This window comes from Camponotus floridanus, unplaced genomic scaffold (assembly GCF_003227725.1).
Source record: "Camponotus floridanus strain SB8 unplaced genomic scaffold, Cflo_v7.5 scaffold34, whole genome shotgun sequence".
Lineage (NCBI taxonomy): Eukaryota > Metazoa > Arthropoda > Insecta > Hymenoptera > Formicidae > Camponotus > Camponotus floridanus.
Genome location: NW_020229481.1, coordinates 208,078 through 280,166, shown reverse-complemented (window position 1 = coordinate 280,166; position 72,089 = coordinate 208,078). Strand labels below are relative to the sequence as shown.

Below are 72,089 nucleotides of genomic sequence, written 5' to 3'. Positions count from 1 at the left end.
TTCCCTTCATCCCTCCCTCACTTTCCGCTACCACTGCCACATCATCCGCGTATGCAAGAGAATAAATTTTCCTTCCTCCTACTTTCACTCCTCCCCAGCCCCCTTTTTCCAGCTCCTCATCTATATCCGCTAACAACAAGGTGAACAAGCATGGACTCAACGGACACCCCTGTCTCACTCCTCTTTCAGTCCAAAATTTCCTCCCTTCTTTCTCTCCCACCCTCACTTTACTCACCGTCTCCCTCAATATCTCTTCACACCTCTCTACCAGACCCTCTCTCACCCCTCTTTTTCTCATACCTTCCAACAAAATCCCCCTATCCACCGAGTCAAAAGCCGCTTTCATATCTATAAACATCATCACCAATTTTCCTTCCTTCCTTGCTATCTCCCTGTTTATTAAATAATTCGCCACATATATCTGATCAATCGTTCCCATCCCTTTTCTGAATCCTGTTTGACTCGGCGGTAATATCCCTTTCACTTCCACTTCCTCCCTCAGCCTCTCTGCCAGCACTGCCGCATACACCTTGTATGCGGTCTGTGTCAAAGTCACCCCTCTATACTCCCCCACCTTATCCCCTTCCCCCTTCTTTACAATTGGCACCACTATTCCTTCTCTCCATTCCTCCGGCCATCCTTCTCCCCTCCATACTCTATTACAAATCTCCCACAACCACTCTCTTACCTCTTCCCCTCCATATTTCCACACCTCATTTACTATACCATCCCCTCCCGCCGCCTTTCTTTCCTTCAATTTTCCCAACACCCTTCCTATTTCTTCTCTACTAATCTCCCCTTCCCCCTCATATCCCCTTCCTCTACTCCCTCCTTCCCTTGTTACTCTCCCGTCTCCTCCTAACACCTCTTTAAAATATCCTTCCCATTCTTCCATTTTAATCCCTTCTTTTACTTCCCTCCTTCTTTTCCTTTCTCTGTTTACTACCTTCCATACCTGCCCCTCCGTTTTTACCAGCTCAATTTCTTTCTCCCATCTTTCTCTCTCCTTCCTCTTTTTCTCCTCACATAATTTTCTATACTCCTTCTTTATTACCTTATAATTTTCCCCTTCCCCTCCTCCCCTCCTCCATCTCCTAAGCTCCTCCTTCAATTCCACTTTCATCCTCCTGCACTCCTCATCCCACCATCCCTTCCTCTTCCTCCCTCCCCTTCCCTCCTCCACCTTTTCCAGTGTCTCTTCCACTCTCCTCCTTAACCTCTTCCATCCCTCTTCCGCCCCCTCCCATCCCTCACCCTTTTTATCAAAAAATTCCTCAAATTTCCGTCTTCCTTCGTCTGTCCAAATACCCTTTCTTCCTCCTTTCTTTCTACTCTTCCTCATCTCTCCCTTCTTACCGCCCCCTTCCACCCATACCGTAATTGGTTGATGGTCCGAATCCACCCTATCTTCTACCCTCATCTTTTTAACCCTTTCCCTCGTCTCTTCATTCCCCAACACATAGTCTATTACTGTACCCCCCCTCCCTCCTGTGTACGTCCATTCTCTCTCCTCATCCCCTATCACACTCCCATTTAATATTGACCATCCTACCTCCTCTAGAAATCTACACAATCTCCTCCCATCTCCATTGATCTTCCCATCCTTCGACCTTCTCCCTTCTTCTCCTATATTCTCACAGTTTTCGTCTACTCTCCCCCCCTCCCTTCCTGTCCTCGCATTAAAATCTCCCCCTATTAGCACTCTTACCCCTTCCTTCTCGTCCTCCATCCAATCCCTCAATTTTTCCATTTTCTCTTCCAGATCCCTGTTCACATATACCCCCACTATCCTCCACCACTCTCCTCCCAAACACATTTTCCCAGTCATTATCCCTCCTTCTATTCCCTGACTCTCCTCTCTTTCTACCTCAATTTCTTCTCTTCATCCCAAAATCATCCCTCCCATAGCTCTCCCCTTTTTATTTCTTTTTTCCGCCTCCTGCACTTCCCAAATATAACCTTTTGGGAGCCACCTTCTTACCCTTTCCCATCCTTTCTTCCTTAATCACGTCTCACTCAGAGATATTATGTCCCATTCCCTTAATCTTTCCCAAAAATCTTTATCCTTATTTTCTAAACCTGCCACATTCCAAAAACCCACTTTGTACATTTTTCTTAAAGATTGTTAAATATATATGTGTATTAGTGAATCATAATTACAAGATTGATATATAATTTTGATACAGACAATTATAAAAATTTTTGATGACATGTGCGGACGTTTCGACTTATTTTTAAGTCCTCTTCAGCGCAGGTTTTTTGAAAAAAAGAAAATATAAAAAAGGAATAATAACTGAGATGAAGTGTTAGAAAATTCGCATATCTAGAAGTCATAAGGCTTTTACGTAGAGAGATGCAAGCTGGAAGTGATCTTAAGGTGATGAGACTCCAATCGCATCTGTTGTGCCTATCATATTGTAAATGGCTTATAGACCTTAAAGTGGATGGCTCCAAACGAGGTGATGCTCATCATCAAACTCAAACGGTCGGCAGACATATCCTTGTGAAACAAATCTACTCTTATTTAGGTTAATTGGCCCAAATTTGAGCGTGCTCCCAAGGAAATCTGTAAGATCGCAAAAAAATTAATGACTTGTCTCCTCGAATTGCAAGTGCTCAAAAATGTGTAGATAATTTAACAATGTATAAATAACTAATTAATTTAAAATAGTGATTAAATGAAAGTGGATGGTGAAAATTAATGATAATCAAATGTAGATAGTGAAAGTAACAAGTCAATAATGTAAAACAATGATGATCAACTATCTCATAAAACTATGGATAAATGGTCAAGTAACAATCCAATTCCTGACAGTTTAGTAATTAGATCAATTAAACTCAATCATGAACAAAAAACAAAAAACGGTCACAAACCTGTGAGGAATTGAATCATTTCACGAATATAAAGTTATCAAATGAAAGTATTGTGATGAATGCACTTACATTGCCGCGATGAACATAATTGAACAAACATGTATCCTAAGAGTCACCAATGAGAAAATTATGTTAACGGTCCTAAATAATACTTTTAACCATAACTTTCTCTTACAAAGGCCAGATTACAAATGACAAATCTAACGAACTGTTAGTCGTTTAAAATTCTATGTATGACCTCAGACATTGGGAAGTTTGTTTATTATATCATTGTAAATATCTGGAAAACACTCTGTATCCGTCTGTAAATTTAAGCCGTTATGCTGTCGTTTAATGCATATCATTTCTGAAATTAATCTTTTGTTATAAAAAGATTCTTTGTTTAATATTTTCACGTCATCCCATTTAAATTCGTGATCGAAATTCAACCTGTGCTCGGTAATAACCGACTTATTAGTTGTACATCTATTTATGTGTTTCTTATGTTCGTTAATCCTTGTACCTAGCTTCCTACTTGTCTGTCCGACATAAGTTGCGTCACAATTATCGCATTCGATTTTGTATACGACATTTTTGTTAGAATCTTTCGGGATAACGTCCTTATGAGATCTAATGATTGCATTAAGTTTGTTTAGGCTATAGTATGATAGCGTGGTATTCGTGTCTTTCAGGTTGTATCTTAAATTATCCGTTAATGACGGTAGGAAAGGAACCGTGAAATATGATGGTGTTTCATTTTCTATTGCAAATTTAGACGTAGATTTTCGTGTCGAAGAGTGGAGTCTATGATTAATCGTGTCAAAAATAAGTTTGAGAGGATAACCATTTTTGAGTAGGATCTCAATAATGAGCTTAATATTCTTTTGGAGAAAAATCGGATGTGCCAAAATAAAAGCTCTGTCCACTAGGCTAATTATTGTGCCTCTTTTTTGGCAACCAGAATGCTGTGAAAGGAAATTCAGATATCTGCTGGAAAATGTTGGTTTATGGTACCAATCAAAAAATAGTTTGTTGTTATTCGATATGATCATAGTTTCTAGAAAGCTCAGAGACTTGTTAACTTCAACTTCCAATGTGAATTGTAATCTCGAGTTAAATGAGTTAAAAATTGTTAGTGTATGGTCAGTGAGGTTGGAAGGACAAGCAGTGATTATGTCGTCAACATACCTGAAGAAAAAAGGTGATGTGAAATTAATACTATTTAAAGCTCTAGTTTCAATATCTTGTAAGACAATATCTGCTATAATTGGTGAAAGGGGTGATCCCATTGGAGTTCCGTACATTTGTTGATAAAAAGTATTATTGAATGTAAAAAAGGTAGAATTTAACACCATTTTCACTCCTAACATAAACTCTGATTTCGGAAGTTCAATGTTATCTTTAATGTAATCCCACCTGTTTGAAACGCTATCAATCGCGAGGTCTATGGGAATATTGGTGAAGAGCGATATGACGTCTAGGGAGACAAGCTTGTAGTTATTCTCTAAATGTACATCTTTCAATTTTCTTACTAACTCAAAACTGTTTTTTATATGGCTGTGTGCTGTAGGAAAACTTTTAATCATGTTTTCATGTAGAAATGCTGCTAGTTGATAGAGAGGACTATCGATAGACGAGACAATTATTCTAAACGGACAATTAGGTTTATGTACTTTTGATAAGCCGTAGGCTCGTGGAAGAGAGCCTTCGCTGTATGATAATGAGCGGTATATCTTAGGTGTGATGTAACCATTATTTTTCCATCTAGTAAGTAACGTCCGTAAGTTCGAAATCAGTTTATTAATAGGGTTTTTTTCCACAACCATATAAGTCTCTTTATCTTGGAGCAACTCTTCAATTTTGTGGATGTAATTATCCTTATCAAGTGCAACTGTGATGTTGCCTTTGTCAGCTCTGGTAATAATGAGATTCTGGTTGTCATTAAGAAAATTTCTCGTGACCTTGTTGAGATGTAAGAGCCATTTATGAGTCTTGGTGAGTGGATATTGGTACGAAGGTATAGAGTTAATCACCCTAGTAAACTTATTCCTGACCGCACTGCGTTTATCATGTGGAAGTTTTACAAGGTTATTTTCAAAATTGATTATAAATTCTGTTGTTAATTTGGTCTTATTTGTTACCGGTAAGCTGAAGTTTTCACCCAATTGTAGGAAGCTTTTGATATTATCAGGAATTTGTGTTGATGACAAATTAATGAACCACTTGTCGTTAATGTTAGAAACGTCGTATTTAAAATTGGAAAACGAAGACGGATGAATGTCAATGACAATTTTGTTGTGATTATCATTAACAATCTCATGTGAGTAGATGTAGTAGGCCGGTTCTAACCCAGGTCCTCTGAGGGAGGTGAGGTGCGAGGGGATCTCAGCGGAGCAGGGGTATGACGTCACGCGGGGGTTGGGGGGGGGGTCACGTTAATGACAAGCATAAACAAAAGAGCGGTATTCTTTTGAAAAGGATTAGGCCTAATCCTTTTTTGGGTCTAATCCTTTTTATTGTTCTTTTATTTTATTTTATTGTATTTTATTATATTTTGAAAAAGATTTTGGGGACCTAATCTTTTTTATTGTTCTTTTATTTTATTTTATTGTATTTTATTATATTTTGAAAAAGATTTTGCGGACCTAATCCTTTTTATTGTTCTTTTATTTTATTGTATTTTATTTTATTTTTTAAGGAAAAATTTTATTTTTTAAGGAAAAATTTTAATAGCGCTAATGATCGGCTGCTTTGTCTGGGGATTACTCGATTAGACACAATACAATTGGACACAATTGGCTTTGATTGACTAATCGGAGGTGTCTCCCTCGTTTACATATCAGCGCCGATTCGGCTGCTTTGTACTCTCGAGGTACACCCGTAATAGATAATTCCAGGTTTTTTTTTCCCGTTCGACGTATAAACAATAGAGATTAAGCGGAAAAGCTTTCAGAGATTATCGGGGGACACAAAGAAAATTTTTTCTTGCAAATGGGATACTATAGAAAACCTTTTATACTCTTTTTTTTTTTTTTTTTTTTACTCTTATACATATTTTTATGACTTTATTTCATAAACTTACATTTTTGAGATATTTCAGTCCAACCTTTTCAAGCAATCTATGTAATACAATAGCGCATTTTTTCTACGATCCTAGGTACATTTGCAAGAAAATTTTCTTTCGTGTCAACCCCCAACAGTCTCTGAAAGCTTGTTGGTCGAATATAAGAAGGATCGAAGCGCAGCAGATCATAGTACATCATTTGAAAACGCATCGACACGTCGGTAGCAAAAAATAGTGTTCTCTCGGAAAGTGTTTTGTCAGAAAAAAGATAGTGTTCTGTTAGTCTTCTGTGATATATATATATTGTGTGATAATACATAAAATGGAAAACGAAGACGAAGATCACGTGTTGTCGTCCGACAGTGCCTGTATTAGTGACTGCAGTGAGGATAGTGATTCTGCACTAGTCAGATCAAAAATAGTATCTATCGCAGAAATTAATGCATTAAGCGGACAAAAAAAATATTGCACGATATCCTTTTATTACTCGACTGGCGGCGCTTTAGCAGTATGTGCGTCCTGCATGATTGCGTTGCAAGGTGTAGACGCCCAAATGATGTATGCCGTACGAAAACATGTGATTCAGACATTGGATGCAACGGATGGGCGATATTGTTCTAATTGCAGAGATCCGTTATATCTAACATTTCCGTGCAATATGTGTCCACAATGCACGTGAAAAAAAACATTAAAAAAGTGTCCACAATGCACGTTGTGAAAAAAAACATTAAAAAAGTGAATAAGACTAAAGTGTGCGAGCAACGGAATAAAAAATTAATGAACATGTCGGTGGTGGAATATTTAAGAAATCGTGAACTTGGCGGAAGAAATTCTCCAATCGCGACCTCCCATCTAAAATCGTATATAAAGATTAGAAAGAGGGATATACGAATTAGAAAGAGGAACAAATTAGAGGCAACCATTTGCCGAGATTGCTGTTTGCCAGGCGGAAATCGAGAAGCGTGTTCCGAAAGGATGCGAGGAATCCATCAGCATAACTATCTTGAATATATGATCAGTTATGATTCTGATTCGGATTCTGATCAATAATTGGAGGTAGGTCGCATGTGTAGGTATTTATTATCAAATTATTCAAATAATTAATAAATTTTTTTTTATGTGCAGAAAGAGTCACCACTCTTCCACCGGCCGCCCCACCATCGCCTCTCATCGCCGCCCCACCATCGCCTCTCATCGACACCACCACCACCACCATATCGTCGTTGCCATCGCCCTCCTATTATATTATATATTATATATTCAATTATATATTATTCATTTTATATTTTTTGTATTCTTTTTTATACTTTTATAATTGTATTATATAATTGTATATATTACGTATTTTAAATTCTTTAAAATTTCATTTTGCACACTATGTATATAATACACATTTATATTTTAAATTCTTTAAAATTTCTTTTGCACACTATGTATATAATACACATTTATATTTTAAATTCTTTAAAATTTCTTTTGCACACTATGTATATAATACACATTTATATTTTGTATATTTTAAATTCTTTTGCACACTATGTATATAATACACATTTTATTTTATTAAAAATTAATTAATATAAAAAATCTTATTTATTTTCCAAATTCCTCTCTCCCTCTCTTTTCATTGCTCCATTTATTACTAAATTATAAGAAAACTATTAAAAAATTATATTAAATTATCAAAAATATTTTCATTGTGTGATATCTCTTCTCTCACGTGCACCGTATCACTTCTTCTGTCTCTTTCTTTCTTTCCTAGTGTTTGCTCTCTCATGATAATTCTCTCGCAAGGAGCTATGCATGAAAGCTGGGACGGGAGAGCGCGCCAAACGCAAAGAAAGTACACCATGATATAGATTTATAACTATTTATTCTGTTTATATATTTAGTATACAAATATAATTTTTGTCTTACATATTAAGAATTAAAAGCTAAAGATGCCAGCTCGCAATCGACGAGTTCATGCTTGTTGAAAACATCACTCGCGCGTATTACATATGATACTTCTTTCGGATCCGTTACAGTGGACGCGATATTGCAGAATTGTGTAAATTTAACATCAACTGTTTGGATAATTTTATCTAATCGATCAAAAGTTGCATCTATGCATTGATCGAGATCGAACATACGATGTAACGTCGATTCGACCATCATCATGCGTACATCCGAAGTTTCGAGACTTATGAGTTTGACGTCGTTAATCGTACGAACTCTCACTGTTAGCGGTCCAACGCTTATAAAATTGTAGTCATCTTTAGAGTCGTTCCGAAGTAAATTTTGAATATTGCGACGCTGCTCGTAGAGTCCTTTCCATGTTTCGAGAGATAATATCAGTTCCTTTCCTCGATGATCTCCTATGGCAATCTCCATGTAACTCGGTGGACCCACGTTGATACCAATTTCGAGGAATTTGAATTCCGTAGCTGTCAATGCGTATCGTCTACCTAGTATACGAGTCGCACGACGCTCCAACGAAATGCTATAGAAAAATTAAAATTAAATAATAGTAATAATAATAAAATTATAAAAATAGAAAAAAGTCAAATGAAACTTACTCGTCACATTTGTTCTCAAACGAAGTTTTATTACGACTCGGCACGTAATTATTATTCACGCGTCTTCTGACGTCGCTGCCGCTACTGCTTCTTTCGACGTAGTACATTTCTTTGAAGGTTATGAAAAGTGAACCATGAGCGGTTAACGCGAGACTGATCGTACAGGAATTAACCGGTTATACGTGACGCTCATCTTCCAAAAGTATGATGTAGTGGGGGGGGGGATCAATGCTTCTAACGCTTTGAATTTTAGGAGAAGGGTGAAATAACGCTCAGATAAAATATTCTTAGAAACGCAAGGAAAGGTCTAGGGAGGAGGAAATAAGAGATAAAACACATATTAATGTTTACATATTTGTTTTATTTTCTTGCAATTTTTTCTGGCGTTGCGACCACCAATTAAATATTTTAAATACATTTTGTAATGCGCAATTCTTAACATGTTTTCCACATCGCATACTATTGATAATATCTAATTTATTTAAAGCATCAATATCTTCGTAATCTGCATCCAAGGTTTCAATAATAATATAGCCATTTCCCGCATCGTCTAGTATATCGGTCAACCATTTTCGCTTTTCAAGTCCTTTAACGTATACGACAGACGATTCTTCTTCTTCTTCTTCGTGTATCGTACCAACGACAGCTGTTGTAATCGCACGCTGAGCCAAGCCATACGGAATGTTTCCGTCTTCCCATTGTAATCCGTGATGATTTCTAATCAGCCATGAGACTTGACATCGCTCAGATTTTGTAAGCGTGTGCCACGGTACGGGACTTGCGAAAAAGTAATGCGATAGAACGTATCCCTTTCTCAAGACTGCCGCTTCCTTCACGACAAAATTTTTCCCAATGATAAATCCTTGCAGATCCACAAACGTTGGTACGGACATGATGAGATCTCTATCTCTCTCTTCGATACGCCAGTCGAGAGGAATGACAAAACTCTAAAACCATCTCGCAAGACTTTGATTTATATCATGCTCCTCTTCCCCCTCTCTCTTGTGTCGATGTTATCGCCTAGGTGATTTTGCGTACAACGTTGGTCAACGGATTGTATTGGATCATGCGATCGTGTATGATGAGACAGTACGCAGTGGTATTCGGCGGCACATTCTCCTTACACTCGAATTCCAATCTCACATCCACAGTTGCGCTCTTAACCGATTCGTTTTGTCGAGAACAATCGATAATCACGAATGGACCGTGTTGCATAAACTTCAGGATGTCGAGACTCGGCTCGAAATACTCGTGTCCGTAATAATTCTTGCAGAAGCGTGCGTACGTATCATATAGAATGGCATATCTGCTTTTATCTAAATCCAGATTCATATCGTCATACGGATAATATTCCGAATTCAGATAGAGTTTCACGTTGATCAATTTGCAGTCGTCGAATCGACTCACATCCTTAGACATGACATTCTTCCGACCTGTCTGCAGAGCGAAGATAACGTATCGTGGTTTCTCCAGCTGAGTCGCAGTCTTAATGGCCCACGAATGCTTGGTTGTAAGCTGCAATAGCGGATACTCGTACAGATCCCATGAGCGAAAAGCCATGCTGAGATATCGTCCGCTTTCCAGAGCACGCAGCATCGACAACTTTTTGATTTCGCTCAACAGCACGTGAGGCATTCGCCATTGTATCTTGAATATGTCGATCACAGGCTCTTGCGCTGAACTTCCATGCAGACAATTGTTGTCGTTGCGCGATCGTATCAAGATCAATTCGTGACGAGCGTTAATCACCACGCGTTTGTAATCCTCGCAAAATCCCAGCAACATGTAGAGCGGTACGCAAAAATTGAAATGTCCATGCGTGTAGGTAAACGGCTCCCAGCCAGCATTTTTCAAAATCATCTCTCTATCGGATGATACTGTTACATAGTTTTTGAGCGCAGTAGTTATTCCTACGTTTCTATTGCGATCAATCTCAACACCGTCGAGTTCGTATCGAATCTCATCGAACATGAATGCGACGAAATTATTTCCCAGTATCACTTCATTTTCTCCTTCAGCTGGTGGTTTGTTTTTCGTTAGTTTTCCCTCGATGTATAGGAAACTCTCATGCGGCAGCGTATACAGATCCTGTTGTTGTATGGGTATTCTTATCTCGTCATTGTGTCCGAACGTTGTATTGGCGAACGGGTTGTACGTGTGAGTCTCGATCTTGACGATACGATCGTCAAAGATAGGTTCGTCACCGATGTTGAGGATATCGGTCATCGTTCAGCTGTTTCGCACCGCGAATCCCAAAGATTGCAAAAACGCAACGTTCGATGTGTTGAGTTTCTTTTTCTCAGATGATTGGATATTAGCGAACGTCGATGTTGTTGTTGTTGTTGTTGTTGGTGTCACTGATTTCGTAAAGATTGTATTATCTCTCACGTCTTTCGATCCGTTCAACACGAGCATCTCATACGTCGCATACGTACGTTATCGCTGCAACCGTCGTACGTGCAATCTTACGGTGATCTCTTCTCCTCGAAAATCGAGCAATCGTCCGTTTTGGTCGACAACGCGTAACGTTAAATCCGTAATGCTCCGTGCGATGATCGGCAGGTAAATGATCTGCGCTGGCGTTTCCGATATCTTATATCCCGGCGGTACCCTCGGTGAAAATTCATGTATCGTATGAACGAGTTTGCCGTTGTTGTACGCACCCGCGGTCACGTTACATTCTACGCGGATAATATTAACGTTGATAATGTTAATCGGCATGTTCGATTCGTACCATTTTCCTGACTCGAGAATACGATTCGAGAATCCTAGCAGCGATCCAATGTTGCCGGGTTTGCTAAAGTTTAATCTGTATGCGCATTTGATCTCGCTCCTCATCGTATTGTAATTAGTGCGGAACACTATCGGATATTCGTCATCTTCATTGACACCGTTGTCATCTTCATTGACACCGTCGTCAATGTGTTTCATATTGTAATTAGTGCTGAACACTATCGGATATTCGTCATCTTCATTGACGCGATGTTGCCGTGAAATTTCACGTTTCAAAAATTCATGTATATCTCGCAACTCATACGATCCCTCGGGAATCGTAATTTCCGTGTCGTCTTTGCCAAAGTAAAATTTATTATTCGAGGAATTCACATTCGGTATCGTGTGATAAGTCTCAAAATCCGTTAGACCGAGTTCGTATGCATCGTCATCCAAATCTACGGCGGGAAAGAAGTTTGCCGTGAGAACGCTACTCTTCCCACTCAATGTGAATGTCATAGACATGTCGGCAAAACTGTTTAACGAATACTGAGTTAAATAGCGCAATATCAGTCTTTAAATTCGCACGCATCGACCGTTCGAAGAAACTGCAAGCACAATTGTCCACAGATGCTCTGATCGTAAGTTTGAACAGGTGTGTAATTGTACTGTATCTTCGTTACGTTTCGTCCGAAATATCGCACCAGTTCATTCGGTGGTCGAAGATTGCCGAAACTGTCGAAATATATAACGCGATTTCCCCTCTTTGCGTACGCTACCCAATGAGTACCTGGTCCTTCGACGCTATCCAAATTTACGATGCCGCTCTCGTTTTGATAAATACAACCGATCGGTAAAGAGTTGCGCATGAAAACACCTCTAAAATATGGAATGCGCATACGTTTTGCTAGTTGCAGCAATTGTATGTTGGTAGTTGCACCCTGCGGCATTTTTAGCGTCTCTTTGACGTTTTTTTTTTTCTCGGTGAGGCTCCTCGTCCGTGTTTGTAAGGAGCGAGATATAATCCATGACCTTCCATGGCGCGATTGTGACGTAGCATCTCCTGCAACTGACGTTGCGCGGCTTTTCTGTCGTTCACCACCTTCGCTACACCAGCCGCTCCACCGATCAGGGATCCGAGCGCTCCCAACATTGGTAGAATCGGCAATATGCCGCCGCATTTCGCTACCGGAAGTATCCGTTTCTTCGCCGTTCTTTTCTTCGTCTTCGTTGTCTTCAGACCCATACCGAGCTTCGTCTTAGCTTTCATCGCTGTCCAGACAGCTGTAGCTGCAGCTCTCTCACCAAGAGTCGAATCTCTCGCAACGATGCGATTCCGCGCTTTTTCGGCGAGTATCCTATCCGCAGCGTGTCTCTCGGTGAGATCGTTGCTTCGAGAGTATGCTATATCGTGTTCGCGACACGCAGCGTCCAATGGATTTATACCTCGATCACCTCTGGCTAATCGCTTTTCCAATCGTGTACCTGGCCCGCAAAACTGATAGCCGGGAATATGTAATTCGATCGGAAGTGCGTTTATCGCGTGATTTAATAGGCCTCTACCTATTTTCGTTGACATTCGCTGCAATTCTTTATCAATGGCGCCGGACCGTCGATGTGCGTTTCCTGCCACGGCTGATTGTAGTGTTTGTAACAGCGACGATACGTCTGAACCTCCGGATCCGCCTTTATATATTCTGGAAGCTTGTCCCACACGTAGTGAACGTGATCGCCGCACATTCGCAACAGAACTGCTTTCGACACAAATTGTAGCTGTTCGACGCTCAAATCGCAAATGTCGGAAGGACTTGATAGCAGAATGAACATTTTTTCTTTACTGAGCGACTCGTGATTTCGCGCACCTATAAATAGGCAGGCGTTCGATCCAATCAACAGTGTTGAAAAAAATGAGATTCGTACGACAACCTTTGACGATTTACGTGAGAAATTGCGATAGCAGATTACGATTAATGGGGGGACAACGCGGAGATGCGCAGGCACGGTACGATGCTACCGACTACTATACGCGCGATCATATGCGGACCCTCGAATTGTGGTAAAACCAACGTTCTGATAAGTCTACTGGAAGTCCGCACGGTGTACGTTTCGAGAATGTGTACGTGTATTCGAAATCGTTGCAACAGCCAAAATATCAATATCTAGAGAATTTGTTGACGCCGATCGACGAAATCGGCTACTTTACGTTCTCGAATAACAGTGACGTCATTCCACCGAGCGAGGCACATCCAAACTCGATTTTCGTCTTCGATGACGTGGCATGCGACAAGCAAGATACGATAAGAGAGTACTTCTCAATGGGTCGTCACTCGAACGTCGACTGCTTCTATCTTTGTCAGACGTACGCGAGAATACCAAAACATCTTATACGCGACAACGCGACCTGCTGATCTTGTTTAAACAGGATGGTACCAACTTGAAACACGTGTACAACGATCATGTGAATACCGACATGTCGTACGAGGATTTCAGTGAATTATGTCGTACTTGTTGGCAACAAAAGTATGGATTCCTAGTGATAGATAAGGACAGCTCGCTTACGAACGGGCGATACAGAAAAAGGATTTAACGTGTTCGCGATACCGCAAAACGATTAGTCGCTGCCAACATTTTGTCGAGAAGGGTGAAAACGCTCGACATTCCGTCAACATGGCTGAAAGCGATAATATTCGTGAGCGTGAAAAGATTGCGAAGGAGATTGAGAAAACGAGCGAATCGATCCGCAAGAAACATCGCGCGTTTTAAAGACCGGTAAGATCGACGACGATATCGCGGTCAAGACCCATTTTAGACCTATTACGAGCCACTACAAAAAATCGCCGACAACTCTAGCTTTTATCGCGATGAAAAATGAGCCGGAGAGTAACACTGGCGCTATAATTAAAACATTACCCATCAAGCGGTATAAGGAGAAAGAGGAGGAGGATGAGCAGGAGGAGGAGGAGGAGGAGGATGCGACACCGAAAAAGAGGAAACGATTGAAGGCTAAACGTTTATTGACGCCGCGTACATTGGATGAACCGCTGCTAACCTCTACACCGCTGCTAACCTCTACACGCTGATAACCTCCACACCGTCCGGGACAAACGAGAACCGTACAATCCAGGATACCCAAATTACTTGATGAGATCGAAGAAGTTTCTCGAAAAATCCCAAAAAAACCTGTTTCAAGAGGAAGTTTTTCGAAACCACGGCAACCCGCTCGAAACATCCGTTCGAAACAGATTACAAACGTCGGAAGGTCAAAAGTGTTACGAGAAACACTTGGGATCACTGGGACAAAAATACATAGGTGCTCTTCTTAGCGGTGACGAAAGAAAAAACACGATCGATCACGTGTACGGCGTCTATTTCGACGAGAATGGAATGCGTCTCGTAACAAACGAATTGGACCATTGCAAAGATGACTCTATAATCATAGACAAAGTGAGGTATATTGGTACAGCCAGGATTATACGAGTTGATCTTCAAGAGAAATTCCCGACGATGTCATATACATGAGGACGATATGCAAAATATAAGAGCATATTGATGATGACGAGCTGCGCTAAACGTCAATATGATGCGCAAGGTCAATTAAAGAAGCAACAANTGATTATTATTACATCGTGTATACTTGATAAGGACCACAACCACATGTCCGAAAACGTCGTATTAATAAACTAAAATTTTTTTGGCTAGTTTGGTCTCGACTACAGTTTTTCTATTGATCCTTTTATATATATATATATAATATATATTATATATATATATATATAGCGTGTCCCAAAAAGTATGGACACACCTAATTTTCTTGGAAAATAAGCGTGCTAGAAAAAAACGTCAATAACAAAAGTTTCGGAAATCAAACGGTACATCTAAGAGTTGACCTTGAGCTTGACCTTCAAGGTTATTTGAAGATCAAAGTGTTTTTTTTTAATGGAACCCCTATTTTTGATTGTATATTTATAGCTGACCTCGAGAGCTTTCCAAAACACTATAATAAAATATTTTTCCCTCAAGCATTTATCGAGTTATAAGGCTTTAAATCATTTCTTAATTTTACATAAACCGTAAAATATCTTGTAAAATATTCACTTTTCGATTATTTTACCTTAATACTTTTATGTACAAAATAATGAGAGGAATCAATTGGTGTAAAGAAAAACATATAGTTGTTTTTAGAAAAAATATGTAATTTGCAATTAACAATTCCATATTTTTTCTTAACAACAACTGTATGTTTTCTTTACACCAATTGATTCCTCTCATTATTTTGTACATAAAAGTATTAAGGTAAAATAATCGAAAAGTGAATATTACAAGATATATTTACGGTTTATGTAAAATTAAGAAATGATTTGAAGCCTCATAACTCGATAAATGCTTGAGGGAAAAATATTTTATTATAGTGTTTTGGAAAGCTCTCGAGGTCAGCTATAAGAATATGCAATTAAAAAGTAGGCAGTTCCATTTAAAAAATTCAATTTGACTTTTTATATGATCTTCGTCCTCCACTCAAAGTAAAATTTTTAGTCATTCATTAGTACATTTTTTAAGCCCTACAACTTTGCTATTTACAATTTTTCGCTATAGTTGATCCTTTTCGAGATATTTGACCGTTTCCGGAACTTTTGCCCAACCCTGTATATATATACAAGGTGGGGAAAAAGTATGGGAAGCAAACAATTATTTCCGAAACTATTCATTTTTCGACCAAAATGTCTTAGACATAATTTTTATGGTATGAAAAGATGTATTATGTGGCATAGACGGCATGACCTTGAAATGACCCTTACGAGCTGCATACAAAATAACGTAAAACATTTCAAATGGAACTCGTCAGTTTTTGTTACAAATTCTTGTAGCTGATGTCGAAACGTTTACAAAACACTGCATATGAGCCCCATTCCCTTAAAAACACTCCCAGTTACGAAACAATTGTGATACAAAGAATTTGTATGCACATTGACATTGCTTACTGATTTCGCATCATGACGTTCAGTTTGCGTCCACTAATAACATGTAATGTACCTGTTGTCATATGATACACTGTCTATGAGTATTCATAGAATTTTTTTGATTTCTTGATCATCGCTACCTTATTTATTATTATCATTTATTTTATCCTTAAAAAAGTAGTGTCAATTGGCATACATGTTTCGGATATTGTGTTTTTGAAAATTTGCTATTTTTTGTCGTTTTCTATCTAGGAATTGTTACTGATTTTCATTTCTGTAATTTCAAATGTTATTTTCACGATGGCCCGATTAACAGAACGAGAGCGAATATCGCTGTTGATGATGCGTGATTGGGGTGAGAATGAAAGAACTCACGATGAAGTTACAGTTTTGTTTAATGAAACTTTTCGAATCGGACAACCGGGCATAGTAAAGATCTACCGTTGCTAAGACAATTCAACGATTTAATGAAACAGGTTCCGTAAAGGATAAGCCAAAAGTAGGAAATACGAATTATCACAATTGTTTCGTAACTGGGAGTGTTTTTAAGGGAATGGGGCTCAGTGTTTTGTAAACGTTTCGACATTAGCTACAAGAATCTGTAACAAAAACTGACGAGTTCCATTTGAAATTTTTTACGTTATTTGTATGCAGTTCGTAAGGGTCATTTCAAGGCCATGCCGTCTATGCCACATAATACATCTTTTCATACCATAAAAATTATGTCTAAGACATTTTGTCGAAAAATGAATAGTTTCGGAAATAATTGTTTGCTTCCATACTTTTTCCCCACCCTGTATATATATATATATACAGGGTGTCCGTAAATTTTCGACCTTAATGAAATAAATAAGTAGATTGGCTCGAATTAACAAGAAATGACCGGTATTGCTTTGGGATTGTCGCAATAATTAACGAAATATTAAATAAAAAAGATCGGCCAATCTGCGTGAGTAAAAGCGCGCGGTGACGAGAGTCATCCCACCGTAATCCGATACTACGAACGCGGCGAAGCGGTGGGCGGGTCGCTCTCCGAGACATGATGGTGGTTTGCGATATATCGCAATACCGCGCCGAAAAATGACCCGTCCCCCCTTTTCGTGGCGAGAAAATGATGCGCTATCATTTCCACACCACCTTGCGGTAGATAGCATGGTGCGCTTTTTTTATAGTGGTTTCCCCCATAGGCCTATTCCACTCTCAATTTAAAAATTATTCAAAATGCCATTTACTATACGCTGAATATATCGTAAATGTAAAAAATTAATGGACAGTACCTTTACAAAAATTCGTGGTTGAAAATTCCTCGATAAAATGTATTGCACACGTTGATAATGTGATACGATGATAAAATTCTTCAAGAATCCTTTCTTCATCTCGTACACGAAGACGCACTGCTGGACCGGTTATCCCGATATTATGCACGACACTCAGTTTCACATAATTATTGCACAACACGTAAAATTGTACGGCCACTTGGTTTTCGTGCACGCCCGAGAAATGATTCCATGTAAATTGCGGCCGCACGATAAGTATTTTCTCCCGCTAGTCCGTATGCCACAATCATATCCGTATATTCCTGCAGAGTACACTTCATTTTCACTGTTAATTTACTACGCAAACACAAGATTTTTATTAAAACGTCTTAGCTCTCGCACGCTGTTACCAGACTGCGTACGCCAGCAGCACGCAACTACAGCTGACAGCTGAGCGGACATGTGAGTGTAAGCGTACGTGTGAGTTCGACGCCTGCGCACTATGATTACACTCGCATGTCCGCTCAGCTGTAGTTGCGTGCTGCTGGCGTACGCAGTCTGGCAACAACGTGCGAGAGCTAAGACGCTTAGTAAAAATCTTATGTTCGCGCAGTTAATTACCAGTGAAAATGAAGTGTACTCTGCAGGAATATACGGATATGATTGTGGCATACGGATTAGCGGGAGAAAATACTTATCGTGCGGCCGCAATTTACATGGAATCATTTCTCGGGCGTGCACGAAAACCAAGTGGCCGTACAATTTTACGTGTTGTGCAATAATTATGTGAAACTGAGTGTCGTGCATAATATCGGGATAACCGGTCCAGCAGTGCGTCTTCGTGTACGAGATGAAGAAAGGATTCTTGAAGAATTTTATCATCGTATCACATTATCAACGTGTGCAATACATTTTATCGAGGAATTTTCAACCACGAATTTTTGTAAAGGTACTGTCCATTAATTTTTTACATTTACGATATATTCAGCGTATAGTAAATGGCATTTTGAATAATTTTTAAATTGAGAGTGGAATAGGCCTATGGGGGAAACCACTATAAAAAAAGCGCACCATGCTATCTACCGCAAGGTGGTGTGGAAATGATAGCGCATCATTTTCTCGCCACGAAAAGGGGGGACGGGTCATTTTTCGGCGCGGTATTGCGATATATCGCAAACCACCATCATGTCTCGGAGAGCGACCCGCCCACCGCTTCGCCGCGTTCGTAGTATCGGATTACGGTGGGACGACTCTCGTCGCCGCGCGCTTTTACTCACGCAGATTGGCCGATCTTTTTTATTTAATATTTCGTTAATTATTGCGACAATCCCAAAGCAATACCGGTCATTTCTTGTTAATTCGAGCCAATCTACTTATTTATTTCATTAAGGTCGAAAATTTACGGACACCCTGTATATATATATATATATATATATATATATATATATATAGTATCAATCATATTTTCTGAACTAATTTGGGATGCAATGAGGAACACAAAAAGGTATCCCTAAAATATCTCTTACAATTTTGCAGGGCTCCCTTAAGAGATCCAAAAAATATCCTGAGATGTTTGGCTTTGTACCATATTCTGAATAAATCTCGCGTATATCCCGAGGATATTTAGGATATATTCAGGATCATCCTGAAGATATCTTGTGCTGTTTGGGATATAATCAAAATAATTTTATTTATATATATATAGATAAAATTATTTTTGATTATATATATAATATATATATGATCATGATCAAATCAGGTCAAAATCCATACATATTATATTATACATTATATTATACATTATATTATACATAATTAGATAATATAAATTTTTTTCCCGTGTTATAAATTGGATTTTAGAAATTTTGACATTAATATTTTGATTATATGTTAGATTTTTCAGATTGTATCAACAACATGTAATGCTGACGAACTATCAATGTCCTTCATAGTTGGATTTATCAGTCTTTTATATATGTTTTTAGCAAACTTAGTTGGACAAGAAATTACGGATCACTACAATTATATATATACTGCTACGTAAGAATATTGTAATTTAAAATATGTGGTCACATTTTTTCACAAATTTAATAATGTAAATGAAAATATAATACGTACAATAAATAAATAAATAAATAAATATATATATATATATACATATATATACAGGGTGACCCATTTTAACTTAGGCAGCCAAATAACTCGAAAAATAAGCACACTACGAAAAAATGGTTAGAATCAAAATTTCGTAATTTCGAGGGGGACGTACAATGACGTTAAAATCAGCCCCCCACCCCTCCCCCTGGGCGGTGAAGGGGAGCAAGTTTAAAATCTTAAATGGAATCCCCTATTTTTTATTGCATATTCTTGTAGCTTATCTCGAGAGCTTTCCAAAACACTATAATTAAGTACCTTTTTATTAAGTACTTTTTGAGTTATAAGGCTTAAAATAATTTCTTAATTTTACATAAACCATAAAATATCTAGTAAACCATTCATTTTTCGATTATCTTACCTTCATACTTTTATGTACAAAATAATGAGAGGAATCAATTGGTGTAAAGAAAACATACAGTTGTTTTTAAGAAAAAATATGGAATTGTTAATTGCAAATTACATATTTTTTCTTAGAAACAACTATGTGTTTTCTTTACACCAATTGATTCCTCTCATTATTTTGTACATAAAAGTATGAAGGTAAGATAATCGAAAAATGAATGGTTTACTAGATATTTTATGGTTTATGTAAAATTAAGAAATTATTTCAAGCCTTATAACTCAAAAAAGTACTTAATAAAAAGGTACTTAATTATAGTGTTTTGGAAAGCTCTCGAGATAAGCTACAAGAATATGCAATGAAAAATAGGGGGTTCCATTTAAGAAATTGAAGGTAATCTTTATGTGACCTTCAAATGACTATCCAAGGTCAAATCTAAGGTCACCGTCGGATTGCCCGGGAAAAATCCTACAACTTTTGTCTAGGTCATTTTCCTCTGTGATGCGTATTTTTCAAATTATCCAGCCGTCCCGGAACTTTTTCCCATCACTGTATATATATACATATATATATATATATATATATATATATATACCGGGTGTTTCAGACCACACGTCTCACCCTTTTAAAACGTAGGGATGTGCTTGTACCAAAAAAATGGCTCAGACGAAATTTGCATGATTTCGAGGGATCTATCTGATGGTGACCTTGAATTCGACCTTGAGATCGACCTTGGGCATAAATGAAAGTCAAAGTAGCGTTTTTTAAATGAATACCCTTATTTTTGACTTTAGAAATGAAAAGAGCGGAAAATTTCACGTTCGAATACGTTATCAAGTTAAGGTCAAAAATATCCTTAGAGGTCACGTGGAGGTCGAGTTATTCCAAAGCACCAGCCCACCCTTTTAAAACGAATGATTTCTTTTAATATTAAAAGTATTACTTTTAATATTAAAAGTAATCATTCGATTTCTCTCAGTGTGTAGTCCTACGCGTAGAGTTTTGAAGATACCTAATTACCGAGATCTCTACATTCGGTACAGCTCTATGATGCCGTTTATTCTTGATTTATCAATATTAATCTTCATTTAATGTTGATTATTGTAGCAATAAAGTAATTTTCACGAAAAAGCACCCTTACATGCCATTCCTAAAAGTCATTGCTTAGAATTCATAGTATTACGCAACTCGTCACCAATTTACGTTTTCTAATTAGCAACCCAGTCGTAAGCGTAATTTGTAGTTATGCCTTACCCGAACGAAGCAGCTGCGTTAATGATGTCAGTTTTGGGTAGAGCTGGAAGTTTTCGAGCAGCTGAAATAATGTAGCGAAATGAATATCCCGATCATACACCACATTCGCGCAAAGTTTTCAGTCGTTTACAACGTTGAATAATTGTAAAAGGTATCGTTCAGCCGGATCATAATAAGGGAAGGCAAATTCATCGACCAGTTCGTTCAGTAAGAGCACCTGATGTAATTGCATCTGCCTTTGTAACCCCGAATGATTCTTTAAAGCGACAAGCAAGAGATAGTGGAATAAATCGAAGCACGATCAGTCGAATTTTTCGTGAAAATTCATTCCATCCATATGGAATGTCACTTCACCAGGCCATGACATTGAATGATCATAGACAAAGACTGATATTCTGTAATTGGATTACTCAACAATTACCTAATTTCCATAGAAGTATCTTATTTTCTGATGAGTGCACCTTTAAAAGTGACGGCGAAATAAACACACATAATTTTCGTTATTGGGCACAAGAGAATCCACATTGGTATCGAGAAATGGATCATCAACGTATCTGGAAAGTCAATGTTTGGTGCGGAATTGATGATACGCATACCATGGGACCATTTTTCTTTCAAGAGAATTTAAACCGTTTTTTATACGCCGATTTACTCGAAAACGAACTTCCACGTTTACTTGAAGATATTCCACTCCAATTATGTCTAAATATGTGGTTTCAACAGGATGGATGTCCCGCCCACACGTCTGTCATTGCTCGTCAACTGAACCGCATATTTCGCGACCGATGGATAGGTAAACATGGTCCACATAATTGGCCACCACGATCACCGGACCTTACAATTTTAGATTATTATTTGTGGGGACGAATAAAAGACCTTGTATACCGCGAACGACCTACGACTGCAGAAGATATGAAAAACAGAATTCGACAAGCCATTCAGTCTCTAGATACTGACGAAATTCGTCGGGCGACGGATGATTTCCAAAGTAGGGTAACAGCCTGTATAAATGCACGTGGTGGACATTTCGAACATCGAGACTGAACAACGTATGCACAAAGGTGACAGCAAGGGGAACCACCTTATGAAAGCACCCCGATAAAGGTGACGGCAAGGGGAACCACCTTATGAAAGCACCCCGATAAGGTGTAAGTCCGACCTTGTGACCTCCACGTGGTACACCTTGGGAAACGCTAATACAGGCGGCATTATTACAAAATACATATTATAAAATATCTAGTAAAACATTCATTTTTTTTATTATCTTACTTTATACTTTTAAGTACAAAATAATGAAAGAAATCAATTGGTGTCAAGAAAACACACAGTTGTTTTTAAGAAAAAATATGTAATTTGCAATTAATAATTACATATTTTTTCTCAAAAATAACTATGTTTTTTCTTTACACCAATCGATTTCTCACATTATTTTGTGCATAAATGAATTAAATTAAAATAATCGTAAAATCAATATTTTACTAGACATTTTATGGTTTATGTAAAATTAAGATATTATTTTAAGCTTCATAACTCGAAAAGTACTCAATGAAAATATACTTTATTACAGTGTTTGGAAAGCTCTTGAGACAAGTTACAAAAATGTGCAAAAATATATAGGCTTCCATTTAAAAAGTTGGAGGTGACCTTCAGGTGATTCTTCAAAGTCAAATTAATAGCACCATCTTATGTCTCCCTTCAAGCCTTCAATTTTTGTCTGAAACATTTTTCGATTTAATGCAGTGTTCTGAGATATTCGCATGTACTGATTCAAATGGTCTAACCTATATATATATATATATATATATATATATATATATATATATATATATATATATACAGGGTGGGGCATTTATCTTGAGACAAGATAATATCTCGATTGGAGTCGATTATTTTGAAAAAAGTTTTAGACAAAAGTTGTATAGTTTCAAGGGGGACATAAAATGGTGTCATTAGTTTGATCTTGAAGAGCCACCTGAAGGACACGCGAAGGTCAGCTCCAACTTTTTAAATGGGACACCCTATATGCTTTTGCATATTCTTGTAGCTCATCTCAAGAGCTTTCCAAAACACTATAATTAAGTTAGTTTTCATTAAGTACTTTCCAAGTTATGAGGCTTGAAATCATTTTTTAATTTTACATAAACCGTAAAATATCTTGTAAAATATTCATTTTTCGATTATTTTACCTTAATACTTTTATGTACAAAATAATGAGAAAAATCAATTGGTGTAAAGAAAACTCATAGTTGTTTCGAAAAAAAAAATGTAATTTGCAATTAACAATTACATATTTTTTCTTAAAAATAACTATGTCTTTTCTTTACACCAATTGATTCCTCTCATTATTTTGTACATAAAAGTATTAATGTAAAATAATCGAAAAATGAATATTTTACAAGATATTTTACGGTTTATGTAAAATTAAAAAATGATTTCAAGCCTCTTAACTTGGAAAGTACTTAATGAAAACTAACTTAATTATAGTGTTTTGGAAAGCTCTTGAGATGAGCTACAAGAATATGCAAAAGCATATAGGGTGTCCCATTTAAAAAGTTGGAGCTGACCTTCGCGTGTCCTTCAGGTGGCTCTTCAAGATCAAACTAATAGCACCATCTTATGTCCCCCTTGAAACCATACAACTTTTGTCTAAAACATTTTTCTCTATCTTGCTTAGGTTCCGAGAAATTTAGGTGGTCGGATTAAAATGAAACACCCTGTATATATATATATATATATATATATATATATATATATATATATACATATTCTTATAGCTGACCTCGAGAAAAAAAACACAATTGTTCCGAAGAAAAAATATGTAATTTGCAATTAACAATTACATATTTTTTCTTCGGAACAATTATGTGTTTTTTTTTAGACCAATTGATTCCTCTCATTATTTTGTACATAAAAGTATTAAGGTAAAATAATCGAAAAGTGAATATTTTACAAGATATTTTACGGTTTATGTAAAATTAAGAAATGATTTGAAGCCTCATAACTCGATAAATGCTTGAGGGAAAAATATTTTATTATAGTGTTTTGGAAAGCTCTCGAGGTCAGCTATAAGAATATGCAATAAAAAGTAGGCAGTTCCATTTAAAAAATTCAATTTGACTTTTATATGATCTTCGTCCTCCACTCAAAGTAAAATTTTTAGTCATCATTAGGTACATTTTTTTAAGCCCTACAACTTTGCTATTTACAATTTTTCGCTATAGTTGATCCTTTTCGAGATATTTGACCGTTTCCGGACTTTTGCCCAACCCTGTATGTATATATATATATATATATATATATATATATATATATATATATATATACATATCTATACAGTGTGTGTGTGCGCGCGCACACACACGCATACACACACTGATTGTTACACTCATCGTGTGCAGCAATCAGCTGATCGCGTCGAGCGCCTCACATGATCGCTTGTATCGAACGGTGAGTTGCGCCGTTCCTGTCTACCTCTTGTACTCGTTCCGTAATTCGAAAACTATTTTTTTTAATAATTTAAAATCTAAGCCTCGTAGAAATTTTTGGTAAAGGGAAAATCGTCTTACAATTCATTCAAGAATTTGATATTTTAAAGACGCACGCTTGTTCTGAATCACCTTGTATATATATATATATACCTATATATATATATATATATATATATATATATATATATATATATGTGTATATACCTTGGCCCATTTTAATCGACGCACCTGAATATCTCCGTTGGTAAGCCGAATACAAAAAAATTGTTCAGACAAAAGTTATATGGTTTCAAGGGGGACATAAGATGGTGTCATTAGTTTGATCTTGAAGAGCCACCTGAAGGTCACGTGAAGGTCAGCTCCAATTTTTTAAATGGGACACCCTATATGCTTTCGCATATTCTTGTAGCTCATCTGAAGAGCTTTCCAAAACACTATAATTAAGTTAGTTTTCATTAAATGCTTTCCAAGTTATGAGGCTTGAAATCATTTTTTAATTTTACATAAACCGTAAAATATCTTGTAAAATATTCATTTGTTGATTATTTTACCTTAATACTTTTATGTACAAAATAATGAGAGGAATCAATTGGTGTAAAGAAAACACATAATTGTTTCGAACAAAAAAATGTAATTGTTAATTGCAAATTACATTTTTTTATTCGAAACAAATATGTGTTTTCTTTACACCAATTGATTCCTCTCATTATTTTGTACATAAAAGTATGAAGGTAAGATAATCGAAAAATGAATGGTTTACTAGATACAATATTTTATGGTTTATGTAAAATTAAGAAATTATTTCAAGCCTTATAACTCAAAAAATACTTAATAAAAAGAGTACTTAATTATAGTGTTTTGGAAAGGTCTCGAGATAAGCTATAAGAATATGCAATAAAAAGTAGGCAGTTCCATTTAAAAAATTCAATTTGACTTTTATATGATCTTCGTCCTCCACTCAAAGTAAAATTTTTAGTCATCATTAGGTACATTTTTTTAAGCCCTACAACTTTGCTATTTACAATTTTTCGCTATAGTTGATCCTTTTCGAGATATTTGACCGTTTCCGGACTTTTGCCCAACCCTGTATATACAGCGTGTGTCAAAAGTTCCGGGACGGCTGGATAATTTGAAAAATACGCATCACAGAGGAAAATGACCTAGACAAAAGTTGTAGGATTTTTCCCGAGCAATCCGACGGTGACCTTAGATTTGACCTTGCCCATGACTTTCAAGGTCATTTCAAGGTCAAGTCCGTTTTTTCAAATGGGACCCCATACTTTTGACGCCGGAAATGAAAAGAGCAGAAAATTTTACGATCGAATATGTCCTTGATCAACTAATGGATATGACCTTGAAGGACATCCCAAGGTCTAATACAATTGGTGCATTGAACCTTGAGAAATATGCATCCCAGAGAAAGATGACCTGAAACAAAGTTGTAGGAATTTTTCCCTGACAATCCGATGATGACCTTAGACATGACCTTGTAGGTAATTTCAAGGTCAAGTCCGTTTTTTCAAATGGGACCCCATATTTTTGACGCCAGTTAAGGCAAGACTCGTTACTGTCCAGCCAGTTAAGGCAAGATTTATTATTTTCCAGCCAGTTAAGGCAAGACTCGTTACTGTCCAGCCAGTTAAGGCAAGACTTATTACTTTTCAGCTAGTTAAAGCAAGACTTATTATCTTCCAGCCAGTTAAGGCAATACTCGTTACTGTCCAGCCAGGTAAGGCAAGACTTTTGATCATCCAGCCAGCTAAAGCAAGACTTATTACTTTCCCGCCAGTTGAGGCAAGACTCATTACTGTTCAGCCAGTTAAGAGAAGTATTGGTAGTATCTTATTGCTTAAGGACAGGTTTTTATGGTGCAGCCAGTCAAAATTATTTTAATAAGTATTCAAACTGTTCTTCGTTAACCTCTTGACAGTAACCCAATCGATTATAAAAACTACGGATTGTATTCGCAAAATACTCAGCTGGGATAATAGCACATTCGTCTAGTATACGTTGTCGTAATTCTTGTAAATTTTGAGGCTTATTTTTGTACACCCTATTTTTGAGTTAACCCCACAGAAAATAATCAAGTGGACTTAAATCGGGTGACCTAGCTGGCCACTCAATGTATCCTCTACGCCCTATCCACCTATCATTAAAAACGACGTCTAAATAATTGCGCACATTTCTTCCATAGTGTGATGGAGCACCATCTTGTTGAAAGTAAGTGTGCTCAAAGTTTTGGCCAGTTCCATTATTCTCCATTATTCTAGGGACTATTTCATTGTGAAGCATATCCTCATATTGTTCGGAATTTAAATTTCCTTCAATAAGAAATGGACCAATTATTTGATCATTTAATATTCCAGCCCAAACATTTAGCTTCTCGGGATATTGCGTGTTATTTTCTCGCTTCCAATGAGGATTTTCATTATCCCAATATCTGCAGTTATGCCTATTCAAAGTACCGTCGAGCTGAAATGTTGATTCATCCGAGAAAACTATGTTAAAATGAAAGTTCGGATTGTTATCGATCCGTGCCATCATATTCTCACAAAATTCAACTCGACGATCAAAATCGTCTTCGTTTAATTCATGTACAAGCGTAACTTTGAATAGATGGAATTTATTTTTCTTTAATATTCTATGAACCGATTTCATACTTACGCCATGCTCTTGAGCAGCTTTGCGAAGAGTATAATGAGGGTCTTCCACGATTGATTGTAAAACGTCCATGATTTCTCTTTGGTTGTGGCTGTAATTGGTCTTCCTGTTCGTGGTCAATCTTTAACGCTGCTAGTATTCTCAAAACGTCTTACTGTACGTTCGACAATTGATTTTGATATCGGGGTCAATCCATTTCTGAAAGTTTCATTAAAAAGATCTTTTACCTGCATAAAAGATCGTCTAACCCCACCCCAACCTCGCATCATTAAAAGTGATATCCTTTCTCTCTCAGAGAGTCGCTGCATTATGATTTATAAGTAAATCGTGCAGACGATGGATTATGAATGACAGTTACTATCAAGGAGAATTGCTCAAAACGTAGTCATAAGTGAATGTTTTTCAACTATCTCCAAAAGGACTGTTGAAGAAACAATCACTGCAGCTGATGTAATGTCCCGCTAACTAACCTAAGAAAGAATATTGGAGTCCAAGTTGACAATAAAAGTTAATGCACTTTAGCTAATGAGAAGAATCAACAAAGAAATGAACACTGCTAACGGTGTACCTAACAGCTTGCTACTTATTGAAAAAGAGATGTTGAATAAGCAGTTAAACGGCAAAAGTAAATTTTCTCAAATTTCCGAAGAAACGATCGAACAACTATCACTGCACTAAATGCAAGGTTTCAGCATAAAATACTTTAAGAACGACAGTTGAATAAGAGGCCAACGCTGAAATATGATTGTTCCTGCTGACAAGCAACTACGTGAAAAGGGTCGCCAAAAAATCAAATAATATACCTCATAAATCAATGTCTACAATTAGATGTACATCAGACTTCAGTAACGTGGTTTAATGACTTACACTATTGGACATCAGGGAACAATGTTATTTAACTTTGATTACTGTCAGCCATGAATGGTCAACAGTGAACAAAACTGATTACGTTGGATACGGCCATCACTAGTTGGTCACTATCTGTCATAAATGGTCACAGGTGGTCACATGTGGTCAAAAGCGGTAAAAGTAGTTAGTTTAGTTACATACGACCATAACCAATCGAAACTAGTCAGAAGCGTTGAACGTCAGAAAAGTATGGGGTCCCATTTGAAAAAACGGACTTGACCTTGAAATGACCTTCAAGGTCATGGGCAAGGTCAAATCTAAGGTCACCATCGGATTGTCAAGGAAAAATTCCTACAACTTTGTTTCAGGTCATCTTTCTCTGGGACGCATATTTCTCAAGGTTCAATGCACCAATTGTATTAGACCTTGGGATGTCCTTCAAGGTCATATCCATTAGTTGATCAAGGACATATTCGATCGTAAAATTTTCTGCTCTTTTCATTTCCGGCGTCAAAAGTATGGGGTCCCATTTGAAAAAACGGACTTGACCTTGAAATGACCTTGAAGGTCATGGGCAAGGTCAAATCTAAGGTCACCTTCAATTTCTTAAATGGAACCTCCATTTTCTCATTACATATTCTTGTAGCTTATCTCGAGAGCTTCCCAAAACACTATAATAAAATATTTTTTTATTGAGTACTTTTCAAGTTATGAGGCTTGAAATCATTTCTTAATTTAACATAAACGTAATATATCTAGTAAAATATTCATTTTTCGATTATCTTGCTTTAATACTTTTATGTACAAAATAATGAGGGAATTCAATTGGTGTAAAAAAAAACACATAGTTGTTTCAAAGAAAAAATATGTAATTGTTAATTGCAAATTACATATTTTTTCTTAAAAATAACTATATGTTTTCTTTACACCAATTGATTCCTCTCATTATTTTGTACATAAAAGTATTAAAGCAAGATAATCGAAAAATGAATATTTTACTAGATATATTACGGTTTATGTTAAATTAAGAATTGATTTCAAGCCTCATAACTCGAAAAATACTGAATAAAAAAATATTTTATTATAGTGTTTTGGAAAGCTCTCGAGATAAGTTACAAGAATATATAATGAGAAAATGTAGGTTTCATTCAAGAAATTGAAGGTGACCTTCATGTGACCTTCAAATAACTCTTCAAGGTCAAACCAATGATACCATCTTATGTCCCCCTAGAAACCATACAACTTTTGTCTGAAACATTTTGTTGTATCTCACCAACATTCCGAGATATTTTCCATTATAGATTAAAATGGTCCACCCTGAATATATGTATACATATATGTATATGTAATTATATGTATGCTTAAACTTAATGACAACTCGGGAAAAAAAGTCCATATAAAATTGGCCATATATGGATTTTGTCAATATCTAATTATGTTTTGCCAAATATAATCATATATGATATCATATATGAATAAATATTATCAGATCTGAAGAAAATTATCAAATAAATATTATCAGATCTTAGAAGAAAATTACAGCACTTTTCTCACTTTTTAATATAATTTTTAGGAAAAATTATATTTGTCTATATAAAAAAACACCGAAAAAATTGTATTCTTAATTTAAGAATATGCCACTTATCTTTAAAATATATACCACTAAAATAGACGCCAAGAGGACCTTCTTAAGTTAAGAGGAAAATCTTCTAAGGAGATATTCTTAATATACAGAGAAAAATATTTCTTTGGATTTAATAAATTTTATTGAAGTCAAATAAATTTAAATATTGGTCTATAAACGATTTTTTCCACCTAATTTCAAATAACCTGTTTAATATTCTGAATCCCAACAAGGGATCTCGCTTGGAATTAAACTGATAAACAGATGTCAAAGAGGATGCGGCTCACATGTACATAGAGAACCTATGTGTGAGCGTTCTCTCTTTCGCACCACCGCTAAGGGAAAAAAATATACTTTAGATCTTACGTTAATACAAATCCTATATATACATGATAAATATTGAATACGAGAAAAATGGTGTCGCCGCGTAGCGGCAAATGAAGAAACGTATGTGTCACGAAAATCGAGTTGCGGCGTAGAAGTCGCCAATTAAGAATATATTCTTATTCATTAATAATTTATAATTTTTTCGGTGTATCACTTAGCTGCTTATATAATAATATACATTTAACTGGTGTTTTTAAATACTGCATAATAATTAATTAAGCATATAATGCAAGATATAATTTTTAGGAAAAATTATATTTGTCTATATAAAAAAAGGTAAAATCATATATAATCTTAAATGATTATATATAATATCATATATGATTTATATCAAAGCGTACATGAAACTAACCTTTGCTTGTTTTATACATGCTTAGATATGGTATCAGTATCTGATTGTACAAAATGACGTGAGGTATCTAATATCATTTTTTATGATCAGAAATAATCAGAGATGGACATCATATCTAAGCATTACAAAAACGTATGCTCTGATAAAATCATATGTGATATTATATATAATCATATAAGACTGTATATAATTTTACTTTTTTTATATTAAATAGACATGGACTTTTTTTTCCTGGGTCATTAAGCACAAAACAAAATGTTTCACCTATCCGTTGTTCATGAGTGCATTGAAGGAAAGATACATATACATTTTGATCAAAATTTCCCGTTTATAAAATCGTATACAATTATGTATGATTGTATCTGAACTATATTTGTTATTTATACATATTTATATATGACGCAAGACTTATATATAATTATATATAAACTAACAGAAATCCATGTATAATTATACATAAAACATTGTGAACATTATATATAAGTATGCTAAATGCGCACTTATATGTTAAATTATATGTAAGAGTTATTGCACTTATATATAAATATATATAATGTCCTGTACTCTATTATTTATAATTATATATATTTTTGCACAATTATATATAGTTTTGTACAATTATATTCAATTCTGCATGAATATACATGAAAAATTTTTTACCGGATTGTCATACATAGATATCAAATTCGATGGTATATAATTCCGCTAGACATACAAAAGCTGATATTGATTCTCTTACAAAGAAGCAACAAAACTTTTGGTCTAAGTATTGGTGGATTATTTATAGCCTCTGTACAGTGTTTCGCTACGGTAATATTTCACATATTAATATGAATCTGTTACACATGTAAAAGAAGCTAAACAAAATCAATAATCCAACCATTTTTCATTACAGCTAGCAAACACATCTCTATCCTATTTTACAGTCATGTATTCTGTACGATAATAATAGCAAGATATGTATCAAATTATGGTTAACGAATTGTATTTTATTAATAAGGGGATGCCGAACCTTCCTTTTTTACCGACAAAATTTTGAGCACGCTATACTCTTTATTAGTTGCACAGAATAATAAATGCTTTTCCACAACTGAATTACACATAGCAACAAAGATGAGAGTGAACCATTTTTTGTTCAAAATGAAAAAAAAATAGAAAATTACAGTTTTCTTATCGGCTTCTGACATCAACTCGTAACAATATTAGCTGAATATAAAAGTTTTGCAGTTTGTACGTACAAAATAAGAGCACTCTCGCCTCAGAATTTCTTGAAGGAATATACATGAACAATCAGAAATGCATTTAGAAGTAGTAAAAATAATTAGTGTGCACAAAAATTTCGTGCATATGTGTGTGTGCGAAATCGAGGCATGTGAGTAAAACAATCCTGTAAATTAGTTGCTTGCTAGCGCGACAGATGGCGCTATAATTGGTTTGTGTGACAAGGAGAGTCAATCGCGTACTATCCTTCTCTTTCATCTTGCGTGTAATAGGATACGTTAGTATACATGTACGCGCCCACTAAAGCATTAAATTCTTGCGTTTTCTTTCTCAAATTCCGCGTAGTAGATACTTGTTGTCATACAACGACGTAACAAGCTGCGAGAAAACAGCGTTACAACGTATTACATGAAAAATATTCTGTGTAAGTTATACATATATACAATATATATATATATATATATATATATATGTATATATATATATATATATTGTTACGCCCGCGGCGAGGACTTCGATAAATATCGAAGCCGCGCACGAAAAGATCGGCCGCTCGCGAGTCGCGCGAAATAAATAGACACTTTTAAAAGAAACTAAGAGCTTTAATACTCAACACAGGGCAACACAAACGGTAACACAGAACGGTTTAACACAAAATTAGCGGCTCGACACAAATTCGCGTCCGCACAGCCGGACAGCTGGAACCGAACTCAGCTGACAGTCGTTGTTTATAAGCAATCTTCTTGCCGACGGAATCCGGACAACGGCAGGGCCGTGACGACTCTGGCGCGCGCGTAACACTGCCCCTCCTCTTCAAGATTATCGTCCCGACAATCAGCAAGGGGCTCGACGACCATTGCGGATTTCCAGAGACCCCGAACGATATCCTGCTCTCCCTGAGCTGCTGCTCCCGGTTACCGAGCATCGTTCCGAACAGGCTCCAATCCACCGGGCAGGCTCTCAATCGATTCCTTCCAGAGAGCTAGCCAGGCTCCCAAGAACCGACTCCAGGGCAGCCTCCCTTTCCAGCCATCCTCTTGTTTCCCGGCGCGAGTCCTTTTCGGTCCTTCTCCTCCCGTGACTTTCTTCGGACAAGAGGGGGGTATCTACCGTGGACCCGTCGTCCCAAAAGGACTCCCCAAGTCCCTGCCTCGGCATTCGCCCTCCGGCCCACGGGAAAACCACGGCTCAAAAACCGTGGGCGAGGCAGTCTTCTCTTTGGGAGCTTACGTTGTTAAATCTCCATCTTACGACTCGTGTCAGCTTTCCCTTTCCTTTTCCATTCAGAAAACACTTCACCTGTTGAATAAAATAACAAAAAAAAACGCAATAACTGAAAAAAAGAAACTTAATTCCTATCTTAATTTCTATTACGGGCTCCAAGCTATTCCCTATCTAATCTACCCTATCGTCTCTCAGAAAAAGAAGCTAATCTATCCGCATGGACGATCTTCTTCTTATGCCTAACGGATTTTTGTATGCAAAACACCACATCGCTTAACTTCTTCACTACTACAAAAGGGCCTTCCCAATTAGATTGAAGTTTGGGAGCTCTTCCCTTAATTCTTCGAGGATTAAAGAACCACACCTTCTCTCCCTCTTGAAAAAGAATTTGTCTGGCATTGTGATCATACCAGCTCTTCATTCGGGAAGATTTTATGTCCATCCGCCCTCTAACTTCGAAATGAATTCTATCTAATTTTCCTCTAAGGCTCGAAGCGAAGTCAGCTTCGGATTGAGATCCCTCTCTAGGTGGACTTCCCAGAAGTAGATCCAAGGGCAATCTAAGATCGTGACCCAAATACAGCTCGGCAGGAGTAAAACCAGTGGTTTCATGTTTAGAAGATCTATATGCTAACAAGAACATGGAAATCCAACTATCCCAGTCTCTCTGATTTTCTGAAATAAATTTGGACAAATAATTAATGATGGTTAAATGTTGACGCTCGACCTGTCCATCTGATTGAGGATGTAAAGCAGTCGTCCTCGTCTTTTTAATTCCAAGAAGAATCATCAACTCCGCGAACAATTTAGATTCGAAGTTCTTTCCTTAATCCGTATGGACTTCCCGAGGGATCCCATGTCTGGAAACTATCTGGTTGACGAAGACTTCCGCCACTGTCCGCGCCTTGATATTCTTCAGAGGGAAAGCCTCCACCCATTTGGTGAAACAATCTACGATGACAAGAAGATATCTGTTTCCTCGGGTGGTAGTAGGAAGAGGACTTAACACATCCATCTGAAGTCTCTCAAAAGGGGCTCCCACGTTATATATTTGTAACGGGGATTTTCTTTTTCCTAAAAGGCCCTTCTTGGACACACATACTTTGCAAGTTCTACACCATTCCTGTACATCCTGCTTACAGGTGGCTCAATAAAACCGCTTGCGAATCTTATCCAAAGTCTTATTGACCCCGAAGTGTCCTCCAGAAGAAGAATCGTGCGCCGCTTCTAAAATTCGATCAACCTGCTTACGAGGAACAATAAGCTGAAAGATGCTTGATCTGAGATTTGGAGCTTCCCATTTCTTATAGAGAACTCCATTCTCCAAACTTATTGCGTCCCAATAGGACCAATAAACTCGGGCGGAAATATCTCCATCGGGAATCTCCGAACGGAGTGGGCGTATGCCTGTTTCCTTTCCATGGTAAATTAGAGAGAGGCTCGGGTCTTCGGATTGCTCTCTTTCCCAATCCTGCAGAGTGTTTCCTGTAAGAAGGATCCGAGCGACGGATGTCTGAAGCTCCCTCGAATTCTTCTTTTCGATCTTGGAACAGTACACACAGCCAGAAGATTCACAATGCCGTCTGGAAAGTCCATCGGCGTTTTTATGGATCCGGCCTTTCCGATAAATAATTTCAAATTCGTATTGCTGAAGTCTCTCCAGCCAACGTGCTAACTGCCCTTCTAAATCTCTGAAGGACAGAAGCCATTTCAAAGAAATGTGATCTGTTCGGATCAAACATTTTCGCCCTAGAAGGTAATGTCGGAAAAATTTAATAGAACCAACTATCGCCAAAAATTCTCGGCGTAACGCAATAGTTCCTTTCGGTCTTACTTAATACGCGGCTAAAATACGGGATTACTCTTTCCTTCCATTCCTGATTCTGTGATAGGACTGCACCAATTCCAATATTTGAAGCATCGGTATCTAAAATAAATTCTCCCTCTCCTTTTGGAAAAGCTAATGTAGGGGAAGAAGATAAGTTTCGTTTCAATTCCAAAAAAGCATTCTGACACTGCTCATCCCAAGAAAACTTAGCCTGATTCTCCTCTGACTCTGAGTCAGGGTATACAAAGGTTTAGCCAAGGAAGAAAATTCCTTGACAAATTTTCGATAATAAGAACAGAACCCCAAGAAGCTTCGGAGTTGTTTCTTAGTATGTGGAATTGGCCAGTCCCTCATGGCGGAAATCTTTTCGGGATCTGTGGTAACGCCTCCCGATGAAACCATGTGCCCTAAGTATTTTACTTTCTTCGCGAAAAGAATACATTTCTTCGGGTTTACTTTCAAATTGACGGAACGTAACCGAGCGAAAACTTGTCTAAGATTTTCCGTCATCTCAAGAAAGTCCTTTCCGAAAATAATTACATCATCCAAATAAATCAGACAAATTTTAAACAGTAACCCTTGCAAAACTTTTTCCATCAAACGTTCGAAAGTAGAGGGGGCGTTGCACAGTCCGAAAGGCATTACAGTAAATTGCCACAATCCACGCCCGATAGAAAAGGCAGTCTTTTCCTTGTCCGCGGGATGAATTTTTAGATGCCAATAGCCGCTCTTAAGGTCTAAAGTGGAAAACCAAGAATTACCTGAAAGTTGGTCGAGCACTTCGTCTATTTTAGGCAAGGGATAGGAGTCTTTTTTCGTTACTTCGTTTAATTTCCGAAAATCCACACAAAATCTTATCGTTCCATCTTTCTTTTTGACCAAAACAACGGGAGAAGTCCAGGGGCTTTGCGACTCCTCAATGACTCCCTGATCCTTCATTTCCTCAATTATTTTATCGACTTCACTCCGCATCTGTATGGAAATACGACGAGGAACCTGCTTTATGGGAGAAGAATCTTTTAGGTTAATAACATGAGACAAAATATCGCAATTTCCAGCAACAATCTTTTCGGAAAATATGTCTTCATATTCGAATAAAAGTCTCGCGAAAACGTCTTTCTGAGACTTTTCCAAGTCCGCAGAATCCTTTACGTAAAGTTCCTTCAAAATGGAAGGGACTTTTTCGGAAACGTTTAAGATCCGTGAGCAATTTAGATTCTGCTTTTCCACGAACTCCGAAAAACCGAAGGCTTCCCCAAAAACATTTTCCAAACCAGCCTCCTTCAGAAAATCTACGCCTAGTAAGCAGTCCTCTTTCATCTCCAGCACATACAGAGAAATTTCTTTGGAGAATTTTCCCAGAGCCACTGTCGCTCTTACTTTAAAATCGATGGGAACTTCCTCCCCAGAAGGATAATTAATTGTGCCCTTTTTAACAGGAAATCTCTGCTTACCTTTCCTAACTAACCTCCTATTAAGAATAGAAATATCCGAGCCCGTATCTATCTTAAAATTACACTCGTTATCATCTAATTTCCCTTTATAATTGAAACAGTCCGAACTTAACCCTATACGATTTATGTACAGCGGGGTTTCGCTCCGCCCAGTTGTTCTCCCCCCGCCGAGAGCAACTAAACCGTGTTTCCCACGTTTTCAGGACATTCTGCACGGAAATGTCCAGTTTTCCCACAAAGCCAACATTCCTTCGTATTAGACTTTTTCCAGTTCCCCCTCTCGTTCCCCTTTTTCTTTCCCTTTTTTTTCTTTCCCTTTTTTCTTCTCAAGAGTTCGCGCGTCCCCCTTCCCTTTCTCAAAGCGCCTTTCGAAATCCCTCTTCCTCTCAAAATTCTCTCCATAAATTATTTTTATGGCCTTCGCCCTTTCTACGGCCAGTTTCAGGGAAGTTATGCCTTCCAGCTGGAGAGTCCTTCTCACGAATCCGTCGAGAAGCGACGAAACAAATTGTGCGCAAGCAATTTTATCTCGCACCGCGTATGAGCATTCGGGGTAGGCCAAACGGGCAAGCCTCTCTAACTCTGAACCGAAAGTAGCAAAATCCTCCCCGAATTTCTGTTTTCGGTTTGTGAATTGCGTATAGCAATTCTGAGATTGCCCCTCGCCGAAACGCAATTCGAGCTTGGATTTTAGTTCCTCGAACGTACAAGTCTCTAAACCCTCGATTGACTCCAAAACAGAGCGCGCCTTCCCCCTCAAACACGACGCTAACATTACGATCCTCGTCGCGTCGTCCCAACGGTTCGCGCGCGCTATGAGGGAGAATTGCGAGAAAAATTCCTGCAACAAAACTGTTCCATCGAACGTATCCGGCTTCAACTTGTATCCGGTCTCGTTACCGCGTCGCGACTTTCCCGAGACCCCGATCTAAACTCGGAAGGACTTAGCTGTGAAGGCTGTAGCCGGCTCCCGCGTAGAAGCTGGATCTCCTCGTCGTAACGGCGCAGCATCGCGGCGATCTCCTCCTCGCGTCGCGCTTGCTCCTCGCGCATCCGCCGTATCTCCTGCAGGACGGTGAGCAGAGCAGAACATTTCGTCGCCGCTGTCTCCGTCGCCGCTGCCTCCGGCGCCCGCGGTTCCGTCGCCCGCCCCTCCGACGGCGGCTCAGACTGTTCCCTCCTTCTCCTTTTCGCGGCTATTGTCGCCATCACTCTTTCACGGTCACTATCACTTTTTGTCGGTCACTTTCTCACAATTATCCGTTTCGTCCGTCCTATCCCGGACGAGCCCCCAAAATGTTACGCCCGCGGCGAGGACTTCGATAAATATCGAAGACGCGCACGAAGAGATCGGCCGCTCGCGAGTCGCGCGAAATAAATAGACACTTTTAAAAGAAACTAAGAGCTTTAATACTCAACACAGGGCAACACAAACGGTAACACAGAATGGTTTAACACAAAATTAGCGGCTCGATACAAATTCGCGTCCGCACAGCCGGACAGCTGAAACCGAACTCAGCTGACAGTCGTTGTTTATAAGCAATCTTCTTGCCGACGGGATCCGGACAACGGCAGGGCCGTGACGACTCTGGCGCGCGCGTAACACTGCCCCTCCTCTTCAAGATTGTCGTCCCGACAATCAGCAAGGGGCTCGACGACCATTGCGGACTTCCAGAAACCCCGAACGATATCCTGCTCTCCCTGAGTTGCTGCTCCCGGTTATCGAGCATCGTTCCGAACAGGCCCCAATCCACGGGGCAGGTTTCCAATCGATTCCTTCCAGAGAGCTGGCCAGGCTCCCAAGAACCGACTCCAGGGCAGCCTTCCTTTCCAGCCATCCTCTTGTTTCCCGGCGCGAGTTCTTTTCGGTCCTTCTCCTCCCGTGACTTTCTTCGGACAAGAGGGGGATATCTACCGTGGACCCGTCGTCCCAAAAGGACTCCCCAAGTCCCTGCCTCGGCATTCGCCCTCCGGCCCACGGGAAAACTACGGCTCAAAAACCGTGGGCGAGGCAGTCTTCTCTTTGGGAGCTTACGTTGTTAAATCTCCATCTTACGACTCGTGTCAGCTTTCCCTTTCCTTTTCCATTCAGAAAACACTTCACCTGTTGAATAAAATAACAAAAAAAAAACGCAATAACTGAAAAAAAGAAACTTAATTCCTATCTTAATTTCTATTACGGGCTCCAAGCTATTCCCTATCTAATCTACCCTATAACTATGTGTTTTCTTTACACCAATTGATTCCTCTCATTATTTTGTACATAAAAGTATTAAAGCAAGATAATCGAAAAATGAATATTTTACTAGATATTTTACGGTTTATACAAAATTAAGAAATGATTTCAAGCCTCATAACTCGAAAAGTACTCAATGAAGAAATACTTTATTATAATGTTTTGGAAAGCTCTCGAGATAAGCTACACGAATATGTAATAAAAAATAGGGAGTTCCATTTAAGAAATTGAAGGTTACCTTTACGTCATCTTCAAATGACTCTCCAAGGTCAAATCATTGCCACTATCTGATGGCCCCCTTTAAGCCATACAACTTTTATCTGAAACATTTTTTTGATTTTTCATTGTTTTCCGAAATATTTGAGTGGATCACTTAAAATGGCCCACCTGTGTATATATATATATATATATATATATATATATATATGTGTGTGTGTGTGTGTGTGTGTGTGTGTGTGTGTGTGTGTGTGTGTATGTACATATGTATTAATATATAATATGTATATTTATTTCTTTATTTAAAGTTAAAGAAGAATAAGCATAAGAAAGAGAGCGAAAAAGAAAGAGAGAAACGAAATAAAAAAAAGACAGAACAGAGAGAAAAGGAATATAAAAGGAAAAAGAGATACAAAGAGAAAGAAAAAAAGAGAGACAGAAGAAATAAAAAATATAATATTAGGTAATAATATATTATATTTATTGTACAAGTTATTTACATACAGTTATCTTATTTATCTATATATGTAAGAGAGAGATAGAAAGAGGAATATTAATAAACGTTTTATTTATTTAGAGTCAAAAAAGAATAAACAATAGAAAAACAGCGCGAGAAAAAAAGAAAGAGAAGAGATAGAGAGGAATAAAGAAGTAGAGCAACACATCAAAAAGAAAGAAAAAAGCAAGAAAGAAGATAAATAAATTGGATAAACATAAAATTTGAAAAGTTATAAAAAAAAATTGTATTAGATAATATTGTTAAGTAATAATATTATTATTTAATATTATTGTAATATTATTATTTAATATTATTTGTTAATATAATTAATAAATTTATAATCTTGTATTATTTATTAATGTATAAATTATTTATTAAATTATTTATTAATAATTGAATTATATTTGTAATTAATTATTTAAAATTAATAAAGGTATTATTATAATATAATTAAGAAATTAAGAAATTAAACTTATTAATAATTAATGACGACGACGACGACGACGGCGACGGCGACGGCGACGGCGACGATGATGATGATTAAGCAAAATAAAAGTAAAAAAATTATATATTATAATTAAAATTACATTATTTAATATACATTATTTATAATATACATTATTTATATATACATTATTTATAATATACATTATTTATAATTATATATTAATTAGTTTTGTATAATAATTTTAATTTAATTTGTTCTCTATTATAATTTATTTTATTTATATATTTTATTTATTTTATTTATTTTATTTATTTTATTTATTTTATTTATTTTATAGAAGAAGTTTATTGTTTCCCTTTTCAGGCATACAATGGCGCTTTTCAAGGGAGCGTTCCCGAACCCTGTACAAAACCTGCTCCCCCTATCCCCTCCGACCTGGCCATTGGGCAGCCAATACATTCTCACACCCCTCCCTCCCCTCGGCCACCCCTCACCATTTCACTCTGCCTCACCCCCTGTTGACACCTCTCCTCTCCTCTAATCCTCACTTTCTCCTGCATTCCCTCATGTCCTCTCTTTCCCTTCCGCTTTCCCCCCACGACCTCATTCTTCCTCCTCTCCACCGTACGGGGCTCTCTCCTTTCTCTCTTGCTCCTCTCCCTCTCCCCTAATCCTCACTATCCTTCTCCTCCTTTGTCTCTCCTTCCGTATTACCTCCAACTTCTTATCTGAAACAAATCTAACCACCCACCCTGACCTTTCCCTCCTCCTCTCTCCATATTCCCCCACTCATTCTTCCCTCCCCCTGTCCCTCTATCACAGACCTTACCATCTCTCCCCATCCTCCTTTCCCCTTTCACCTCAATCTCTCTCAATCTCTGCGTCTTCCCCTTTCTACTCCCCCTTTTCCATTTCCCCCCTGATCCTCCCCCTTTCATCTCCTATCCTCCAATTCCCCCTACTCCTCCTTCTCACTCATACCTCTCCTCCGCGTTTTCCTCCTCCGAACCCTCTGACCCCTCCGTCCACCTGTCCTCCTCTGCGTCCCACCGCCAAACCTCCCCGTTCACCCACATCTTCCTGTTCCTTACCTCTACCTCGTTCCCCCTTGCCTTCTCTATCCTCGCCCTTTTCACTAGCCTCCACCTAACCTTCCTCTCCTCCATTGTCAGATCTTCGTCTACCCCTATCCCCCAGTCCCTGTTTATCTTCCCACCTCTCTCTAAAATCCCTTCCCTATCCCTTTTCTTTGCCATCCTTACTATTAACACCGTGCCCGCCGTCCCTTTCCTTTCTACTACCTCTCCTACCTCCACCTTCCTTCCTAGTTCCACCTCCATTATTCTCTCCATTATCCTCCTCCTCTCTTCCGCACTACCTCCATCTATCCCTCTCCACACTAAATTCATTCTCTTCTCTCTTCTCCTTCTTCTCTCCTCCTCTCTCTCCTTCTCCTTCCTCTTTGCCTCTCTCCTTTCCCTGCTCCTCCTCCTCCTGTCTCTCCTTTCTTCAAATCTTCTCCATGCTTCTTCCATTTTTACCCTGTCCTCTTCTTCCTTCCTCTCTTCTCTCTTCTTCTCTCTCTCCTTCTTCCCATCTTCACTCCTCTCCTTCTTTTTCTCCTCTTCCTCGGCCACCAGCTTCCACCATTCTTTCCTACAACTTTCCTCTTCTGAACTCTCTCCCTCCCACTTCCTCGCCGACTTTCCTACTTGCCACCTCACCCTCCTCTCTTCCGTACTCTCAATCTTCCCTCCCCTCTTGTCATTCCTCCCTCCCCCGTCCTCTTCTGCCTGCACTCTTTCCTCCACTTCAGCTTTCTTTCTTCCCTTCCGCTCCAGCCTCCTCCTTTCCTGCTTCCGATCTACCTCCACCTCTTCCTTCCCGTCCGACCTACGCCTCCTGTTCTCTTCCTCTCTGTCCTCCCTGTCATCCTTCGCTCCTCTCTCTTCTTTCCGCGTTCTTGTCTCTTCCTCCTTCTGAAAAATCTGCGCCTCCGTCCTCACCTCCTCATTCCTCTTGTCTCCCTCCCGCTCCACCTTCCTCTCCATTCCTCTCCGCCTCTCCTCCATCTTCTCACCGCACTCCTCCTTCCTAACCCTCTCATTCTTCTCTTTCTGTCCGCACTTCTCCATCCTCTCTAACCCACTCACCACTACCTTCATTAGCTCCACCATCTCCTCCATCACCCTCCTTATCTCCCTCAGCTCCTCCACCACACCATCACACCTTCCAGCCATTTTCACCGATCCTTCCTTCTCGCCACACGTGCTATCACCTACAGTCACCATCTTCTTATCGATCTGTCGATTTGTCGATCCTTCTTTCGATACTACCGCCTTTGCGCGCCATCTCCTTTCTTTCCTTCTCTCCATCTCGTCCGCCACTCTTCTACCCCAGCGCCCTTTCTAATCTCCACTTCCTTAACTCTGTCCTACCGTACCATTTCCTCCCACCTACCACATTCGCTCCTCATCCTCCTGTCTTTCCCCCCTCTCCACATTCTTCCTTACTCAGCACTTTCTTCTCACATTTTCCAACTCCTTCGTTCTTCTCCTCCACCCTTCTCCTGTCACTGCCTCCATGCTCTCTTGATCCTCGATCTCTCCCCTCTCCCTCTTCCAACTCTCACGCTTCAGTTACTCCTCCATCCTCCACTCTCTCCACTTTCACTCCACTACTCTTTTCCGGCCTGTCTCTCCTCCAACCCAACATGGCCGCTTTCTTTATTTTATTTATTTTATTTATTTTATTTATTTTATTTAATTTATTTATAACATATTCTTTAAAATAATATATATAATTTACATTTTATTTATCGATCTTTTATTGCAATATACTTAAAAATTTTGATTAGATTTATTTAAAAAATAAATTAAAAAATTACATATAATTAAAATTGTGTTTTTACAGTTTTATATTTGTTAGTGTAATTATTTGATTATTTCAAAATGCCAAAACGTAGAGTAGAACGTACTTTAGAAGAAGAAGAAGAATTCCAACGTCGACGTCTTGAAAGGAAATCAGCGTCGTCATCGTGAGATTGCAAAAGCAATTTCAAATAATAGTAACATAAATTCTACAAATGTTGCACCACTTTATCAAAATTGTGAAGAAAATCAATCTCATTATCGATCACAAAATCAACCGTGTTTAATTAATGATAATACTTTATTAATTAGCAATGTGGTTAAATATTATATTATATTCTATGAACGTGTCTTGTGTTCACTGCAAAGCATTTTGCAGCTAAAAAAATATCTAATAGAGGAAGTTCATTTCACGATTGTTGCAATCACGGTGCAGTATATTTGCAACCATTTCCTGAACATCCTCAATTTATTCGTAGTTTATTTGATGGTAGTCATATAAAATTTAATGATTTTTTCCAACATATTCATAGTTATAATAGTTCGTTTTCCTTTGCATCATTCAATGCAAATTTAATTAACTTTGAAGATAGATGACCTGGTCCATACTTCAAAATGCAAGGTCAAATTTATTATCAAATACAGCATTATATGCTGCACAAAATGAAAGTCCTACTAATGGTCAACTTTTTATTGTGGATTCAAATGAAGCAATAGATCATCGTCTTAATCAAAATTTATATTTAGATTTGGAAATTGTACAAAATCTTGAACATATAATGCGAGAATTTAATATATTTGCTCAATCTTATCAAATGATGGGTGATGTCTGAGGATTACGTTAGACATTTTGATATTACAAGGTCAAAATAAAGCTTATGCGCGAATTAATGATATGCTTCATGTTGAAGGTAAAAGTCTTTCTGATTTTCCTCAAATGGAACAGTTAATGGAAAATAGTGATGAGGAGGATTATATGACACTTGAAGAAGCTATAGAAATAGATACCAAACAATATAAACAATTAAATGACGAGCAAAAAGAAATAGTCAATCTTTTATTAAATAGATTAGACAATAATAATCATAATAATAATTGTTTTTATATTGATGGTTCAAGTGGATCAGGTAAAACATTTATATGTACAACTATCTATTATTTAGCTAGAATTAGAAATAAACGCGTATGTACAATGGCTTTTACGGGAATCGCAGCCACATTACTATCTGCTGGAAAAACAGTTCATAAGACATTTGGGTTACCGATTTCATTATTTGCTGATTCATCATCTGCTATTAAAATACAATCAAAAGAAGCTCAATATTTAAAAGAAACTGATATTTATATTTGGGATGAAGCACCAATGGCACCACGATATGCTTTAGAGATTATGGATAGAACATTACGTGATATTATGAATAAGGATTTTCCCTTTGGTGGAAAAATTATTTTATTAGGTGGCGATTTCAGACAACTTATGCCTGTTAAAGTACATGCTACTCGAAATGAAATTGTCAATCTTTCTATTAAATTTAGTTCTACTTGGAAACATTTCATAAAATTTTCTTTAACACAAAATATGCGAGTTCTCCCAGAAGGAATTGAATTTGCAAAGTTTTTGTTGAATATGGGAGATGGCATATTAAATGATTTCGATGATAATATACAAATTCCTGAATGTTGTGTAGCGTCTATTAATGCTAATATTGTGGAAGATATATATGGAGATTTAATACGGAAAAAACAGTTTGTTAAAATAACTAAATGTTAAAATAGCTAAATGTGCGATACTTTCTGCAAGAAATGTTGATGTAGACGAAATCAATAAAAAAGTTGTTGAATTATTAGATAGTGCTGATGAAAAAATTTATACAAGTGTAGATTGTGTTGTAAATAGTGACAATGGTGATATTAGTGAAGTTGTGTTACCAGAATATTTAAATAGTTTATCTCTACCATCTCTACCTCCATATGAATTACGTTTAAGACCAAATTGTATCATTATGTTGATTAGAAATCTTAGTATCAATGAAGGACTTTGTAATGGTACTAGATTAATAGTTATAGAACTTGCGGATCATTTATTGAAGTGTAAGATTTTAACAGATGACAAAGCAGAAGATATTGTTTTCTTGAATCGAATAACATCATATTGTGAAAATGTTTATCCTTTTACTTTTTCCAGAAGACAGTTTCCAATAAGATTAGCTTTTGCCATGACAATTAACAAATCACATGGACAAACGTTTGATAAAATTGGTTTAGATCTTCGTAAAGATGTTTTTAATCATGGGCAACTTTATGTTGCGTTTTCGCGAGTTCGTTCTTGGCAAGCATTAAAAGTTTACCTTGGTAATCAACGAAATAATAGATACATAAAAAATTATATATATAAGGAAATTTATATTTAACTTTAGAATTTCTGAAAATTGATAAAAAAATTGATATTGTAAGTTATATATATATATATATACAGGGTCTACCAAAAGTGTGGAAACCCCTAAATATCTCGGAAAATATACGTTTTACAGAAAAGTGTTTCCAACAAAAGTTGTAGGGTTTAAGAAGATCTATATACTGATTCTATCAGTTTGACCTTGGATGGCGTCGTCAAGGTCAGGTCAAGGTCACATTGACTTTTTTAAATGACACCCCCTACATTTGATTGCATATTCTTATAGCTTAATTCAAGAGCTTTCCAAAACACTATAATAATGTTCATTTTTATTAAGTACTTTGCGAGTTATGAGGGTTGAAATAATTTCTTAATTTTACATAAACCATAAAATATCTAGTAAACCATTCATTTTTCGATTATCTTACCTTCATATTTTTATGTACAAAATAATGAAAGGAATCAATTGGTGTAAAGAAAACATACAGTTGTTTTTAAGAAAAAATATGGAATTGTTAATTGCAAATTACATATTTTTTCTTAGAAACAACTATGTGTTTTCTTTATACCAATTGATTCCTCTCATTAATTTGTACATAAAAGTATGAAGGTAAGATAATCGAAAAATGAATGGTTTACTAGATATTTTATGGTTTATGTAAAATTAAGAAATTATTTCAACCCTCATAACTCGCAAAGTACTTAATAAAAATGAACATTATTATAGTGTTTTGGAAAGCTCTTGAATTAAGCTATAAGAATATGCAATCAAATGTAGGGGGTGTCATTTAAAAAAGTCAATGTGACCTTGACCTGACCTTGACGACGCCATCCAAGGTCAAACTGATAGAATCAGTATATAGATCTTCTTAAATCCTACAACTTTTGTTGGAAACACTTTTCTGTAAAACGTATATTTTCCGAGATATTTAGGGGTTTCCACACTTTTGGTAGACCCTGTATACAGGGTGATTCAAAATAACCCCTGTGTCCGTGAAATGACACATTGTTGAGTCAATTCTAAGACGATTTTTCATTTTGCAAAATTTCGTCCGAAGCTTAGTTTTCGAATTATTAAAGAAAGAAGTTAACGCATGACGGGTCGGATACAAGAGATAGGCAAGGGTGACGCGAGACCCGTCAGACGCGGGCGCTTACGCGGGGCGCCTGCTGCGATCAGCTGGTATACACACAACACACATGCGACAATACATTCTCTCTCTATTTGCTGTCTGTCTGTCTGTCTGTCTCTCTCTCTCTCTCTCTCTTTCATTCGCTCACTCTCTCTCACATTTTTTTTTTTTTTTTTTTTTTTACGAGAGGGGAAAATGCATTTCATGCATACTCACCGGTCGATCCAGTGAGTTATGTGGGACTCGAGTACCAAGTCGAATTACCAACTCGGTACTCCCTACCCACTAAAAACCCCTCTCTTTTCGCGAATTTTCTTTGACACACTGTCCCTCTGTCCTTCCCGAGATCCGTTTTCACATAACGTTAAAAAATAGTTATTATTACCTTGTTCGATGACTTCTGATGTATTGCTGTAATTGCTTGAAGGAGAAATGAATTTTCCGATAGATCGTACGTTCTCAAATTTAACGTAGATATCACGTTGCACAAGACAGAAATCCACACTAAATTATTAACTGAAAGTTTTTCTTCTTTTATGAACTGCATTCTTTTATAAACTTTAACGTAATCACATTTATTTATTCACTCGATGAGACGAGAAATTTACTGATGACTCTATCACTAATCACTGTCGAATAATAACTGTTGGCGATTAAAAATCACTCGATGAAAGAAACACGCGCGGACACGTTACTACACGACGCGACAATGCGACGATAATTACTCGGCGACTGCAAGTACCGCTGCTTCCTTGTCATGATAGGTTGCGGTAGGTTAAGGTACTACTGGCGCTATCGAACGCGATCATGTGTTCGATTGAAGAATGCGTGGTAGACGTAAAGAATAAACATTTAACATATTAATATTATTATCATGAATGTGTGTGATGTCCATACATCGTATGATATCTATTTAAAAATTAATTAGATTAAATAAGTGTTTTTAAAATATTTATTACTTTTATACACCCATATTAAATATTTAATTAATATTAAATATTTATTTAATTATTTTATCTATATTATTTACTATTTTATTTAACTATTTTATTTAATATTTTATCTTTAACTATTCTATTTATTTATTTATCTATTTCATCTATTTATTTTTAACTATTTATTATCAATGATAGAAAATCGGTCATTGATAATAAATAGTTAAAAATAAATAGATGAAATAGATAAATAAATAAATAGAATAGTTAAAGATAAAATAGTTAAATAAAATAGTTAAATAAAATAGTAAATAATATAGATAAAATAATTAAATAAATATTTAATATTAATTAAATATTTAATATGGGTGTATAAAAGTAATAAATATTTTAAAAACACTTATTTAATCTAATTAATTTTTAAATAGATATCATACGATGTATGGACATCACACACATTCATGATAATAATATTAATATGTTAAATGTTTATTCTTTACGTCTACCACGCATTCTTCAATCGAACACATGATCGCGTTCGATAGCGCCAGTAGTACCTTAACCTACCGCAACCTACCATGACAAGGAAGCAGCGGTACTTGCAGTCGCCGAGTAATTATCGTCGCATTGTCGCGTCGTGTAGTAACGTGTCCGCGCGTGTTTCTTTCATCGAGTGATTTTTAATCGCCAACAGTTATTATTCGACAGTGATTAGTGATAGAGTCATCAGTAAATTTCTCGTCTCATCGAGTGAATAAATAAATGTGATTACGTTAAAGTTTATAAAAGAATGCAGTTCATAAAAGAAGAAAAACTTTCAGTTAATAATTTAGTGTGGATTTCTGTCTTGTGCAACGTGATATCTACGTTAAATTTGAGAACGTACGATCTATCGGAAAATTCATTTCTCCTTCAAGCAATTACAGCAATACATCAGAAGTCATCGAACAAGGTAATAATAACTATATTTTAACGTTATGTGAAAACGGATCTCGGGAAGGACAGAGGGACAGTGTGTCAAAGAAAATTCGCGAAAAGAGAGGGGTTTTTAGTGGGTAGGGAGTACCGAGTTGGTAATTCGACTTGGTACTCGAGTCCCACATAACTCACTGGATCGACCGGTGAGTATGCATAAAATGCATTTTCCCCTCTCGTAAAAAAAAAAAAAAAAAAAAAAAAAAATGTGAGAGAGAGTGAGCGAATGAAAGAGAGAGAGAGAGAGAGACAGACAGACAGACAGACAGCAGATAGAGAGAGAATGTATGTGTCGCATGTGTGTTGTGTGTATACCAGCTGATCGCAGCAGGCGCCCCGCGTAAGCGCCCGCGTCTGACGGGTCTCGCGTCACCCTTGCCTATCTCTTGTATCCGACCCGTCATGCGTTAACTTCTTTCTTTAATAATTCGAAAACTAAGCTTCGGACGAAATTTTGCAAAATGAAAAATCGTCTTAGAATTGACTCAACAATGTGTCATTTCACGGACACAGGGGTTATTTTGAATCACCCTGTATATCCCACAGGGCACAAAGACGTCTAAAAGACGACTAAAACTGGACATATTTTCATCAAAGACGTCTTTTAGTTAGACAATAGTCGACGAAAAGTCGGCTCATGACCCGAATTTAGTCACTAATCTGTCAAGCCAAAAAATGACTAAAAGATGACTAAAAGACGACTAAATCATATCATAATTTTTAAACGAAACATATATATTTCAATCCCTAAATAATAACACAGTATATACAGTAGCGCAACTCCCTGTCGGCAACTTTGAAGTTTGTGTAGCATAAAATGAAATGCGTATGCGCGAAGTCAGCGAGTATACCAGTACTGCCATCTGTACTTTTCTCTCACTTTCTCCTATCATTTTCGCTCTCTCTCTTTCTCTTTCTTGGCGGTAAAATCACATCTGTGTTTAAATTACAGTTTAAATGCTCACTGATCTCAGTATTAAATGCCGGCATAAATATTTGTCAGCAACAATTACGCGAGTGAAGTGAGAATACGTGATTAGAGGTGCAAATTAAGCGAGAAGTGGTGAAGTAGAGAAGTGATGAAGTGGTGAAGTGAAAGAATTATTTGTGTGTAGAAGCTTTCCTGAAGAGGATAGTTAATCTATTTATTTATATAGGTTTTCAATTCTCTTGTTAGGAAATTTTTGCACCTTGATCTTAGCTTCTTTTTCAGGTGCTGTTTGGTGATCCGGAAGGCCTAAGGGAAACATGGACAAGAAAACCAAACAATGCTGCGCAGTGCCAGGATGTATGAGTTTTATCAATGTAGAAAAACGGCACTTTTTTTAGATTTCCAAAAGAATATGACAGGTATGATAATGTTTTAATTATTATTTATAAAATGTGTAATTTAATTATATATATGTATATTTTCATATTTTTAAAGTAAATAATATATACATATCATATACTTTTATATTTATGAATTTTCATTACACTTTACAGGTGGTTAAAATGGATAGAGGCATCAAAAAGGATGGATTTGAAATTGAAAAGGCCAAAGTACGCATATCAAAATTGTACACTATACCACTTGCATTTTGAGGACAAGTGCGTTATAAAAAAGGCTGTCATTCGTTTACATCCAGATGCTGTACCTACCATATTTTTTGGTCCAGCTTTTCAAAAGGAGTAAGGTTTTATTTATATAATTTATATAATTGTTCCAAATATTTTATTTTTAATAATAATCATCATTTTGTTATATTATGATAACTGTATATATGTACGCACGCACGCACGCACGCACGCACGCACGCACGCACGCACGCACGCACGCACGCACGCACGCACGCACGCACGCACGCACGCACGCACGCACGCACGCACGCACGCACGCACGCACGCACGCACGCACGCACGCACGCACGCACGCACGCACGCACGCACGCACGCACGCACGCACGCACGCACGCACGCACGCACGCACGCACGCACGCACGCACGCACGCACGCACGCACGCACGCACGCACGCACGCACGCACGCACGCACGCACGCACGCACGCACGCATGCTAAAGAAAACATACAGTTTTAAATTAAATATTTTTTCTTAAAAACAACTGTATGTTTTCTTTACACCAATTGATTCCTTTCATTATTTTGTACATAAAAGTATGAAGGTAAGATAATCGAAAAATGAATGATTTACTGGATATTTTATGGATTATGTAAAATTAAGAAATTATTTCAAGCCTTATAACTCAAAAAGTACTTAATAAAAAGGTACTTAATTATAGTGTTTTGGAAAGCTCTCGAGATAAGCTACAAGAATATGCAATGAAAAATAGGGGGTTCCATTTAAGATTTCAAACTTGCCCCCCCTCACCGCCCAGGGGGAGGGGTGGGGGGGCTGATTTTAACGTCATTGTACGTCCCCCTCGAAATGACGAAATTTTGATTCTAATCATTTTTTCGTAGTGTGCTTATTTTTCGAGTTATTTGGCTGCCTAAGTTAAAATGGGTCACCCTGTGTGTGTGTGTGTGTGTGTGTGTGTGTGTGTGTGTGTGTGTGTGTGTGTGGTGTGTGTGTGTGTGTGTGTGTGTGTGTGTGGTGTGTGTGTGTGTGTGTGTGTGTGTGTGTGTGTGTGTGTGTGTGTGTGTGTGTGTGTGTGAGAATCATCTATACGAGCGAGATAGACTTATGTGTAATACTTAGGAATGACAAAGACCGATATAAGGAAGTCCTTTTAAATATAAGCTTCTTTTATATAAATATATTGTAAAACATGTCCAAAGATTAGAGAGAATCTATTTATGTAAAAATCATGATAAATGACCAATATTTTAAATAATCAAATAGTTATTGTAATTCTTTGGAAAGGGTCATTTATCGTAATTTATGTAAGACACGACCTTGCATTCAGAGAACCAACTAATATGTATTCTTAGAATTAAAACTTTTTCTTAAGGACCACTCAAGAAGTTCGCAAAAATCCGTTTCATAGCTAAAGAATTTGTTCTTAAAACTCCATCATAAATTACCCCTACTATTTAATTTTAAAAGAGTATAAAAACTCTTCCAACAACGGAACAAGAACTCTGTTCAATCTCATTCTTGCTCAGTTTTAAATCAGTCAGTCAGTCAGTTCAGATTCACTCTGGACTTAAACCCACTCAGACTCTTATTCGTACTGTAAACTGCTAGAGCAATTCAAGTCAGAATAAAGAGTTTAAATTTTAAACAAATATTTCTTTAATCATCGTCAGTAAAGAAAACCCAATTCAAAGCAGTTAATTATCCTGGGGTTTTACCCCCTTAACCGCAAGAAAAAGAACCCACAATTAAGACGTTCTGTCGAACTCGGACAACTGTTGGAAAAGCCTGCCTCACGGAACCAACGGATTGACGTTACCAGAACGTCACAGTATAAAATTAAAAATAAAACAACATAGAGTAATTTATTCTTGCTCATTATCTGGAACATAATATCCTTCCCTGAAATTAAAAAGATATTTAGAAATAATTTTTGTTATTTGTTAGCTGAGTCATTACTTACATCTCCTTTTGAACACGAAATTTAGCTAATTTGACTCTTTCTTGTAATTCTTTTTTTCTAACAGTAACTTCTCCATCGTAATACGATTGATAAATTCTTCTCTTTCTTTTTTAAGTTTACACATTTCAATTTCATGGTTTATTTTTATATCTGCCAATTCCATTTCTTTTTCACAAACTAAAGTTATTCTATCAGTCTTTTGTCTTTTTGGAGTAGCTGAGATCGATTTGGTATTTGTATGTTTGCTTTTTCCAAAGTGTAATGAATTTTCTTTATTTTCTTGTTCAACTATATATATATCTAAAATATATTTTTAATAATATGCATACATATTATAAGTAAACTTTAATTAAACTTTAATATTTAATGAATATTTATCTTACCAGATTCATTACTGGATTCTTTCAGAAAAGACGTATCATCAATTTTAAAACTCGCCTCTAAATTATCATTTCTTTTTTTATTTTCTGTATACAAAAAAGAATATAAAATAATTATTTTATTTATACAGTTAAAATAAAACTTTATTAGTTTAAATTAACTTACTGCTGTCAGATATCAATTCATCACATGTACTTAATAATTTTTGGGTTTGTAAATCTTCAGTAATGAAATCAATTTTCGTGAAAGAATTCTGTCGTACTGCTTTAAAAACTTCTCTTTGTCGATCTGAAATATCGAGTTATTTCTTTTAGCAAATATAATTTTAAATATAATTTTTTTAAATTAAAAAATATTTATGCATGTTATCAAAAATGTTTTAAATACCTTTGGATTCTAGCGTAGAGAAATTACTTGAAGCAATCGTTGCTGCTGTTGCCATTAAATCAGGAACAATATCCAAAACATTTGGATCAACTTCTTCATTAATCTCTTTTTCTGGTCCTCCTCCAGTCAGGAATCTTGATTGTTTTTCTGCTGTCAATATATTTTTATTTAGTGTTTTAAGATTAGACCAATATTTTCTTAATTGTTGTACATCTCTCTGTAACATTACATATGTCTTTATAAATGTGTATTATTTTAAAAAATTTATAAAAGTATAGTAAAAATAATAAATACCTTAGTAGAAATTAAAGAAGAATTATTGTATTCCTCCATAATTAGTGCCCAAGATCTAGGATAAACCATAATTAGTGCTCAAGGATTAGGAATAACTTGAATAAAAAAAATAAAGAACATAAAAAATGGAGAAACTGTATGAGAATGAGGATATTGATTCTACCCAATTATTAACGCCTAACGAGATCTTCGATGCAGTAAAAATTTATGATTCCACAATATAAATAAAAATAGACTTATTTTTATTCATAATGGATATTTTTAATAACAAAAATATTAATAAAGTTCATTAAATACTATTAAAGTTTGTATATAATTATTCAGATATATTATTGCACATTAGATATGTAGAAACAAATATGTACAAATTTTTCAAATTTTTATTAAATAACGGTAATGGATGATGTGTTCAAGTTGTTGTTTGGAACGACGAAATTGACAACGTGGAGCATCACATTTTGTCTAATTGTGTAAATATTTACTTTTATTTTTATATATTAATTTTATGTTTTACATTTTAATTTCTTTCTGAAATATTAAATAATTTTTTAATTAATTTTAAATATATGTTGTTAAATATTGTGTAAATAATTTACTACAAAATTAAAATTTTTTTAAAATTAAGTATTAACGCACAATTTTTGTATATTTAAAAATTGAAATATATTTATATAATCTTGTTCCTAATATTAAAATTTATTTTATTTTTAGATAATCCAATTAATAATTTTTAGATGGTGTACAGGCAAAAACACCGAAATCACTCCAATTTAATCACGAAAATGTATCTTATGAATTGCAAATTACGAACCTAAAAGTTCTGTAAATGTCAAACCAAAAGTAACACTACTACAAGATGTTTTAAACACCTCAGAATGTATTAGTAAGTTTTATAATAAATTATTATTATTTGTTATTTTCTTAGAAAATTAAAAGTTATTATTATCATTATTTATAATATTTATTAAAATATTAAAAATGTCAATTAAAATTAATATTATTATTAATTCTTTTTATTCTTTATGTAGAAGTAGAAGGATATGTTAAGATCAATTTTTCAGAATCATTTAATATCAAATTAAATAAAATAATTGGATATGGATCAATTACGGATGGAACATATAAATTAGAGATACATGTGTTAAATTTCAAATATGATGACTTTCAAACAATTGAACATTAATAAAGGAGATAAAATATAAATTACTGATATCATGTACAATACAGGTAAAAAAATACTTATTTATTCTTAAAATTTTAGAATCATTAAACAACCTAATCTAATCTAACTTTTTAAAAAATTTAAGATATATAAAAATTTAGCATTTTTTTTAACTATATTATATTATTTACAAGTGTTAATTTGTATTGAATATTTTAACTACATTTTTTCTGTACAAGATAAATTGATCTATTTTATATATCTTTTATTGATATATCTTATATAATTATCTATATCCTTTTTATAGTAAATTCATCATATCTATCAATTAATGAAATAAAGGACATAAAAAAATCGATGGGCATATGCCTTTAACTGCTTTGTTAAAAGGTGTGCATGCACCTTGTAAAAGAAAATGTGAAGAAGTTGAAAGGAAAAATTATTAAGATAATAAAATTATTAATTATTTATTTTTATTAATTAAAAATTTTTAAATATTATTAAGTATATGTATATACATAAAAATAATTACTTTTTTAAATTTATATAATTATATTTTATATATATAATATTTACATTATAATGACAAACTTTTTCTTTTAGACACAGAAGAAGAAATAAGAAAGAAAGAAAAATTTCTGAAAAAAAATATTTTTATTACACATAACAGTGTTTTTTTATTAAATTAAATTTATTTAAACTTTAAATTAATTAATACCGAATAGATAAAAATAACAACATAACGTTATTTTCTTATTATTCGTTATTGGTTTTTCCCGAGGTTTTTCCTTATTCATTTCCTTTTCTTGTTCATTATATTAATTTAGTTTTTATGATATATAAGAATATATGTATATAAACTATTCTGTAAATAATATCTTATAAGAGAAAATTAAAACAATAATAATCTTCATTTAAGTTTAGTATTTATTTTCATTGTGTGTTTCCTCCATATATCTCTATATCGTTTTCTAATTTGGAGGCGATGCCGTTTACAACAATCTTTCTGAAACCGTGACACATTGAAGACGACTAAGATTGCCTTAAGCTTTAATAGATGAGAGTGGTTGTGCCTATACACTGTATTCGAGGCTATTATATCATTGGAGTGAATTAATTATACAATCTATTTTTCATAAAAATTTTCTGGAGCAAACATGTTATACGAGAGTCATTAATTAAACTCGGGCAATTATACACAATTATGCGGACGGACAACTTTTCTGTTCATTTTATTATTGAAATACTTTCGGTAAATTTCATTAAAATTATATACAAATTAGATGTATAACCATAATGTAAAACCATATATTAAAAAAGTAATAAAAAAGTAATATTATAAAAGTAACCATATATTAAAAAGTAATAAGTAAAAAGTAATCACAAGATGAAAATAAATACTAAACTTAAATAAAGATTATTGTTTTTATTTTCTCTTATAAGATATTATTTACAGAATAGTTTATATACATATATTCTTATATACCAAAAAAACCAAATTAATATAATGAACAAAATATACCAAAAAAATACCAAATTAATGTAATGAACAAAAAAAGGAAATGAATAAGGAAAAATCTCGAGAAAAACCAATAACTAATAATAAGAAAATAATGTTATGTTGTTATTTTTATCTATTTGGTATTAATTAATTTAAAGTTTAAATAAATTTAATTTAATAAAAAAAACGCTGTTATATGTAATAAAGATATTTGTTTTGAGACATTTTTCTTCCTTTTTTATTTCTTCTTCTGTGTCTAAAAGAAAAAGTTTATCATTATAATGTAAAAATTATATATATAAAATATAATTATATAAATTAATAAAAAAGCTAATTATTTTTATGTATATACTGTGACGTTGCCGTCCTGTAGCGCGTCCATCCGCCCCGAGATTTTACGGGGCGCGGGCCGAGCGGCCGCGCCAGAATCCACCTCGAGAGAGCGTTATCAAAAAAAAATCCCCGGAGAGCGCTATCGTTAGTTTGTAAAGATTTTTATTAATTGTATCGAATTTTTGTTTATTTGTCAAAAACGACAACGGGAACCTCACCGGAGAAGATCCGGAGGACCGGAAGCACATCAAGGAAGATTGCAGCAAGACGCTTGTCGACAGCGAACGGAGGAGATAATAGCGCTTGATAGGACGATACCAGGGGAATTCGCCCGCGTCCCAGGGTGGAGGACGGAGGTCCGATCAACGCTACCCTCCGAGGAGGACAAACGACAGCGGAGCCTCCAACGGGCCCTTATACCGGGGCCCGCGACAGCAATTAACAATTCGAATTAAATCAATTGCGCGCGAAGCGCTAAAAGCGCCGCGGATCTCGCGAGGCGCTAGGACCTCTTGCGTGCCGTATCCTGATTGGCCGCGAGGCTGCGCACCCCACTAAACGGTCATTGACGCCGCTATCGACCCCGGGCCGCGAGATCCCAGGATCATTCTGGTGCGGACGCTCGCGAGAATAAGTCGCTTTGATATATCGTTGTCGCTTTGTGCTAAATTTTCCGTGTTTGTCGCCGCTGCCGAGAGAGCCGAGAGGACGAGGCCGAGGACCATCCCCTGCAGGAGGAAACGTAGTCGGTGAGGTTGCCCATCTTTTCGTGTAAGCCACGTACGCGATTTCGTCCGCGTGCCGGCCGTTCTACCGTCGTCGCCATCTTTTTCGTGTTTCGCGACCGCTCAGGCCCAGTGCCGAGACGGTGATATTTCGTGAGTTTGTCGGGCGACCGGAGGCAAGCGACCGAGGAAGGACCATCGTAACATCGGCGTTAAATCGATAAGGCAACGTTCATCTCTCTACGGGTTTCGGGTGTTCCGTACGTGAAGCTATCGACCGTCGAATATCGACCGCGTGCGCGAAGGATCGCGAAAGCGAATACCGCCCGTGTTGTCGTACCGCTGTCGTTGCCGCGTAGGATATTCCGGGACGTATCTCAGGGCGATTTTTGATGTCGAATTGCGTGTATGTCGTCGTTAATTGTTAAGAGTGCGTATGAGCGGTATTTTATTCTGGTATTTTATTATAGTATGAGCGTGAAAATATTTGCGTCATTGTCGCGCCTATTACGCTGTCGCATCGAGCGTGATAAAGGATCATAGAATATTTGCATCTTCGTCACGTTTATTGCGCCGTCGAATAACGCGTGATAAACGATAATTTGTATCTGCCGAATTGGTCGCGGTGCGAGATAATCGTCAGAATATTGAGAGTGAAATTTGAGCGGATTGCGCGGAAGAAAGAGGTGAGACAACGGCGGAGAAAAGTCTCCGTCTGCCGTCGGCTATCGAAATTTGAGAATATCGTTCGCCTATCGCATACGTGATCTGTCTTCGCAAGTATTAAGGCCCGGTTTCACAACTCGCTTTAATCGAAGTTTAACTCGTTAAACCTGGCTTAAGGAAAATGTTGTGTTCCATAACTGCTTTAAACTGCGGTTAACGTTAATTTCTTGCGGTTAAAGTTAAACGCTCAATTTTGGGCGTTTAATGAAGATAAACGAAGTTTACTACTGCAGCGTCATCAATTTCAGTGTCAAAATTTCTTACCGTCGAGAACTACAGTATAATAGTAAGCTACAACTTTTTGAGGTTATATTGATATATAATTTAGATTTATATATTGAATAATGGCTTTAGAATACATATTATCTTCATCTGAAGATGAATATTTTGAAAATGTAATTTATCGACGCCCAAAAATTATAAGAAGACGACCTTCATACTTAGAAGAATTTGATGACGTCGATTTTCATGGACGATTTCGTTTATCAAAGAACTCTGTTATTACAGTGCTAGCAGAAATTGAGCAGGAAATTTCTCATAAAACAGAACTGTAAGTATATAAAATGTATTTATATAAATATTGGATTTATTTTAATAGATAGATTACATATAGTATAGATCACATTCTATAATAGTAATATAGAATAGAATATAGTAGCATCTAAGTCTGTTTTATAATAGATCAATGATATTCAATTAATTTCATAATATATGAAATTATTATTAACAACTTTATGTTGATAATATGTTCAAATGCACAAAATTTAGTATATTTTACCAAATTTAGTATATTTTACATTCTAACCACTATCTAGTAAACACCAATAAATTTGTAAAATATTTGTTAAATATTGCACATATCATATTATATTAAAATCAGGAAATAATAACATTGATATAATGTTATTATTGATTCATATTGATACCCTAACAACACACATGTCCAAAAGATGTTCAGAGGTCATCGAGAGGACATCCAGAGGACATAAAATATCCTTTGGCTATCCTCTAGATATTCTATGGACGTCTTTTGGACATGTGTGTTGTTAGGGTATAGAATAAAAAAGAAATAAAATGATTAATTCATATTAAATTTTATTGCTAGAAACAATGCAATATCTCCAATAGACCAGCTTCTTTTGACTCTAAGATTTTATGCAACTGGAAGTCATTTCTTATCAGCAGCAGATTTTTCTGGAGTGAGTAAAACAAGTTCTCACAGAATTATTCATCGCGTGACTGCTGCTATTGCTCGTCTTCGACCAAGATATATAAAATTTCCTATGCTTGCTGATGAAATAAAAAGAGAACAGATACAGTTTTTTAATATTGCATGATTTCCAAGAGTAATAGGTTGCATAGATTGCACTCATATAAAAATACAGTCATTTGGTAAGTAATTTTTAACATTTTAAAGAAAAAATCTGTTACATACAATAAAACAATAAAATTATGAGTGCATATTTTTACATATAAAAGCCACACATACAATTTATTTCTTAAATTACATTTACATTAAAACAAATTTTTTTAACAGATCAAAATGAAAATTTATTTATAATATATATATATATATATATATATATATATATACATATATATATATTATAAATAAATTTGATTGAAAAAATATAACTTTTCTCTAAATAAATTCAAATACACACTTCTACATTTTTATATTTCTCAAAATATATATCTTTTATTTATTATTTTTGATTTTTAATCAACAAATTAAATAAATTTGTATTGTATTTTGATTTTTGTTGCATACAAATTTTCATTTATAACTGCAAGTTAACTAACAATTATTTATTTTAGGTGGAAATGACGCTGAATATTTTAGGAATAGAAAAGGATATTTTTCTATAAATGTTCAAGCAATTTGCAATGCAAATTTAGAGATAACTGATCTTGTATCTCGTTGGCAAGGATCAGTGCACGATGCTACAATATTTAATAATTCCAGAATACGTGCCTTATTTGAAGCTGGAACGTTTCAAAATTCTTTATTGTTAGGTGATGGTGGTTATCCTATTCGTTTTTATTTTATGACTCCTTTACAAAATCCACGAACTCGTGCGGAACAATTGTATAATGAATCACACATACGAACACGCAATACTATCGAGCGTGTGTTTGGAATATGGAAAAGAAGATTCCCTATTTTAGCACTTGGATCTCGATTTCAAAAAGTGGATAAAGTGTTAGCTGTTATTGTTGCAACTGCAGTATTGCATAATATTGCTCGACGTGCTGGAGATCCATTACCAATAGATGATCCTACATTACAACTGCCTGCACCGTGGGAAGATATTTTACAAAATGGAAATATACCTTGTAGAAATAATGAACCCATGAATAATAATAGTATGCAGCAAATATTAATCAATGATTATTTTCAAAGGTAAAGAAAAAACTATAGCACATTTATAAATAGCATACATTTACGATAAAATTGCTTAATATTTAATAATTAAAAATAGTAGAATATATAATTATTATCAAATTTCGATATTTAATTTTTATAATATACAAAAAATTTAGTTTTGATTATTTCTTGATGTTATTCTATTATCAATCATCTTTACTATTCATTATATAATATATCACATATATATATATATATATATATATATATATATATATACAATATGTACCTCAATTTGGAAATATTCATTATTTTCTTCACAGTTTTCATCATTTTTCGACTGTTTGCTGCACTGAGGATTATCTATGTCTACAATACATATCATGCTTTATTATAACTTATTTGTTAATATTAACAAAGAAATTATTGATTTTTATTTTTAAATTCTTGTCCTAAAAAGAATAATTTTTCAAGTAAAATTATTTTATAGTACGTACTTGACATATGATCACTGTCAAATTTATTTTGTAAACCTTCAACTGATGGTTGAATAATACTTTTTACTCTTTCAGCGATTGGATCATCAATGATATTGATCTTTCCACCACCTATAGAAATTACCAAATTAATGACGTATGTACAGTTTATATTGATATTTTTATATTATATATTTAACATGCATATTAATATTTAATATTGTTTTATATGTATATTAAATAAAATCATTTAATATTTAATAAAATATTATAATAAGATGTACCTGTTTTAAAAACTTCATTACGGATTTCAGCGTAAGATTTTCTAGTTTTCTTCTTCAAATTATCCCAACAATTCTTTAAACTTGTAATATCTCGATGTCCTGAGATAGAATTGCTATTAAATTCATTTGTGATATTTTTCCAACAAGTTTCTTTATCTTTGACACTAACATTGTCCGTCTTTTTATTTTCTATAATGTTTTTTTCGCGTTCTATTATTTCAATTTTATTTTCTCTAAATTTGAGAAATTTTGTTGTCTCTTCTTCTGATTTAATTGATTCTTAGCCATTCTGTATATCACAACTTCTTTAAGACTACTTGCAAATCCGTAGCTATCAACACGTACACATAACCTGTACAAAATTTCAGCATGTTTAAATCTTCCCGGTCTTCATTTATCAGTAACCAATCACAATTTATGTTCGACAAGAAACAGAGTTTCTTCGTATAGATTATAGGTTTAACTAAACTGTCGTTAAAAACATGCTATGGATCGCAATACGAGTTTAACCATAGCGTTAAATATAACGTTCGTTCAAATAAACTCGGTTTAAACTCGATTTTGTGGAACCGAGCCTAAGTATTTTCGATCTTTGGTTACTTATGCTGTCGAATTATTAGGCTGTCGATTCGTTTCGCGAACTAGGAAATTGCGAGGAAAAGTCCGTCGCGATAAGTTGTTGATCTGGCTACCGAAATTACGCTATCGTTTGAATAATATCCGTGAATATTTTCGTGCCGAAAATCCTTGGTATTTCGTAAAGTCTCGCTCTGTCCTGCGAACTCCAGCCATAAAAACGGGCTCGGATAAACAACCAGATTGTCGTAGCGCTCTCGTATTAGTTGTCGACTTCGAGCAGATATTTGCTCAGAATTCCGTTACATTATTCGTGCCAGAATTAATTGTATTGTATTTCTCGCTTTCGTATGTCGTTCGAAATTGTTGTGAATCGTCGTTTCTACTTGATTTGTATGATTCGTTCTCGCTTCTCCTGGAATTAATAGCGAACTAAAGTCTCTGTAAGGAATTATTAATCTCAGTCAAATTATCGCTTCTTACTGACGACTGATTTATTGTTTAATATTGAGCCATTTCTTATTACTATTTTGTTAATTATTCACTCATACTGTTATTTTACTTTTCTAGTAATAAACTTATCTTTCTTTGTTCAAATCGCGTAATTTATTTAAGTGTTCGTCTCGCTTGGTTGTCGATTATCGTTTTGTCTGTCGTCTGTTAATTTCATGAAGACTCGCATAATCAATTAACTTTCTCTAATAACCCCTCCCCTCTACCGTTAGGCGAGCTAGTCGGTCCGTGGCGAAGCAGGCTATCGTTTTTTTTAACGTCTTTCCGCTTTTCGCGAAAACTGATGCGTGAAAGACCGCATCTGGTGCCCAGCTTTTCGATATATCGATACGGTCTCCGCTCCGCCACGGCTCGCGCGAGAACGTCCTCCATCCCTGTTCCTCAGAACGCGAGTATAATAATTTCGTTATATTTTTTTGACGGCGTTTTCGCTCCCCCGCGCACGCTCCCATCCAACATCTCGAGGAGTGTCGCGATTCATTTTGAATCTAATTGAAAAAGACGTCGCAATACATATACCTAATAATATTTAAAAATTTTAATTAATAAAAATAAATAAATTAATAATTTTATTGTCTTAATAATTTCCCTTTCAGCTTCTTCACATTTCCTTTTACAAGGTGTATGCACACCTTTTAACAAAGCAGTTAAAGGCATATGCCTATCGATTTCTTTTATGTTCTTTATTTCATTAATTGATAGATATGATGGATTTACTATAAAAAAATATAGATAATTATATAAGATATATCAATAAAAGATATATGAGATAAATCAATTTATCTTCTACAGAAAAAAATGTAGTTAAAATATTTAATGCAAATTAACAATTGTAAATAATATAATATAATACATAATATAATTTACCATTTTTTTAAAACTACATAGTTTTAAAAAAATTTTTATAAATTTAATTTTTATGTATATTAAATTTTTTAGAAAGTCTGATTAGATTAGATTGTTTAATGATTCTAAAATTTTAAAATAAATAAGTATTTAATAAATAAGTATTTTTTACCTGTATTGTACATGATACCAGTAACTTCTCCTTTATTAATGTCAATTTTTAGAAAGTCATAATATTTGAAATTTAACACATGTATCTCTAATTTATATGTTCCACCCGTAAATTGATCCATATTCAATTATTTTATTTAATTTAATATTAAATGATTCTGAAAAATTGGTTTTAACATATCCTTCTACTTCTACATAAAGAATAAAAAGAATTAATAATAATATTAATTTTAATTGACATTTATAATATTTTATTAATTAATATTTTAACAATAATAATAATAATAATAATACTCTTTATTCCCTTGCGGGGTACAGATGCGGACCTCCGCTCCGCTCACATCTTTTCTTATCTAATCTTACATCTACAGCCTTAATCTATGCTCGAGAGAGAAAGAGACGCACTCCATTCATTTCATCCACTCTCTTCTCATTCATTCATCCGGACCTCCGTTTCCGCTGCATTTTCTTTTCTGACTTTCAATCACTCCATCCTCCTCCATACTCCCTTTCCTCCCACCCTCTTCCATCCCTTCCCTCATTTTTTCCAAATCTTTCATCCACCTTTCCCCCTCACCTTCCTCCCCCAGCACCTCATACACCATCTCTTGCCAACCTCTTTCTATTCCCCAGTCTGTGCACTCCTCCCATATATGATCTCAAGTCTCCTCCCCCCTTTACAAACCCTGCACTTCCTTCTTTCCTCCCTTTCCCAATATTTACCTCCCCTCATATCATCCCCTAATCTGAACCTTGCTACTCTTTGCCATCTTTCCTCTGACCATCCCTTCCTCAAATATTCCGGAACCCCCTTCCCCTTTACCTTACCATACCATTTATTGAATTCCGATTTCCTTATTTTTTCCCATCTTTCCTCTTCCTGCCACCTTCTCTCCCTCACCACCAAATCCTCTCCTCTCAACTCCCCTTTCTCCCTTAAACTCTCCACCTCCCTCAGCTTCCATCCCTTTTCCGCAAAAAATTCTCTCCTTTCCTCTTCCCACTCTCCCATCACTTTCTCATCCTTTGCTCTCTTCTTTACTTCTCCCCAACATAACCTGGCTAATTCTCCCCCTCCTCCTTCCTCCAATTTCCTTTCATATCCCCACGCTCTCAAACCTGCTCTCCCTCTTAACTTATCCCTCTGCAACTCTTCCCTTACCATATATCCCAGCGTATACCTCCTCACTCCAACTACCCACTTCATGTATCTGTCCTGAACCCTCTCTATTTCTACCCTTTCCTTCCACCCCCATATCTCTACCCCATATCCCATAACCGCCCATACTAACTTATCGAACAACCATATTCTTCTTGCCCAATCCTTTCCAAACCTCCTTTTTCCTATCCTCCATACCTCTCTCATCACCACCACCCCTCTCCTCACTCTCTCTTTTATCTGTTCTACCTGTCTCCCGTTTGCTGTCAACGTGTACCCCAAATATCTAAACTTCTTAACCTCCTCTACTTCCCTCCCCTTCCACTTCCAAACCACTTTCTTCCACCACCCTCCTCCCCTCCTGTATCTCATCACCTTCGTCTTTTCTACATTTACCTCCAATCCCTTCCTCCCCACATAGCTTTCTAGCACCCTTATCATTCCCTTCATCCCTCCCTCACTTTCCGCTACCACTGCCACATCATCCGCGTATGCGAGAGAAAAAATTTTCCTTCCTCCTACTTTCACCCCTCCCCACCCCCTTTTTCCAGCTCCTCATCTATATCCGCTAACAACAAGGTGAACAAGCACGGACTCAACGGACACCCCTGTCTCACTCCTCTGTCAGTCCAAAATTTCCTCCCTTCTTTCTCTCCCATCCTCACTTTACTCACCGTCTCCCTCAATATCTCTTCACACCTCACTACCAGACCCTCTCTCACCCCTCTTTTTCTCATACCCTCTAACAAAATCCCCCTATCCACCGAGTCAAAAGCCGCCTTCATATCTATAAACATCATCACCAATTTTCTTTCCTTCCTTGCTATCTCCCTATTTATTAAATAATTCGCCACATATATCTGGTCAATCGTTCCCATCCCTTTTCTGAAACCTGTTTGACTCGGCGGTAATATCCCTTTCACTTCCACTTCCTCCCTCAGCCTCTCTGCCAGCACTGCCGCATACACCTTGTATGCGGTCTGTGTCAAAGTCACCCCTCTATACTCCCCCACCTTATCCCCTTCCCCCTTCTTCACAATTGGCACCACTATTCCTTCTCTCCATTCCTCCGGCCATCCTTCTCCCCTCCATACTCTATTACAAATCTCCCACAACCACTCTCTTACCTCTTCCCCTCCATATTTCCACATTTACTATACCATCCCCTCCCGCCGCCTTTCCTTCCTTCAATTTTCCCAACACCCTTCCTATTTCCTCTCTACTAATCTCCCCTTTCTCCTCATATCCCCTTCCTTTACTCCCTCCTTCCCTTGTTACTCTCCAGTCTACCCCTCCTAACACCTCTTTAAAATATCCTTCCCATTCTTCCATTTTAATCCCTTCTTTTACTCCCCTCCTTCTTTTCCTTTCTCTGTTTACTACCTTCCATACCTGCCCCTCCGTTTTTACCAGCTCAATTTCTCTCTCCCATCTTTCTCTCTCCTCCCTCTTTTTCTCCTCACATAATTTTCTATACTCCTTCTTTATTACCTTATAATTTTCCCCTTCCCCTCCTCCCCTCCTCCATCTCCTAAGCTCCTCCTTCAATTCCACTTTCATCCTCCTGCACTCCTCATCCCACCATCCCTTCCTCTTCTTCCCTCCCCTTCCTTCCTCCACCTTTTCCAGTGCCTCTTCCACTCTCCTCCTTAACCTCTTCCATCCCTCTTCCGCCCCCTCCCATCCCTCACCCTTTTTACCAAAAAATTCCTCAAATTTCCATCTTCCTTCGTCTGTCCAAATACCCTTTCTTCCTCCTTTCTTTCTACCCTTCCTTATCTCTTCCTTCTTACCGCCCTCTTCACCCATACCGTAATTGGTTGATGGTCCGAATTCACCCTATCTTCTACCTTCATGTTTTTAACCCTCTCCCTCGTCTCTTCATTCCCCAACACATAGTCTATTACTGTACCCCCCCTTTCCTCCTGTGTACGTCCATTCTCCCTCCTCATCCCCTATCACACTCCCATTTAATATTGACCATCCTACCTCCTCTAGAAATCTACACAACCTCCTCCCATCACCATTGATCTTCCCATCCTTCGACCTTCTCCCTTCTTCTCCTATATTCTCACAGCTTTCGCCTACTCTCCCCCCCTCCCTTCCTGTCCTCGCATTAAAATCCCCCCCCTATTAGCACTCTTACCCCTTCCTTTTCATCCTCCATCCAATCCCTCAATTTTTCCATTTTCTCTTCCAGGTCCCTGTTCACATATAACTTCCACCACTCTCCTCCAAACACATTTTCCCCGTCATTATCCCTCCTTCTATTCCCTGACTCTCCTCTCTTTCTACCTCAATTTCTTCTCTTCTTCCCAAAATCATCCCTCCCATAGCTCTCCCCTTTTTATTTCTTTTTTCCGCCTCCTGCACTTCCCAAATATAACCTTTTGGAAGCCACCTTCTTACCCTTTCCCATTCTTTCTTCCTTAACCACGTCTCACTCAAAGATATTATGTCCCATTCCCTTAATTTTTTCACAAAAATCTTTATCCTTATTTTCTAAACCTGCCACATTCCAAAAACCCACTTTGTACATTTTTCTTTTTCCCATTCTTTTTCTCTTTTTTCTGTTTCCTCTGCCCCCTTTTTCCATCTTCACTTCCCCTCTTTCCTCCTGCCCCCCCTCTAGCAAAAAACCTCCTTTCTCTTTCTCACTCCAACTTCTTCCCCTACCGTCTTCTCTTTTAATCCCACCTGCTCTTTTCTCTCCCTTAACTCATCCTCCAACTCATCCCATATCCACATCTTCCCTTCTACCCACAGTTTCATGTATCCCACTTTTCCCTTCCCTCCTTCTCATTTCCACTTCTCGCTTGATTAGCCAATCCACCCTTCTCTCTCTTTCCGTCAGATCATCCGTAATCCGCTCCCTCCTATCTCTAAGCTTCGTTTTTCCCTTCATTACCTCTAGTTTCTCCTGCACGCTTGCGAATCTTACCCACACCATTTCCCCTCTCTCTTTTCCCCTTCCCCCTATCCTCCTTATCCCCTCTATTTCTACCACTGCTCCCGTTGCCTTCACTATCCCTTCCACTTCCTCTTTTAGCCCTTCCTGCCCTTCCTTCTTCACCACAACTCCTCTTATTATTATATTCCTTTTCCTCTCCTTTTCTTCTCCCCCTCCAACTCCATCCTCCTCATCCTTCCCTCCAGTTCTCCTACTCCTTCTCCTATTCTTTCCATCAAATCCCCTCCCTCTTTCTCCTCCTTTCTCCTATCTTCCCCTCCTCTCCCTCCCTCTCTTTTCTCATACTCCCCCAACCTTTTCTCCAAACTTTCCATTCTCTTCTTCAACTCCTCACTCTCCTTTTCCCACCCCTTCTTACTTTCCTCCATCCATGCCTTCATCTCCTCTCTACCCTCTCTTAGCTCTTTCATCTCTCTCATTAGCTCCTTAAAACCTTCTCTCATTTCCCTTATAATATCTTCCCATCCCCCTCCCATCTCCTTCACCGGTGACCTCTCTACTTTGTGACTTTTCTTAAAAATCTCTATCCCTTCTACCTCCCTTTCTTCCCCCTGCCTCTCCTTTCTTTTCTCCCCCCTCTTAAACACCTCTAACAGCGGCATGCTATTCGCTCTCTCCCTTGCCAACCTCTCCACATTCCTCGGTCTTCCTACCTTTTTCCTATCACTCTTCCCCTTCCTCTCCCTTTTCTTCCTCTTCACTAACCTCTCTACCCCTCTGTTCCCCTCTCTCACCCTCCTTCTCCTCCACTTCTTTCCCATTCCCTGTCAACCTTTTCATTTTCCTTTCCTCTGTACTTCCCATTTCTGCCGCCTGTCGTCGCCACCTCTACTTCTCTTCTCCCGCCTATCCCTCTATCTTCTCCCGTTACTCTATGGCCTGCGCCGCTTTGCTCTATTCTCTTTCCAACCTTTCCTCCACTCTCTGTACACTCAATACCCTCTCCTCCACTCTCCTGACTCCACCTGACCCTTCTCTGCCACTCCACCACTCCTTCTCCTTCTCAACCCTTTTCACCCTCGATCTACTCTCCCTTAAAATCACACACCACTCTCACTCAACTGATACTCTCGCTACCGGAAACGGAAGTCAATTAATATTTTAACAAATATTATAAATAATGATAATGATAGTAATTTTCTAAAAAAATAACAAATAATAATAATTTAATATAAAACTTACTAATACATTCCGAAGTGTTTAGGACATCTTGTAGTAGTGTTACTTTTGGTTTGACATTTACAGGACTTTTGGGTTCGTATTTTCCTAAATTTGATATAATAGTATTTAATTTAATTTGCAATTTTGTTTTCTCGCATATGTAAGACATAATACATAAGTTATACTAATAGTTAATATCTAATAACCAACGGGCACTACTGACAATTCAAGGTTTGAAGGGGGCAATAATCTCTGCCCAAATAATCCGTGGCCACTATGGCCAGTGGATGTGATAACACTGTCGTGAAAATCACACAGACAAAAATAACACATAACAATACACAAGAGCAGACGGATGCTGAGCCGCAACAAGAGCAATCAGATTTACCGGGACAATCAGCCGGATTCACGATGGATCAATCCCATAGTAGCAATGGGATATTCTCAAAACAGCAAATTGTGGAAAAACATAATGGCTGGCAAGAAATTAAAAGTAAGAACAAACGACCTGTATCTAGCCCAGAAAATAATAACACACGGCGCAATTCAAAACAAACACCCATTGCCGATTACTGGCTAAGCGCGCCAGTTAATACAGCCAATAGATATAAATATTTAGACAATCAGGAAATCGAAGAATCGGAAAGCATAGATATCATTAAACCTAACATAACCCATATTCATTTCAGGTGTCAGTATTAGTCCGTTAATGAATATGTTAAACTTAATCTCTAAGGATAATTATATTATTAAAGTGCAAAGTCAAGAACAAGTCAAGGTTCAAGCCAAAACCATCGAAGACTATGATGTAATTGTTAAAGCTCTAAAGGAAAAAAATACGGAATATCATACTTACCAGAAGAAACAAGAGAAATCCTTCAGAGTAGTATTAAGAAACATGCATTACTCAGTTGAGATCGAAAGTATAAAAAAGGAAATCGAAAGTTATGGTCACATAGTATTAAATATTATGAATATGCGATAAAGAATAACGAAAAAGCCTCCATCCTTATTTTCTGTGGATCTGAGACCAGACGAAAATAATAAAAATATTTACACAATTGAATATCTGTTAAACACAAAAGTCAAATTTGAAGCGCCGCACTTCAAACGTGAAATACCCCAATGCATGAATTGTCAACGATACGGTCACATAAAGAACTTCTGTTTTCATCCTCCGCGTTGTGTAAAGTGTACAGGTAATCAGACTGCCGTTGTGTAAAGTGTACAGAACATCAGACTGCCTACATAAAGAAAGATCTGATAAAGTAAAGTGTGTTCTGTGCGGAAGGAATTATCCAGCTAACTACAAAGACTGTACAATTTACAAACAATTGCAAAAAGCTAAATTCCCGCCTCTAAGAAATAGCACCATGTCACGGAGTGATTTCCGCGCGATTTCGTTGCTAGATAATGGGATCGGAAATCCGGGTTCGAGGTTTTGTAAACGAGCGAGAACGTATGTGAAAAATAAAATAAACAAGTTTATTGGGTGTCTGAATTACAGTGTGAATGTATGTGCGCGTGGTTGTGTGTGTGAGCGCGTGTAGCTGTGTGTGAACGCGTTTAATTATGCGTGAGCGCGATATTCGGCGCGAGGCGCTAAGTCGTTATTTTATGCAATTTTCTTTGAGTCGCAGATGCACATTGTAGCGTGCCGCGATAAGGAGCTAGAATTTATTAAAGCTGATATGATAGTATACAATGGTGTGTATCTCGGATATAAGATATTTTGGATCGTAACAATACCTTTAAATGGTATATACGGCGCGTGTTGTGATTCGGGCGTGGTCAATGACCGTTGACGCAGCGTGTATCGTTTTTATGCACGCACGCCGGGAAAGCCTTGTTAGTATATTTATTTCTGGCTAGTGTTAGGAACGCGCGCCATATTTCGCAGAATTTAATAAATGCGGTTACGTGGTATTTAAATAGACAGTCCCTTGCAATTAGGATGGATTTTCGGGAACGCAGTGCCGACGAGAGCGACTCGTCTGAGGTAGCTCTCTTCTCTACCTCGTGAAAGATGCACTTGCGTTTGGCGGTCGGATTTTAGACCGGTAGTCGAGATCTCTCGACGGAATCGGAGTTCACTCGGATTCCTGTTCTTCGGTCGGGTTTATGAAGATCGGATGGAAGTGATCTGGCTTTGTGGATCGAGAGCACTCGATGGAGGAAGAGTTCACTCTACCTCCTTTCTGAAAGCGAGATTTTAATTTCGGAGCGGTCTAGGTTTCAAAGCTACTTCTCTTAACGAGAGCGGATCGGGAAAAGGTAATTAGTGTGCCGAACGTGTCCGTTTTATACCGGCTTAATTGCCCGCGTCGGCGCGCGGCGGTATTACCCCTTCCGAACGGGTTACGGAAAGCGGTACGGTCGGGGGCCCGCTCGGAGGGGTTCGGGGTGTGCGCCGAGCGCGGGTTTTCGCCGGTCGCCGGATCGGGACACGTCGGCAACACTCGACGGTATTCGGCTCCCTTTTCCAAAAGAGTTAAAGTCGTTTAAAAAATGTGGGCGCACCGCGCCCCTGCCTATGCCCGGCGGGTGTTCTGCCGGGCGGCAGCTTCCGGCGGATCGCATGCCGGGTATACGATGCATCTAAGGGGGTGCACGGGGTGCATCGTTACATCACCCCCCCCCCTTATATTTGTGCCTGAATTCGAGGCACTACGCTCGATCCGGAGCGGTGGATTGGACGATTGTTCGGTCGGTCAGACGTCTGGATCATCTGGTACGGACGGAGCTAGTTGATTTTCCGCTTATAACGGAGTTTTCCGTCCCCGGAAAAACGCAAAATCCAGCGTCCCTGTGGAGTACGCGGTTTGTAGCGCCGGCTAACATGTACCGCGAAATGCGGCACCTCGACGATCAGGCCGGACTCGATCTCCACTTTGATGGGCGGCGCGGTCAGCGGTCCTATCGGCCGCAGGATCTCTTTTGGCGGCGGTTCGGCTGCGGTCTTCAGCAGCGGTTTCGGCGGCCTTTCGTAAGGCCGGATTGGCCTACGCCCAGGTGGTGGCGGCGATTGGGCCAAGAGCATCAGCCGCTTCTGCTCGTTGACCCGGTCGGACCTCTGGATGGTCGTTCCGACCCTCGGCGGTGGCGGCTGCTGTTGCGGCTCTGGTGGCGGAGCCGGTGGCGCGGACTGCGTCTCGGTGGCGGAGGGTTCGCCCAAGTATTCTTCGATGGCTCGGAGAATCTCTTCGCTGCTCGACATGTCGAATCGAAGTGAATGGTTGTTTCAAATTAGTTATCGTCATCCTAGCTATCGCTGCTGTTATTGTTATTGTCCTCGTCCTCTGAGTCTGTTCTTGCTGCTTTTAGATCTTGGATGTGTACGTGTTTCAGCCACCTTCCCCGCCTGCTCCGGAGATCTACGATCACAGGTGAAATTATCCGACGCACCTCGTAGGGCCCGCTATATTTCGGCGCGAGTTTGGCGTTGAAATTATCGATCTTTTTGGACAACTGGTGATCTTTTTTCCAGACCCATTCGCCGATGTGCGGTTTCCAAGCCCTCCTTCTCAGGTCGTAATACTGTTTTTGTTTTTCAAAGGCTCTAGCGAGATTTATCCTGACGAGCTCGTTGGTTTCCTCCAGCTGTCTCCTGATTGTTTCCGGAGTTGTCGTTTGATCGTTCGGCGGATCGTCGGCCACGTGATATTAGTTCACGACCGCAGTTTAAGAATGCAGACGTATACCCTGTTGCGTCGTGTACGGCCGTATTATATGCAAATTGTAATGCGTTTATCTTCTCGTCCCACGCTTTCTGATCCTTGCCGACGTACTGGCTCAGCATTGTTTTTATTGAGCGGTTCGTCCTTTCTACCGGATTGCAGTGAGGTACATATGCCGGAGTGGTTATGTGCTTGATGTTGCACTCTCTCAGTCTCTCCTCCAGCTGTCGAGATCGTAATTGCGTTTCTTATCCGACAGAATGCTTTCTGGTTTGCCGTGTCGCATAATGATGTTGTTAGTGACTGCTTGTGTGATGGCGTCGGCCGTGGCTCGGCGCAGCGGTGCAAGTTCGGTCCATTTTGAAAAGCGGTTTTGCATGACTAGTAGCCACGTATGCTCTTCTTGGATCTAGGTAATGGACCAATTAAATCGTTGAAGACTTGCTGCCAAGGTCTTCTCGTTTCGGTTGCGTGTAGTTTTTCCGGTGGTTTCTCTTGTGCTGCCTTGTGGCTTTGGCAATTTTTGCAGTTTCGTACGTATTTCGTTATGTTCCGGAACATGCCTGGCCAATAATAACACTCGGCAATCCTGGCGATCGTTTTCGCAATGCCGAAGTGTCCGGCTGTCGGTTCGTCGTGATATTTTTGCGTGACCTTTTGCCGTATCGGTGTTGGGACGCACAGTTTCCATTGGTCGTTGCTGCTTATCTCCTTGAAATTTAGTGTATGTAGGATGTGCCGGTATAACTTTCCTTCCTTGATTCTGTATTCCGGTCTGGAGGCTGGATCCTGTTTTACTTCTTCCCGCACTCGGTCGTACCAGCGGCACTTCTTCCGTTCGATAGCGCAGACTTCCAGGTATAGTGACAGCGCGTCTGCCACGCGGTTTTGA

The 72,089-nt window shown here is 37.1% G+C and overlaps 1 protein-coding gene and 1 pseudogene across 1 annotated transcript; one reads left to right on the top strand and one right to left on the bottom strand.

The window, feature by feature from the left end:
• The first annotated feature begins 43,872 nt into the window (after positions 1-43,872).
• Positions 43,873-59,556, top strand: LOC112638638 (annotated as a pseudogene).
• Positions 59,557-69,610: 10,054 nt separating this feature from the next.
• Positions 69,611-70,737, bottom strand: LOC105258505 (extensin-like). Its single transcript, XM_011269772.1, has 2 exons — positions 70,366-70,737; positions 69,611-69,718 (listed from the first exon to the last, which is right to left on the bottom strand). Exons 1-2 carry the CDS (start codon positions 70,735-70,737, stop codon positions 69,611-69,613), a joined length of 480 nt encoding a protein of 159 aa, XP_011268074.1.
• Between the last annotated feature and the right edge of the window lie 1,352 nt (positions 70,738-72,089).

What these genes read in the sequence shown, in the direction of transcription:
- LOC105258505 (XM_011269772.1), bottom strand. Translation starts at nt 70,737, where the DNA reads ATGTCGAGCAGCGAAGAGATTCTCCGAGCCATCGAAGAATACTTGGGC. An exon ending in TCGAGGTGCCGCATTTCGCG is followed by an intron (nt 69,719 to 70,365) that starts GTACATGTTAGC and finishes TCTCGCTTTCAG; the next exon opens with AAAGGAGGTAGAGTGAACTC.